At 50.4% G+C, this 70,614-nt stretch overlaps 1 long non-coding RNA gene and 2 other non-coding genes across 3 annotated transcripts; 1 reads left to right on the forward strand and 2 right to left on the reverse strand.

The window, feature by feature from the left end:
- Positions 1 to 16,576: 16,576 nt before the first annotated feature.
- LOC142826865 (uncharacterized) lies at positions 16,577 to 33,870 on the reverse strand. Its single transcript, XR_012901136.1, has 3 exons — positions 33,409 to 33,870; positions 16,960 to 17,111; positions 16,577 to 16,853 (listed from the first exon to the last, which is right to left on the reverse strand). It is a non-coding gene; the product is annotated as an uncharacterized LOC142826865 (long non-coding RNA).
- A 19,064-nt stretch (positions 33,871 to 52,934) lies between these two features.
- TRNAI-AAU (transfer RNA isoleucine (anticodon AAU)) lies at positions 52,935 to 53,008 on the forward strand. Its single transcript has one exon. It is a non-coding gene; the product is annotated as a tRNA-Ile (tRNA).
- Positions 53,009 to 53,447: 439 nt separating this feature from the next.
- On the reverse strand, positions 53,448 to 53,521 carry TRNAI-AAU (transfer RNA isoleucine (anticodon AAU)). The gene has a single exon. It is a non-coding gene; the product is annotated as a tRNA-Ile (tRNA).
- Between the last annotated feature and the right edge of the window lie 17,093 nt (positions 53,522 to 70,614).

A 70,614-nucleotide genomic window follows, 5' to 3' on the forward strand; every position in this document is an offset into this window, starting at 1 on the left:
ATGTGGGGATCGTGTGTGGTTGTGTGCACTGGTTTGCTGCAGTGAGGCTTGTGGTCTAGCAAATGAAGTGTGACGTTTCAAGGACTCCCCCAATTTCCTACCCATCTTCAGCGCCGCGGTGCCTCTCACAGAGGTCCCCAGAGTCCAACATGCCTCATCTAACATTGCTAGGCATGGCTAAGATTTAAAATCTGATGACAAGATTCAAGATGCTTGTTTCTCTGGCACAGGACCAAGATATTTGATTTTTCTCCTTTCCCACTTTCCATCCTCAGGCTGCAATCTGGCAAAAAGCCCGGTTGCGTTTTGTAGTGATGGGGAATGCTTGATTTTGTTTCTTAACGTCCTTCTAGAAATGGCTTGCCCACTTCACCTCACATTTGGGGATTTGCCCATAGACTAGATTTGAAGCTGAAAAGACTTTTTGTGGGGATTTCAAAGATAGGACTTCCTAAATCAGCCTTGTAATGGAAACCAAGAGTCAGTCTGAACCACCATGAAGCTTCTCCCATCCCAAACTAGAAGAGGGTGGTCTGTGCTGCATCCAGCGAGTGGAAGATTTGTGGCAATCTTGGTTATAAAAGACCAAAGAAAGGTTTCACTGATCATAGAACTAGCCAGTATAAGGGTTAATTTTCTGAAACCAATATGAAGAATCAAGAAAAGTTTATCATAAATTTCCTGTTTGCGGTATCTCGAATGTACTCATGGGGTTTTCACACCTTTAATTTGTCAGGTGGGGCTATTTTAAATTATCCGGTTTATCACTACGAGAGGCAGCACGACGTCACACCCACAGTGGTCAGATGTACTGCACGCTCACAGGAGCCACAAAGAAGCCTTTCAGATGTTTAGCTGGGTCTCACATGGTTTCTTTCTCACCCACTTTTCACTTTCACTTCACTTCCTTCTTGATCATTTCTTAATACTCTTTCAGTGCAGACACCTCTCTCTTCTTACAGCAGCCTCTCTACCTCAGTCTCCCCTTCTTCACTCTCTTGTCTTCTCTGCTGCCCAGTACCACTGTCAGCCACACCCGCTTTATTTAGTTATGCTAGCAGTAATATCAGTGGGCGCTTGAGCTCACTAAGCAAGGGCTGCTGAGGTCAGTGCTTTGCTGGGACATAGTTTGGTGCAGCAGGAAGTAGAGTCAAAGATTCAGAAGATGGCAGACTTCCTTCTTTCTCAGTACTGATGCAGAACATTCAGTAGGAAAAGCTAAAGGCGAATGGAATGGACAGGCTGAGAGTGTAAGCACACAAGGGTCAGAAAATTAAAGGTTAAAGTTCCAAGACCCGTAAGTCAGTTGTGGAGAAGACACTAGCAAAAAGCAGCTCTGCTCTGAGAAGTGACCGTGTAAATATGGCCCCTTCCCACCTCATAAATCTGCTCCTTCTTGTCTGGTCTACACTAGGACCTTAGTCCTAAATTAGCCCCCAAGGTCGATTTTCTAAGCAATGCATCCAGACAACCAATTCCATTATTCCGGAATAAGGGGCAGTGGAATTCAAACTCTGTGGTCCTGCTTTTCATGAGGAGTAATGCTAGTCCCGAACTTGTAAGTCCGAAATAACGTTCGTGTAGATGCTCTGGTGCTGCCAATTCGAACTAATTGGCCTCTGGGAGGCCTCCCACAGCTCCCCAGAGTGCTTCTTGGGGCTCTGAGTCTGAAGCAGGCTCCCTTAATGTGGACAGCCTACTTCAGACCACATTCGATTCTTCCCCATAGTGAGGATGCCGAACTTTGAATTTGTAAAATGGGGTGCCCAGAAGTCAAACTTAGTACGTTCAAAATAATCACCTCATGTAGACATAGCCTGTGAGACTCAGACTCCGATTAGCTGGCTTTATGGCACAGCTTACTGTATATTGCTTATGACTTGTGTTAGCCTTGCAGATGCAACCCAGCTGGAGTGTATTCCTCACCAACAGGTTTGTTTAGTAAGTTCCAATCAAGTACACTCATTGAAACCACTTGGCAGCAATGGGTCTCACTAGGGGCATCGTGTGACGGGTAGAGCCTTCATTATTACTGGTGATGACGCATGTGGAGCAAAGAAATCCGGGTTGACTTAAGGGCCCTATTGCTGAGTGGGATGTCCTGACTCCCTGTGCCATTCAAAGGGAGAGTTAGGCCCCAGAAGCCAGCACTCTGAGTGGGTAGCTGCCTAAACCAGCCATCAGAAATACAAAGGAAAGTGGTGGAGCTTAGGTTTAGGCCCCCCTCTCAAAGGGAGTTAGCACCTATCTCTGGGCCTGCAGGAATCCGGGTTGACTCATCCGGGTTCCAGTTGATTCAACACAATGAACGGTCTCAGGAGTGGGCACTTAAGGCAGGCCTGCCCTTTCCAGCAAGGGAAAAAACCCAAGGAAGACCCAATCCCCGCTCCCTTCAACGTGGTTTCCTAGTGGAGAGGGCACTCACCTGCAAAGCGGAAGGCCTTGTGTCAAGTCCCTACTCCAAATCAGGCACAGCAGGGACTGGAACCAGTAGCCCTATAGATAGGCCTCATCTGAAAGGACAGCCCTAGCCACGCAGGCATCAGCAGTGGTATCATTTGTGGGGGGTTAGGCATGGGAACGCCTTCCAACTCAGGATCCCAAAGCAAGAGGAAACACCTTGTCTGTGTAGCCTGGTAGGGCTCTGAGAAGCTTGGCAGCATCAGAGGATGTGCCTGGTGAACACTTAAGACATGCACGGGGTTAACAGCAGGGGTTTTGGGAATGCCAGCAACATTGACGTGATGCATGTAGGCGCTGTGATGGGGTTCCTCTGGGGCAAGAGGGACTGTGGGACCTCTGAGCCCTCCAAATGCACCCACCTGGTCCGCCTCCTACACTGAGATGCTGCTGTCAAGCTACCGACCTTTGACGAGACCTGCACTTACACAACCACCCACAGACAGTCACGCACCCAACCAAGTTACATGAATGGCCTCCCAGCTACTCCTGAACAGTCACTAGAGAGGCTCCAGCCAGTTCCTCCTAGCTCCTCTGCCTTGCACCCTGGAACTGTACCGTCTTGTACTACTCAAGGTTCCTTTGCACAATGCAGACTCATTAACAGGTTTGCCACTTCACAGAAAGTGGACAGGCACCACCAGCCTTTTTAACCTGAGCTGAGATTTAGCACGTCAATCAAAAACACACTGTTTTATAAAAAAAGGTCTATACAGAAAGATAGATTTTGAGTGACTGCGAGTAACAGGCCCAGAGGTCAAAGTTTGTCACTCAAGAAATGTAAAATAAATTCTCAGTCTAAATTCTAACTTAAACAGCTTAAGCAAGATTTGAATCAAGACATGTCTCACCCTACCAGATTACACAAGCAGGTTACAGTTCCTTGGTACACAGACTCGAGCCCCTTCCATCCTGGGTCTGAACTTTCCCCGTTTTATACTCGTTGTCTTCTTGGGTGATGGCTAAGCTGGGGAAGGCAAGCTCCAGCCCTGCCCCTTTTGCCCAAGGCCCACCCCTGAACCCAAGCCCTGCCCACCACCAGCCTGATCCTTTCTGGCCACCTGGAGGGCTGGGGCTGCCCTGGTATCTGGGAAACCAGGCTGCCATGCCGTGGCCCCAGCCTTCCTGGCCGCCAGGGAACATAGGCAATTTTGGGAAGATTGTGCTTTCCCTTGCCTGCGTTACTGGCCATCCATGTTTGTCTTCCAGATCTTCTTCCAGGGATTGGGATGGGGATGGGGGTAGAGGCCAAGTGATGTTGTCACTCCCTCTTTTATACTTTCTTCCAGCTGCTAGAAAGCTCCTTGCTGTGGCGTGACTTCTCTGCCCTCATGGGGCCTTCTCGAAGAAATCTCTGGGCTAGTGGATTGAGTGTTGAGGAACCATTAATGCCTGTCTGACCAGGGAGGGCTACTCCTTTTTTGTAGCTGAAAGATTGTGGGTGTTTCCTAACCTCACAATTCATTTCAGTAACACACACATAGCAGAACTTCATAACATTATGTACAATGTTAGCACATACGCTCCAAAGGGATATTAATGCTCTACTAATCAAGACGTTTCAGATGATACCTCACAAGGCATATTTTGTACAAAACACTTCAGAACCGTATGACAGTGGTGAAAATGGCAGTTTCAGGTTGCTACTTTGGGGTACAGAGTGTCACAGGCACCTTAAGGGTACGTCTAAACTACATGCCTCTGAAGACGGAGGCATGTAGATTTGTGTATTCAAAAAAGGGAAATGAAGCCGCGATTAAAATAATCGTGGCTTCATTTAAATTTACATGGCTGCCGCGCTGAGCCAACAAACAGCTGATCAGCTGTTTGTCCGCTCAGCGCGCTAGTCTGGACGCTCCCCTGTCGACATCAAAGCCCTTTGTTGGCAGCCCTGGTAAACCTCATCCCACGAGGAATAACGGGGCTGCCGACAAAGGGCTTTGATGTCGGCAGGGGAGCGTCCAGACTAGCGCGCTGAGTGGACAAACAGCTGATCAGCTGTTTGTCGGCTCAGCGTGGCAGCCATGTAAATTTAAATGAAGCGGCGATTATTTTAATCACTGCTTCATTTCCCTTTGCCTATAACCCTAATCTACATGGCTCCGTCGATGGAGCCATGTAGTCTAGACACAGCCTAAGAGGACTAAGGTTGGGTGCCTAAATCCCCATTGTGAATAGCCCTTAGAGCCCAGTCTGAGTGCGAAGGTGACAATTAAAAATGCATCTTTTGACTTCTAAAAGGGAGCACATTTGACAGAGAAGTTGCGAAGCCACAAACCAAATCCCCATTGTGCCACTGAGTGAGTAAAACCGTATTTTGGGGCAGCCATTCAGCAGCAATCACAAAAGGGTGCGTGTGACATCCATTAACTTCTGTAATGAGGGCTGAAACCAGTTTCGATCTGTTCGCAGTTACAGACAATTTTCCCTTTCAGTTGTGGATACCCCCGAGAGCACCCACCACTCACACCAAATGAAAACCATAGGGTGTTTTTTTACAGTGCAGGCGCAGCTCCAGGCCGATACCCTTACTGACTTTTCCATTACCACAGGCATGCTACTACTACTCCATGACAAATGGCAGTGTAACAACCAGTAGCCCAGTATCGATTACTGCTGGTTCCAGTGCACAGAAAGGCAGACTTTCCAGAAATACTCTGGGAACTGTAAAAATGGCACTATGGGCATGCTCATGGGCAGCAGGTATAAAGGGGTGGGGAGGGCATTGCCTTCCTAAACTGGAAGACATGGCCCCACCCATACTCTGCCCCCAGCTTCAGCACTGCTCCTGGGATTTAGCCACACTGAGGCTGAGGCTCACCCCATGCATTGGGGCCACGGAGGCTTTGGCCACACGCGCCACCCGCCCTCCCTGTGCTCCGGGCCAGGGAGACTCCCATGGGGAGCTGGATGCTTGCCCCTGTGATGAGGGTGGGCTTGGCTCACATGGGCCAGGCCAAGGCTCTCACTGTAGGTGTTCTATTTTAGTACTGTATTCTAGGCATTTTTTAAAAAAAATCCTATACTTGGCCAGCAGCAATAGCATTAGCTGCCAGCAATAGCTTTGTGGCAAGGTTCACAGCATCCATCATCACTGCGACTGCTCCGGCAGCGCCAAACTCCTTTGTCTACGCTCACCCGATTAAAGCACTGCCGTGACAGAATGGTCACACGACAGCGCTGGGAAAAAGGGTGCCCGGCGCTTTAAAAAAATCCACTGGGAGCCTGTTTACATTGGTGCTTTACAGTGCTGTAACTTGCTTTGCTAGAAGGAGAGTGATTTTTCACACCCCTGAGGGAGAAAGTTTCAGCATGGTAACTTGCCAGTGTAGATGAGCCCTTTGTTCAGTCAGAAGTCTAATTCATTATCAACTCTTGTTAATGCTGAGAACAGCAGTATGACCAGGCAGTCATGGCTCTTTGCTCACAAAATAACAGGCATCACCACCAGCCCTATAAAACAGAGATTTGTCACAATTTGCATATGTCCACAGTCAGCTGTGGATGCAGACTTTAAATGCTCCATATCCCGTCTTAGATATTTATTAGCATCCCTCTTTCTGATACCACAGTGTCATTGCTAAGGAGGCCAGAGTTAAAAGTGACCTGCAAAGGAAATGTATCCATTACTTAAACCATGGAAATGCATGCTAAATGTTCTCACTAACACAGCTGGGTAGGGCATTCAACACGTTACTATGGAGAGCCATACACAGAAGCAAAAATGTGGATCCACGTCCAGTCTACATGCATGATAACTAATTTGTATATGACCCACAGGGTCTTCACTCCACCCCTTATACATCTATCTATTCACCAGGGGCGGATATAGGGCAGGGCGAGCGGGGAGGCCGCCCCAGGCCCCGCGCTTCAAGAAGCCCCGCGTATGCGCCGTGGCAAAAGGGGGGCCCTGCGAAATTGTGCTGCCCTGGGCCCCGCAAAATGGTCATCTGCCCCTGCTATTCATACCCTCACCAGCACCAGCATCCTGACTCACTGTTAGAGCCCTGCACAGATGTCAAAATTTGGATTCACATCTGACCCGCAATGACAGTAAAAATATAAAGGCAACAGCATCCTCAGATGCAGATATCCATGGATCTAAAGTGTGTGTCTGTGGATTTGCAAGGCTCTCTTAATAGGTTTTCAATTATCTTACTAGACTATTGATTCTTGTATCTCAGCTAGAGCACTGAGACAGCCTATGGGTCTCCAATGAGTCCCTCATGAGCCTTGGCTTAAATACCAGTATTTCAGAAAGGAAACTTTGAAGATCACATCTCAGCTGAAATGTATCTGACTTACCTGGAATGCTCGACGACACTCGAGCCCTGACTCAGGAAAATAGCCCTCTGCAGGATGGCACTTAAGCAGTGGAACTTCAGCATAGGCTTAAAGCTAATTTTAATGATGATGTCCTGAGGTAAATGTAGCCAGCTGTTTTTACACTGACGGGCTGGAGAACTCAGGGCCTGTGATTACTGAGCAGCAATTCAATTCATGTTTAGTGTAGCAGGTAGAGTGTGGGGGGCTTGCTCCGGAGAGGGCACAAAGAATGAGAGCCTTTTCCAGGTGGACTTGGGAACAGTTCCCCACCTCTCCCTGCCCTTGGAAAAATCTGTAGCTTTGGCATCAGCTCCATCACCTCCCTAATTTTGACTGCTGGGAGTAGTAAAGTGACAGGGCAGGAAGGTCTGAAAAATTGATGTGGATTGGTACTCACCCCTGGTGCTAACTGCCATGGGATCCTGGACAGCTGTGTCCTTCAACTCTTTTTTTTTTTTTTCCTGTTTGCTCCATGCTCTGGTTGGCTGTTCATTTTAGCATCATTGATGGGATGACTGTTTTTTTGGTTTGGGTTCTCTCTTCAATCCATTTGGAGAAGGAGGAGTTGGGGGGGACACAAACTTTTTCTCCCTAGCCAGCAAAACAGCTACGCTATGTCTACATTGGCAAGATTTTGCGCAAAAACGTGCTGCCTGTCTACACTGGCGGGGAGTTCTTGCGCAAGAACACTGACGTTCTAATGTGTGAAATCAGTGCTTCTTGTGCAAGAACTATGACTATGTGCTAACTCAGGACTAAGCCCTCTTGCACAACTGTTCTTGCACAACAGGCCAGTGTAGACAAGCAACATGAATTTTGTGCGCAAGAAAGCCCAATGGCTAAAATGGCCATCAGAGCTTTTTTGCACAAGAGAGCATCTACACTGGCATGGATGCTCTTGTGCAAAAGCACATCTCTTGCGCAAAAGCACATGCCAGTGTAGACGCTGTCTTGCTCAAATACTTTAATGCAAGAACTCTTGCATTAAAGAGTATTTGCGCAAGATCATGCCAATGTAGATGTAGCCTTAGGCTGCTCCTGCCAGTGACAGTGTGGTAAAAAGCTCTGAGAGCCACTAACAGGCCTTGGAGTCTTTCAGACCCTTTGCTGTGGCCTAGATATTGCAGCTACAGCCTGCACATGAAGGAGATGTATAGATGTTGCATGTAGTGCACCAGAAGCCCTCAGGAGAGATTTTGGTTCCATCAGCGAGAATTCTTCCCGAGGGCTCTTAGGGAATGTATGCTACAGGGGGCAGGGTGGCACATGTGGAGTGGTGCCCCCACCAGTGCTAACTAGCATGCCCAGGCTCTGTATTCCCCACTCACACCCCAGCAGCCTCTGGTGCAAGGGGGTGGAGCTCACAAAGGGCAGGAAGTAAGAGGAGGAGAGAGAGAGAGAGAGAGAAGGAGAGATGGAACGAGAGACCAGAGGCTCAGGAGAGAAGACCGACGTGTCGGAGAGACCTGAAAATCCTGTCTTATGACGGGCTAATTGGCTAGTCATATATATATAGTAGCCCAGTGCCTGAGAGTCTGTAATGCCGAAATGCTGGCTGTTCCCTCTGGGGGGCGCTGTTGCCTGAAATGCTGGCTGTTCCCTCTGGGCCACGCAGTTGCTGAAATGCTGGCTGTTCCCTCTGGGTGGCGCTGTTGCTGAAATGTTGGCTGTTCCCTCTGGGTGGCACTGTTGCTGAAATGCTGGCTGTTCCCTCTGGGTGGCACTGTTGCCTGAAATGCTGGCTGTTCCCTCTGGGCCACGCAGTTGCTGAAATGCTGGCTGTTCCCTCTGGGTGGCGCTGTTGCTGAAATGTTGGCTGTTCCCTCTGGGTGGCACTGTTGCCTGAAATGCTGGCTGGTCCCTCTGGGTGGCGCTGTTGCTGAAATGTTGGCTGGTCCCTCTGGGCGGCGCTGTTGCCGAAATGTTGGCTGTTTCCTCTGGGGGGCACTGTTGCCTGAAATGTTGGCTGTTACCTCTGGGTGGCGCTGTTGCTGAAATGTTGGCTGTTACCTCTGGGCGGCGCTGTTGCCGAAATGCTGGCTGTTCCCTCTGGGTGGCGCTGTTCCATTTGGGCCCCATGCTCCCCATGCAGAACGGGCCATCCAGAGGGAACAGCCAGCATTTCAGGCAACAGCACTTGCTCAACTAGCTCCTGTGCAGCGGCCCAGCTGAGCAGTGCAGAAGTTAGCCGAGCGCCACAGTGGGAGGTGAAGGGGGGCGAGGCAGTGACATGCGGCATGACAGCGGCTCCAGGCCCCACCCCCTGGCCATGAACGTCACCGCCCCACCCCCCTTCACCTCCGTCGTGGCGCTTGCCTGACTTCTGTGCCACTCAGCCAGGCCGCCGCAGGGGAGCAAGTGGCGCAAGCAGCTGTTCGGGCTCCGCGCTCCCCAGGCAGCATGGGGAGTGCGGAGCCCAAATGGCCATTTGGGCTCCGTGGTCCCCCGAGTGAGAGGCAGGAGAAGGAGGAGAAGAGAAAGAGGGAGGCAGGAGGCGGAAGAGAGCTGAGAGAGAGAAGGGGGGAGGCAGGAGGAGGAGGAAAGAAAGAGAGAGAGAGAGAGACACAGCAAGAGACCGGAGGCTCAGGAGAGAAGACCGACATGGAGGAGAGACCTGAAAATCCCATCTTATGACGGGGTAATTGTCTATTTTTGAAATAAAGCCCTAGTGTAGACTAGGGCTGAGTCCTCTCCCCCTCTTCCTCTGCAGAATCAGCCACAGTCTCACCCTGCATATGTAAGAAACACTGGCAAGAAATGCTGTCAGTGCTGTTGCAGGCACTATGACAACAAGATATCGAACTATTGCTTCCCATTACTGCAGTGTGGCCTGCTGCACACAATGGTTACAACTAAAAAACAGCATTTTCACAGCTACCGTGCAGGGCAGCTTATCCTCTCACTATTCAGGAAATACCTGTCATAACCATGTGAGAACAGCTGGCAAGTATGGCCTTTTTAAGGTCTTACTTTATGTTTGGGTGGCTTCTCTGTTATCTATGATTCAAAGCAAAATATGGTCTGGAAACCACACTACGCAGTGTGGCAATTCCTCAAATCTGACTGAATGGCTTGGCCTTTTAAAAATAATATAATTTAAAATGGAAACAAGTTAAAATCAAAATGTCAGATAAACTTTTACACACACACACACAGACCCTCCGTTCCAAAGCCAATCCAAAGAATGTGTTATGAATATTCCATAGCTGGCAATTGCAAGAATATTTGATATGGCTGGAGAGCAATGTTAATAAAGCTACATGAAAAAGTCAGTTGTGATTTAATTAGAAAGGGGCCTCTGTAATGATCTCAGGCACTCCCAGCAGGCAGAGAGGCTGCGTCTGTAGCTCAGTTGCAAATTGATTACCTGCAAAGGGGGAAATCTAGATTAGATGAATCTGGGCCATCAGACCACAGAAAGCCTCTGTCAGTGAGGTCACATGTGGCGCATCTTTGAACTGCTGCCACGCCACCGCCATTGCAGGGCAGTTGGTTGATAAATGGGGCTGCTACTTAGAGGGGGATTTCCACCAAACCAAAAGAGAATGCTTGGAAATGGATTCTACAGTTGAAGAGTCTGCATGCTGCTTTAGCACCTTGCAAGGTGCTATGCAGCCTTCACTCTCACAGACCCCACAGGAAACTGAAGGTGCTAGGTATTCTGCAGAAACAAGCCCTTAAACTATAACGTGCATTTCCAGGGCATCCCCTTAATAAGTGATGGGCCTTAGAGACCAACATCCCCCAATTAGAAAGAAGAGTGGCAAAATTCAGATCTGTTTTCCCAAATTCCCCAAAGCATTGCTGGAGAGGAAGGGTTCACATTCAAGATCCTAGTTCAGCAAATTATGGAGCTGGGACAAAATTCATATCTGAACATGGATTGTCTCTGAGCCCTGGTTCACATTAGGACTTCATTTCAAAATAACACCTCCCCCCTGCAGGTCAAATTTATAACCGTAGCATCCACACCACCGAGCCTGTTATTTTGAACTAACGGGCCACTTATTTCGAAATCTGTACTCCTGTTTTTCTCAAGGAATAACACTAATTTTAAACTAGTTATTTTAACATAACATAGCTAAAGTTGTGCATCTTAGTTCAACCTTATCCCATAGTGTAGACACGCCCTCAGTTGGAATTAGCTGTCTTCACTAGACCCACTAATTCGAACCCTGAAAGATCCACAGCGACAGCTTCAATCTGCTCTGTAGTGTAGACGTACCCTGAGAGAACTAAAAATGGAAGACTGCAGAGGAGAGCAACAGCTGAGTGATTTTTCTCTCACGCGGTCTCCTTGCTTTGGCGCAGATTGGCTGTTATTGGCACGGATGCCAGTTTCAGCACATGTAACTGAGACAAAAGGGGTTCCAAATGGACATTCCCAAACACATCTGTTCTTACACCTGAGGGCTTCACAGCGACAGGCCACTTGGGTCACCGTGGGGGTGGAAGAGAGGGATGGGCAGGCAGGTGAGGGCTTTTCATGAGTGCTCTGTGTCATGGCCAAAAATAACAGCTGTCCCAGCTTTTTCAAAAAAACACCTTCGCTGAGCTTCCTGGATGCTTCTGTTCAGCAGGCAACCACTGAGCCCTGGTGGTCAGCACCCAACTTGGCAGTTAACGCACTGTGAAACTGAACAGAGGAAAAGCTCACCATGCTCACGGGACAATTTGTTCTCAGCACAGGAAAAGAGCTGAAGATGTCTGCATGACACCACATGCTATTTACTCCTATGACTATAAATGAAATAGTTAGCTCATTGCTGGAAAACTGCCCTCCACCAGCAGGGTGAAGGCTCTCCCGTGTAGGGGAAGGAAGGTCTAGCCTGCCGTCAGTGGGGACCAGGCTCACAAGAGGCTGAGCGTAAGTAGGGGGCAGCAGGCAGTACCCCACTGCTGGCAGAAGGGCACAGAGCTGCAGCAGGCAGGCAGAAGAACACAAGGAGACTGCTACCACTACACCCCTCTCCTAGACTGCCCCTCAGGGCTAGATGAGGGTCTGTGATGTTGATCTTCATTGTTATCATAACTAAACAACTGGATCTAAGGTACCTAATTTCAGGCCTCCCTAGACAGAGTGCTACTTCCTCAAAGTGTGTGAGTGTTGATGGCAACCTACGGAAAGCCAGGGTAGCCTAGTCCTTGGAGTGTCAGCAGCACCTGCCTTTGAGCTTGTGGTACACAGAGCATGCTAACAGACAGACAGAGAGGGCTGGAGTACTACAGCACCCACAGGGACACCTTGCAGTGCAATTGGTTACAACCTTTCTATTATCTTCTCCCCCAGCGAGCCTTTACCCATTTGTCTGCCTCTTGCAGCGTGTCACCTTCCTATACTGTGATCTCTTGGAGGTAGGAACTTTCTTTGGTTTACTTACTGCGCAGAACAGAGCACAGTGGGTACCTGACCAATGTTCCCTCTAATCCATCCATGTGCAGAATAAAGTTTGTGCGCGTCGAGGTATGTTTGGATGTGCACCACCAGCAGCAACATATGCTGCTGGCTGTGGATGATCTGCTAATCTCTCCTGGGTGGCAGCCAAAGTGCTCATCTTATAGGGAACCCTGGCCCTGACTCCTGATTGGAGGAGCAGGTAGGCACTGTCATGATTTAAAAATGATCTGCACAGCCAGAAGTCCTAATGTCAAATTTTTCCCCTATGAAATCTTGGATTCAAAAGGATTGCAGCAAAATAGGCCGGAAGACCTTAAATCCACTGCTTCTGCGGGGTGTCCCTCCACATTTCACATCTTTCTGCGGGGATAGCTTGTCACCGCCCCGCAAATTAAGCAGGGTCAGGCTTAGCCAGACCTTCAATGGCAGGCCACTGCCGAAATCCCACTGTGCATCAGGCAGTTGTGCTGTGGATTCACTGTGTGGGACTCTTCTCTCTGAGTCAGGACTGAACCAGCACCTCAGAAGGGTGGGGCCTCAAGCACTTACTGTGGAGATGAAATTAGACATGAGTTTGGCAGCCACAAATGCTAGTGCGCTTATGGCATGCAGACACAAAGAGGTCCTCACACAGAGAAGCATAAAGTTCTGGAGTGACTGCCCCAACATACTGCATGCCATTGCATGCAGCTCGGGACCAGAGAAAACTGGATAAGGTGGCAGGAGCTCAAAAAAGAGCAGCCAAAATGATCCCTAGCATTGTTTCTCTTAGAGCCCCTGAATACCAGAGAATCTTGACCACAAATGAACAGGGCCTCAGTGTTATGTCTCTCCCAGAAAGAGACAGCCCCCCAAGTCGTATATGAGTCCCATATGAGGAGAGGTTAAAGCGACTGGGATTTTTCAGTTTAGAAAAGAGGAGACTGAAGGGGGATTTGATAGAGGTATATAAAATCATGAGTGGTGTGGAGAGGGCAGATAAAGAAAAGTTATTTATTAGTTCCCTAAATAGAAGAACTAGAGGACACCAAATGAAATTAATGGGTAGCAGGTTTAAAACTAATAAAAGAAAGTTCTTCTTCATACAGCGTGTAGTCAACCTGTGGAACTCCTTGCCAGAGGAGGCTGTGAAGGCTAGGACTATAACAGAGTTTAAAGAGAAACTAGATAATTTCACGGAGGTTAGGTCCATAAAAGGCTATTAGCCAGGGGATAAAATGGTGTCCTTGGCCTTGTTTGTCAGAGGCTAGAGAGGGATGGCCGGAGACAAATCTCTTGATCATTGCTTCAGTCCACCCTCTCTGGGGCACCTGGTGCTGGCCACTGTCGGCAGACAGGATACTGGGCTAGATGGACCTTTGGTCTGACCCAGTACGGCCGTTCTTATGTTATGTTCTTATGTTCTTATGTCGTGGGACCCTTCAAAAATAAATCTAATTTAAATGGAAAAATAAATATAGATTCACTTACATTTGAGATTGAATAGTTCATGGCCGGAATGTGGCTTGATCATATGTAATTGAAGTCAGTGGGGAAGCTCTTATTGACTTCACTGTGGCTGGCTCAAGAAACTAATCTGTCTCCCTCACGCTGCAGGATTGATCCCTGGCAACATCTTCTAGTGGTCTGTTCAGTCTATTACTGTCATTAACTGGTGTTGCAGCTGCACCCACAGACCCCAATCAGGCCTGGGACCCCATTGTACCAAGCACTGTACAAACACACAGGTAGGTACAGTGCCTACCCAAAGGAAGAGTATACACTGCAATAAAAGACACCCACAGCTGGCCTGGCTCAGCTGACTTGGACTCCCAGAGCTCAGGCTGCCTGGCCATAACTTTGCAGTGTAGCCCTTCAGGCTCCAGCTGAAATGCCATGAGGAGAGAGGGGGGCTCAGAGCCCAGGGCTCTAGCCTGAGCCCAATTTCCCTGCTGGTTTTATTCCTGGAGCCCAGGCTGGGGGGCCTCGATTCAGCTGACCCAGGCTCTGAGACCGGGTGCTGTGGGATTTTTATCACCCTTGTAAACATGCCTGGAGAGGTTGCAATAAATGGTCTTCAGTCCCGAGCAATGAGGCTTGGCAAACTGTGGCGCAGATTGTACATCCATCTGTCAGGAAATACCCAGGGGAAATGGGTGATTTTATAATAAGATGCTTACGTATCATTAATCATACTCCCAGGCACCTTTGCTTCAGGAGCCTATAATCTCAGTCCAGTTCTCAGTGGTCAGGCATCCACGTGCCAAGCACCAATTAGAACTGACCAGTTTCTTTTTGGCAGCCTTTCAGTGTGGTGCCAGAACTGTGCAGGATCTGTAGAGCGAATGCCCCTCTGATGGTGGAGGCAGTGCATGCAGCTGCCGTTTAAGATACCTACTTTGGGGGAGACATGCCCATTTGAGGTTCGCGTTGCTTTGTCTTCGATCTTAAATCAGTTCTGGTGCTTGGAGCAGCAGGGGCAACCAGAGATGGCTGAATAGTCTGACTGAATGTAGAAACCAGCAACGCCCTAGTTTGTTATCATTGGCAGTGCCTGATGCTAACTGAACACAACTCTAGAATGAGAAATGAACCTTTACAGCAGGGGTGCGGAACCATTTTTGGGTCAGGGGGCCACTGACCCACAGAAAAATCAGTCAGGGGCTGCTCACAAGTGAAAAGCAAGAAGAAAAAATCCTAACCCACAGTGGCCCCCAACTGAGGAGAAAGAGACTCTCCACATTCCACTCGCACACCAGAGCCTAGGGGGGGCCCAGACTAGTCAATGTTGTGTGCTCCAGCCCCACAGAGGGATGGTGGGGGACTGGAGTACCAGCAGAGGTTCCCCAATGCTGGGCAAGGGAGCCCTGAGCCTCAGGGGCCAGATCCAGGCAAGCTAGGGCCACATCCTGCCAGGGGCCTTAGATTCCCCACCCCTGCTTTACAGAAACATAGAGACAGCTTGGACCACCGAATTCCAACCATATCTGGATTTCCAAACTATGTGACTATTCAGGGCTGGGGACAGTAGTTTGGCCCATTATAAAGAAAAGGGATATTTCTGAGATTCTTTTCTAGATCTAGGCTTGGCTTCCAAGTGCCTCTTAGACCCTGGGGATTTGGTTTGGGCCTATCTCACAGCTCTCATTAAAACCAAGACATATTTCATTTGTGTCAGTTTTAGATAAGAGAATAACAGCTTCTCTGGGCCTATTTTGTCATGTTCCCTGAGGAGACCAATGAGGCTGGAGCTCTGTGATGCCACGGTAAGCTACTGATCACATTCACTACCCAAAAGATGTTTTGTCCGCTTCTCACTGTGCTGCAGGTCTGGCCAGCTCGGTGGAACGTCACCTTTCCTCACAGCAGTGATGGATGAGGCTTCTGCACATGGATGGAAAAAATTAGAGGGAACATTGCCACAGACTCCAGTTTAGTCTTGTGTCACTCTGCAGAGACTCTTCTGGCTTTAAACCCTGTTCTGACTGTGCTGTCCAGCTGTCCCATTTAAATCCACTCCTCTCTCTGCTGCTTTGGGCTGTCTGTTATTTCCTTTTACCTCTCCCCCCACAAAACCCCAAACAAACCAAACAAAAACCAAAGCCAGCATGATGTTTCCATTCTTTCTAAGGTTCTCCTGAAAAAGAGAGTGTCATGAATCCTACCACCCAGGGCTGAAGCCAAAACTCTAGAGCTATGTAGCTTTTGAGTGGTTCTTGAAGCATGAGGCCACAGGCAATTGCCCTGTCTGCTGCCCCTAATGCCAGCCCTGGCTTTTATATGCACAAAAATAGCTGTGGCACAAGTGGGCTGTGGCGATCTTATAGCACATTGGGGTGGGCCTCAGAACAAGGTTGAGACCCCCCTGCTTTACGGCAAGTCGCAAAACTGGCAATTCCGCCGCCGGTGTCATACCGGTTCTGGGGTAAAGAGGCTCTCAGCCTCCGGGGTGTTAATCTGATGCTCATTGACTTTACCGTCATGCTTATCTAGTCTGACCTCCTGCATGTTGCAGGCCGCAGAACCTCACCCACCCACTCCTGCAGTAGATCCCCTAGCCTCTGATTGAATTACTCGTGTCTTCAAATCATGGCTGAAAGACTTCAAATCACAGAGAAGCAACCATTTACACTAGTTTAAACCTTCAAGTGACCTGTGCCTCATGCCGCAGAGGAAGGCTAACTCCCTCTCCCCCCAGGTCTCTACCAATATGATCTGGGGAAGAATTCTTCCCAACGCCCAAATACCTTTAATCAGCACTAAACCTCACACTAAATAACAAAATATTATGTCTAAGTGGTAAAAAGGGAGACTCCCTTGTTGAAGAGCATTTGCTGAATATAGATCTCTCTGCCCTGTTTCCCTGTGTGTGCCCAGTACAGATTACTTTTGGAGGTCACGCAGCACTGATAATTGCTAAAAGGAATGAGGTGAGGGAGACACAGTCACAACACAGAGAAGCCAGCTCAGGGTTATTATAAGAAACGTGATGCTCGTGGTGAGTTTGGGGGCTGGGTTTGGCTTTTGCAGCCTTCAATTTCAATTTCTATTTTTATTCTCTTTGGGGGCTCCATTTCACTCTATCGAACGGTTCATCAGCATTATTTCGAGCTGTCCCTGTGACGCCATCTAGCATAAGAGCTGTAGAGAACTATTCTCTGCATCACGTAGGGCTGCAGCATGCATAGGCCTGCAAATTTAAAAAAAAAAAAAAAAAAGTGAGAGGAGGATTTCTCCTGGTTAGAGTGAGAAAAAGAAAGAAAAAAAAAAGCTGGATTAAGTGTCTGGAAAATTACCATCGTCTCGCAGCTTTTGCAGCTTGCTACCCAGGCTGAATCATCAGCTGGTTGCCTAGGCAACGGCTATTTTCTTCCTGCTGATCAATTTAGTCTGCACGACGAAGGTCCCGTGAAACCGTGAAGACAATGCTGCCGAGGGCATGTCTGCTCTGCAATGCAAGCACAGCCTTAGTAGAACCCAAGCTAGCAGATTGTGGCTTTGTTAACGAGGAACTGTTGAGCCCTGGGTCCAAACTTGGGTTCCAGCATCTATACTGTATTATGCAGGACTAAATGCAACCACCTACACCCCAGACTTCCTAAAGCCCAGCCAAAATGTGGCCACTCTAGCCTGCTACATGTGTTGCAGTGTGGGAAAACTGGGCTGTCCGAGAGACAAAGAAATCCAGGCCATATGATTGCGGGATACTTTTGGTGGACTTCCAGAGCATAAGTCCAGTGGGGCTGTGTCTATACTGCAAAGCAATAGGACTTGCACCCTGGCTCCCAGCTTCTCTCAGGCTCCGTCCTATCATCCCCTGGGTTAGCACAATATGGCTATGTCTACACAGCAGTGTTATTTCAAAATGGCTCATGTTATTTTGAAATAACAGAGGGTATGTCTACACTACAAAGTTAATTCGAACTAACAGCGGTTAGTTTGAATTAATTTTAATAGGCGCTACACAGGCAAACTGCTAGTTCGAACTTAATTCGAACTAGCGAGCGCTTAATTCGAACTAGGTCAACTTCATTCTACGAGGACTAACACCTAGTTCGAATTAAGTAGTTTGAATTAAGGGCTGTGAAAAAAATTCGAACTATGGGAGGCTAGCCCTTCCCAGCTTGCCCTGGTGGCCACTCTGGGCACCATCAGAGAAACTCGTCTGCCCCCCTCCTGGCCCCGGAGCCCTTAAAGGGGCACGGGCTGGCTATGGTGCCCGTGCCAGGTGCAAGCCTGTCAGCACCCAGCCAGCAGATCCTGCACCTGACACGGCACGAGCCAGCCACCCGCTGCCACCCAGCCCTCCGCCTCTTCCTGGGACCAGGCTGGCGGCTCCCAGGAGCCTGCCCGGGGCCACAAGAGGCGGGCGCCCGCCTGGTCTAGTGTGGACATCGTGGACCTCATCCACGACCTCCGCACTAGACACAGGAAAGTGGCCGTCTAAGGCAGGATAGCTGCCAGCCTGGCCACCCAGGAGCAGGTTTGCATGAAAATCACGGTGGTCCAGTGAGACCCCTGACCCTGAGCCCTGAGCTTAGAACGGCCGTACTGGGTCAGACCAAAGGTCCATCTAGCCCAGTAGCCTGTCTGCTGACAGCAGCCAACACTAGATACCCTGGAGGGGATGGACTGAAGACAATGACCAAGCCATTTGTCTCGTGCCATCCATCTCCATCCTTCCACAAACAGAGGCCAGGGACACCATTTCTACTCCCTGGCTAATAGCACTCTATGGACCCAACCTCCATGAATTTATCTAACTTCTCTTTAAACTCTGTTATAGTTCTAGCCTTCACAGCCTCCTGCAGCAAGGAGTTCCACAGGTTGACTATTTGCTTTGTGAAGAAGAACTTTCTGTTATTAGTTTGAAGCCTGCTACCCATTCCTTTCATTTGGTGTCCTCTAGTCCTTCTATTATGGGAACTAATGAAGAACTTTTCTTTATGCACCCTCTCCACACCACTCATGCTTTTATAGACCTCTATCATATCCTTCCTCAGTCTCCTCTTTTCTAAGCTGAAAAGTCCCAGTCTCTTTAGCCTCTCTTCATATGGGACCTGTTCCAAACCCCTGATCGTTTTAGTTGCTCTCCCCTCTCCCGCCTCCTTTTCCCAGTCTCCCCCAGTTTTGTTAAATAAAGAGAGTTTCTATTTTTGATCACGTGTCCTTTATTTTGTACATCAGGAAGGGGGGCTAGGGACAGGTAAGTGGAAGGATGTGAGGGAGGAATGGGGTACGAGCCCCCGATGAGGAGGACTGGGGTGGCTCTGCGGGCTCCTCGGGGTGGAAACTCTCCTGCAGCCCTCCAATTGACCCCCCCCTCCCGATGGCAGCCGGGCTGATGGCCAAGTGCTGTGATGTGCCGAGTGTGGGCATTCAGGGCACTCCAAGCCAGGACTGCTTTGCAAGTGGGGAACCCCTGAGAACTGTCTGTCCGGGGTGGGGGTCGGGTCCCTTTAAGCACAGCCCTCGGCTAGCCTGAGACAGAAGCTCCACGCTCTAAGTCCCAATCTGATGCCCTGCCGGCACTGCTTCCGGCCATCCTTAACCTCGGTTCAGGGTCCACTCAATGTGGACATGCTAGTTCGAATTAGCAAAATGCTAATTTGAACTAGTTTTTAGGTCTAGATGCACTAGTTCGAATTAACTAATTCGAATTAAGTTAGTTCGAATTAGTGCTGTAGTGTAGACATACCCAGAGAGAGTGTCTACACAGCAAGCCCATTATTTCAAAATAATGTTGAAATAATAGGCTTCTTACTCTGACTTCTGTAAGCCTTGTTTCACAAGAAGTAAGGGAAGTCAGAGGAACAGTGTTCTTCCTTCAACTTCCTGCTGTGTGGACAGCGCCAAAAGCCAAGTTAAGGTACCTGGACTTCAGCTACGTAATTAACATAGCTGAAGGTGTGTAGCTTAACTCAACTTTAGCCCACAATGTAGATGTGCCCTATGTATACAGATGGAAGAGAAGTTGGGCTTGAGCTTGAATGTAGCCATTCCCATGAAAAAGTCCCAGAAACTCCTTGCAAACAAAGTTTGTATTCTGAGTGTGCCAAGCCATGGGCTCTTGAAAAAACAAACACTGCTTCTGGGAATTATATTCATTTTCATCCTGGAACCCTGGGGCATGCGAAGTTGGTGGTCTAACAGACAGGCATCATTCAGCAACCCCTCAGACTGTTTCTGGGAATGAAATCTGGTGTCTGATCTTAGAATCTAGATTAGGTTTGGCAGTGGTCCAGTGCATAAGCCGGTGGTGAATGGGGAGTCGGGAATTTTGGGTTCTACATCTGCCACTGACAGATCATGAGAACTTCAGCATGGTGCTGCGCTTCAGTTTCTCTCTCATGAAATCCAACCTACATGGAGGATGGTGATACTTAGGAACTATCTTCCAAGTAGTTTGCAAACTACTGATGTAAAGGGTTAAATGCTAAATATGACACTCCCTGGAACTACAGGGTTTTCCCCAGTCCTTCATCTTTCTGCAGTAGATGCATGGAATGCCATATAGTTTCAGATAAAACCAGGAAGCTTGAATTCCTGTCTGTTCTGCAAGATCGCACCATGGACTTTACAGAAGGTTAGGTGTTCACCCCAGTTAGGGCCACCCTTGGGATTTATAGGGCCTTATGCAGTAGTATTAAACTGGTGCCCCTATGCCCAATGGCAGCTGGGGGAGGGGGTGGAGGCAATCTTTTAGAGATGTGATTTTATAATCTTCACCAATACACTAATGAAATATTTTTAAAGCAAATTTTAAACTAAGGTCCTATAGACTAACACAGTAAATTCAGAAACTGACAGGCTATCCCTGTTAAATGGCTATAATTATCACTTGAATGGCTCTTTTCCAGATTTAGTTGTTCTGCTAATAGCACTGGCAGGCTTTTTCACTTTTAAGTTAACTAGATCCTCTCTGGAGAAAGGGAAGCCACAGAACTGGGATAGGAAGAGGCAGATGGGTGGACATTAAGACACAGGGTGGCTACGTCTACACTGGCAGCTTCTTGCGCAAGAACTCTTTTGCAGAAGAGTTCTTGTGCAAAAAGTCTTCCACAAGAGTGCGTCTACACTGGCATGTGTTTTTGTGCAAGAGCATCCATGGCAGTGTAGTTGCTCTCTTGCGCAAGAAAGCTTTGATGGCCATTTTAACCATAGGGGCTTCTTGTGCAAGAAATTCATGTTGCCTGTCTACACTGGCCTCTTCTGGAAGGGCTCTTGCACAAGAGGGTTTCTTCCTGAGAGGGAGCGTCAGAGTTCTCGTCCAAGAAGCCCTGATTTTCTACAGTACAACGTCAGTTTACTTGCGCAAGAACACGCGGCCAGTGTAGACACAGTTGGTATGTCTACACTATGGAGAAGATTGAGGCCGCTATTGTTGATGAGGGCTATTGAGGACACGCTAATTTGAACTGAGAGGGGCACTCTGGTAGATGCCGGTCGTCCTGTTTCCCTGAGGAGTAAGGGAAGTTGAAGGGAGAGTGTTCTCCCTTCGACTTCCTGCAGCCTGGACAGCGCCAAAAGTCATAGTTAAGGTACTTAAACTTCAGCTACACGATTAACGTAGCTGACGTTGTGTATCTTAATTCGACCTTATCCCATAGTGTAGACACACTACCAGTGGTGCCCCAGATTTTCAGGTGCCCTATTCAACTGCTTATTCTGCATATGGGAAAGGACAACACTGACCCCTGTGTCCCTGGCTAATTTTTTTCCATTTTGAGGTGGCCCTGGCTACTAACCTGCAATCCAAGAGTATATCTAGACTACATGGCTCCATCGACGGAGCCATGTAGATGAGTTTACTAGACATAGAAAAATGAAGCGGTGATTTAAATAATCGCCGCTTCATTTACATCAAAATGGCTGCCGCGCTGTGCCGATCAGCTGTTTGGCGGCACAGTGCGGTAGTCTGGACACTCCGTGGTCAACAAGGGAAGCCTTTGTCGACCGCTCCGGTAAACCTCATTCCATGAGGCATAACGGAGTGGTCGACAAAGGCTTCCCTTGTCAATGGCGGCATGTCCAGACTACCACGCTGTGCCACCAAACAGCTGATCAGCACAGCACGGCAGCCATTTTGATGTAAATGAAGCGGTGATTATTTAAATCACCGCTTCATTTTCCTATGTCTAGTAAACTCATCCACATGGCTCCGTCGACGGAGCTGAAAACACGAACCTCTGCTGGTATCTGACCCAGCTGGTGCAGTGGAATGAGTGGTCCACACCTACATGTGGTTGGAAGCTGGAAGAGGGAAAGGTGGAAAGGGCTCACTGCAAATGGAAATGAGGCATTGACAAGCCAGTGGGGATGATATCTGCCCTGAGGAGCACGGGAGCCATTTGTCACACAGATTTACAGTCTAGGGTATCTTATTAGACCCAAAACTGTCCCTGCACACTTGGTATGGACACTGCTCTGCACACTGCTGTCCCTGCACACTGCTCTGGACATGAACAACTATTTTCCACCTAAGCCTACTGAGAAGAGTGTGATCATTTCTCTCCAAATACAGACCTTGCTACAGTCATCCATGCACTTGTTACCTTGAGACTGCTGCTACAGTGCATGCAGAGTGGGGCTGCTCCTTGGCACCATTCAGAAACTGAAGTCAAGCAGCTGTGTGGTGCACTGCATTGTACATCACCAGGGATACCCTTGCGCCAGTGCTCTAGAGACTTCTCGGGATGACTATGACCTTCCCAGTGGGCGGTCAAAGTATTTGTGATGTCCTGTGGAGCACTAACTGGTTCAGAGTTTGGTAACCTGAGACAGTGGCTCAGTCTTTTGAGGTTCTGGGCCCATTTGTAAATGTTTGTGGCCTGTCAAACCCCAGTACGTAGTCTGGGGGTGGTTTTGGTCAGATCCTGCCCCTCAGGACTTGGGAGGAGTTCGGTCCAACCCAGCACTCACTCCACAGTGGCAACTCCTGCAGGACTGGCAAGGTTGGATCTCAGCTCTGTTGCAGCCTCTGCAGTTGCAGTGGTGCTCGGTCTTAGTCCTACCCCCATCTAACTGGACCAAATGTGTGTGAGTGGACCGGTGACCTGGCTGTGGGGGCTGCAGCCACTTGCTCACATTTGGCCTTCCGGGCTCCCGTCATCATGACGGCTGGGCCAAAGCTGTGTGGTGCTGGGACCTTGGAGACTGTGGTTTCTGGAGCAGGGAGGTGAGCCCAGCCAGCCCCATGGGACAGGAGCTGCCACACCACCCTTTGAAACATTCTGGTGAGGCAGTGTTGGGTTCCGACCCAGGGGTTGAGAAACCCTTATAAGGGACTATTGTTTTCCCCACTGATTCTATAAAGCCTACCACTGACAAACATCCACACTGGTCCTTTGTATCCAACTGTAAGAAAACTCTTTCGAACAGGAATGTTGTTTTGGCTGTGTAGATTTTAACTGCCCAAAAAGAACAGAGGAAGACTGGAAGCTGAAATATACAGCCACTTTTAACTCCTACAAGCATGATTGTGAATTCAGTGGAAGGCAGTCTAGCCTGATATAGCCCAACTCTAGTGACCATCAGCTAATGATATAAAGTGCATGGTTTAGGCATTTGCCTACAATTGGGTAGAATGCATGGGCTGTTTTTCAGGCTGTTTGTTTTTGGAGAGGGTGGAATATGCACTTCAGTTTTGTTTACACTCAGATGCCCAGTGGTTGGGGGCCCGGATGAGGATGTGGGCGCCAAGAACAGCCCCCACCCTCTGTACTTGAGGAAGCCCATGGCGGCAAAGCCAGCAATTTTTTGTGAAAGGTTCTAGCAATCCTAGATCTGGTTCCTGATGGATCAGTAGGTGTCCGGCATGGCGAGTTTCCAGAGGATGATGGTGACCCACTTCTGGACGGGGGTGGCAGGCCTCATCTGGGTAACCCATCACATGAGGGCAGGGCTGAGCCACTCACACAGCTCCAGAAAGGTGTCCTTCCACATGCAGAAACTCTGGAGCTACTGCTGGTTGTCCCACCACTCCACGATGATCCGGTCCCACCAGTTGGAGCTGGTGTCCAGTCACCAGAAGCAGTGGTGCACAATGTGTGGGGAAGGGCAGGTGGGATCAAGCTGCATGAGCAGTGCCTGGAAGGAGGTGAGGAATTGCCCCACAAGGAGCTGGGGGTCCTGTTCCTGCAGGCCCAGGGAGGCAGCCCGCAGAAACTTCAGCAGGAGGTGCACCAAGACATACAAGAGCCGTCAACTGCTGGGAGGCAGGTCCAGCTCCATGGTAGGAGTGCTGAAATGTCCACAAAGGCAACCACAGCAAGCAGAGAAAAGGCTTTGCTGTCCCTCAGGCTACGTCTAGACTGCAGGCTTCTTGCGCAAGAAGCTTTTATCGGAAGAGATCTTCCGCAAAAAACTTCTTGTGCAAGATCGAATCCACACTGCAAAAGTGCATTGAAAAAGTGATGGGCTTTTGTGAAAGAGAGCGTTCAACGCTCTCTCAAAAGTAAGCACTGATTGGTATGCACAGAATGGCCACCAAGGCACCTGTGCTTTTTTCTCTTTTTGTGCAAAAACCCCTTACCCGTCCACACATGCCTTTTTGCAAAAGAACTCTTTCGCAAAAAGTCTTTTTCCTTGTAGAAAGAAGAATGCCAATTGTGCAAAACCTCTTCCATTCTTTCAATTTTTTTGCGCAAAAACGCACTTGAAGTGTGGCCGCTTCATGAGTTTTTGCGGAAAAACAGTCGTTTTTTCGCAAAAACTCTGTAGTGTAGACATAGCCTCAAAGATGTAGGCAAAGGAGAAGAGCCTGAGACACGGCTGTACGGGTGGTTACCTTTAAGTTTGAGCCTGAGATAGCTTCAGGCAGCAGCTCTAGGAAGAGAGTGCTGTCCTGATAGCCTGAGTAAAGTACTTCCGGTGGCCTTAAATGCTATTCAGCATCCAATGAGCGGACACTTTATTTCAAAATAGTTCAGCGTTATCTCAATGGGCATTTGTTGTATAGACACACTGTTTTGAAATAAGTCATTTCTGAGTATTTCCTCTGAAATAGCTTATTCTGAAAAAGCATGCAATGTAGATGTGCCCTTACTTATCTATCTCACTGGGATCTTGAGAGGGTTAATTGGTCAAGAATTACAAGGAAGTTGGAAGATGAAAACTGTTGAATACTATTATCTTCAGCTTTTTGAATGAAGACAGGATTTAGCTAACAATAAAGGTGACAGACTGTGAACTTCAGTATTCATAAATCATTTATAATGGGCACACTTCATTGTTATGGGTGAAATTTTTCAGACAAAACTTTTTGATGAATAATGCAGAATCAGGTCAACTGAAGCATTTTGCAAATTTGTGTTGAATTTGCCAGATTATTTCAATAATAAAAGAGAAATAATCTAAATTGCTTGTTTTGATATTTTATAAATTAAATGTTTAGATTTTTTCAATTTAAATGACTTTCTATTTTATTATTATACAGTTTTATACCTTTATACCATTTTATTTTAAAAACTCATAAATTAAATGAAACATTTTCTTTGACCCAAAACAATTTGTGTGTGAGATATTTTTGGTCAGCAAACAGAAAAATCGGTTGTTTGTACAGCTCCCATTTCAGGTTTATGTTGTCTGGCTTTGGATACCTAGTATAATATTGATCAGTAAAAGGCCCAAATTTTAGAAGTCAAATCACACTGAAGTCAGTTGGAGCTTTGAAAGTTAAGCTGTGGGTTTAGCAACAGAGCCATTTTGTGATCTTTTCCATCCTCTGGCTCACTTCACACAGCCTGGACACTTAGGGCATGTCTACACTAAGAAATTTCAAAATAATTATATTGAAATAGCGTGTCCACACTACAAGGAAGTCCCAAAATTAGTCCAAGGCAGGCTCCCTTAATATGGATGCACTACCTTGACTTAGAGCCCCAGGAAACACTGGGGAGTAATTACTTTGAATGACTCTGGGGAGTAGTTATTTTGAAATAGCAGCAGTGGCACGTCCACACTACCACTATTTTGAAATAAGTGTTATTCCTCTTGGAAAGTGGGAATTATTATTTTGAAGTAACCAGCCCCTTATTTTAAAAAAAGGGGGCTTGGTAGTGTGGACGCTCTGCTTGTTATTTCGAAATAAGGGGAGTTATTTCAAAGTAACTCCCTAGTGTAGATCAGACCCCTTCACCAGTACAGCTTTGTACAGCACCATACAAATGGAAGTCACTTCCCTTTCAGCCCAAGCCCAGAAGAACAAGAAGGAAAGATCTCGTCTTGGGGTCCTGTCACCGCTGGTAATCATTCCTCTTGCACTTCCTTCCTGTCCTTTAACTGTTCCCAGGTGATGGGTCAGTTGCTCTCATTAGCTCATCGGCCCCTAGCCTATTTAGACTATTGAGCATCCATCTCCCAATTAAGTACATTTTTAGAAGGGACAGGAGAAGGTAGCTAGAACCTTAGAGACCAGAGTGCTGGGTCAGAGTGCTCCTAACTCTAAGCACTCTGTCACATTTCCAGAATGTGAGGAATCTACTATATATTTGAGATAGTTTGTGTATCTGTCTGTCTGTGAATCTGTTTGTGCAAGTGCTCCTCCCATACAATAAGAGCAAAGACCACCAAATTTGGTAGGGAGCTACCTCTTATTATATCTTAAAGCAAGGTGAGGGTTTGATTGTGTCATGATAACGGGATGTATGTGGAATGCGACTGTTTCTCATCAAACAGAAAGGGAGGGCTGTGATAGCCGGAACAGTTATACACCAGAATGACCTCGGGGGCAGCAAACAAGTGCATCCCTGCCCCTCAACAGTTCTGGTGCAGCCGCCAGCTGGGCAGCACAGCCCCCACCTCCCTGGGGGAGAGATACCCACCACTCCAGCCGGGGCACCTGGCATTGGCCACTATAGGAAGAGAGGATACTGAACTAGATGGACCTTTGATCTGACCCAGGATGGCCATTCTTATATTCTTATGCCCCTTTCCTGAGACTGCCAATGAGGAAGCTGAATTCTGAGGGTGGTCTTTTGTCCTCTAATGCACAGCCTGAGAGACCAGAACACTTTCCACATAGGGTCAGTGTCCTTTCGTATCAGCTATCCCAGGCTAGTGCTGGTGCTGGTAAGGTGTTAAGATCTCTTAGAGGCTTTATATCCATTTGTGAGTTCCTAGTGTCATCTAGTCCTCCAGACTCCTCAGATGCAATAAGCAGAAATCCAGCAAATCCAAAGGGGCACACTGAGGCTATGTCTACACTGCAGAGTTTTTGCACCAGAAAATATATAGGGAATCGACAGAACAGAGGGGCTGTGTCTAGACTGCATCCCTTTTCCGTAAAAGGGATGCAAATTAGACACATCACAATTGCAAATGAAGCAGGGATTTAAATCCCCCCCGCTTCATTTGCATAAACATGGCTGCCGCTTTTTTCCGGCTCGGAGCTTTGCTGGAAAAAAGCGCCAGTCTAGATGCGGATCTTTTGGAAAATAAAGCCTTTTCCAAAAGATCCCTTATTCCTCTTAAAATAAGGAATAAGGGATCTTTTGGAAAAGGCTTTATTTTCCGAAAGATCCACGTCTAGACTGGTGCTTTTTTCCAGCAAAGCTCCGAGCCGGAAAAAAGCAGCAGCCATGTTTATGCAAATGAAGAGGGGGGGATTTAAATCCCCGCTTCATTTGCAATTGTGATGTGTCTAATTTGCATCCCTTTTACAGAAAAGGGATGCAGTCTAGACACAGCCAGGGGGGTTTGCAGTATAGGTATTCCTTTTTCTATGAGGAATAAGCCTTTTTATGGATGAGCTCTTGTGCAGAAAGATGTGTGTGGACGGGAAACAGGGGGGTTTGCGCAAAAACAGCCTATGGAAAGAAGCACAGGTGCCCTAGTGGCCATTCTGTTAATGGCAATCAGCGCTTTCTTGCGAGAGAGCGTCCATGCAGTCTGGACGCTCTCTTGTGCAAAAGTGTATGGCTTTTCTGATACACTTTTGTAGTGTGCACACGCTCTTGTGCAAGAAGTTTTTGCGGAAGATCTCTTCTGCAAAAAGCTTCTTGCACAAGAAGTCTGCAGTGTAGACCTAGCCTAAGCAACTGGCCTGACACACCACAACTGGCTAACCCTTTCTCCACTTTCTTGTAACACTGGGCCATGAAAGTACCTCCCTCCCAGGTTGATACTCGGAGGATTTTGGGAAATTAGTACATACCATTGAAAATCCAAAACTATAGACTGAGCTGATTTGTTACCGGGGCAACAGCTAAAGGGACCATAACTTCTTTTTGCTGTCAAGGCTTACTGACGAAACAGGCCTTGAACCAGCATTTCAGGGGAGCAATTGCACTACAAAGCTAATGTTCAAGTGACTAACCCATCTCCACTAATTAGGGGCTTAACTTCCCTAGCCTTCATGTGGGTTCACAGAATGGGGACCGGTAGAAACACAGTTCCTTTGTATGTCTCCCCTTAATCAAGGACAAGGCAAAATTCCCCTTCTTAGCATGCCAGAGATGCAAATCATCCAAAGGAACCCATTATAGCCCTGCCCCACTCCATGCCAGACAGGCAAGGTGGCCAGCCAAGGAAAGGAGGGCACAGTACATGACCCAAAGGGATTTCACAGCTTTCCCTGACTGGAGCTCAAGGAGAAATTGCACCTCCTAGGGCAGCACAGCACCACACTGCCCCCTACAGGGGCCAGAATGGAAACTGCACAATTGAATAGTTGGTAATGAGCTGTGGGCTTCTCGAGATGAAATGTCTTACACATTAGTCATTCTCATTCCTGGATGTGGATTTTATGTAACATCCTTCATAGCTTACAACACTTATAATTGCCTGTCCAGTTGTAGGGCCATTGTGACAAGGCAAAGCAACAGTATTTTCCGTCACTAAGGAGTGTTTTTCTGCATTTCCCTCCTTTTCGGTGCTTCTGGCCAAGAATTGATATACGTCACATGCTATTGCCCAAGAACAAGTCTACCAAGGGGAATGTATTATGCCATCATTAAAAGCTGTCACTTTATAAAACAAAGAAAATTCTTCAGATTGCATAAAATTATATCTTAGACAATCATATGCAGGCTGCTCAACTAATATTTTCCATTTTATTAACTCTTTGGCACAAAAATTAATCTGAACCGAACCCTGAATCCAACAGCACCCTTGAGGAATGTGGGATGTTCAAAATCCAAACACCTACTTTTACAAAGGATCCCATCTGGACAATGGCCTGGAACCGAGGTCAAATGCACATGACAGAGTCTGACTGGTTAACTACAACTCCAAAATCCTGTCATAGTATCTCATGAAAGCAGCTTCATTACAGGCTGGTAAGTACAGCTGGAGAGGGGAGGGGGATTCAGCTGATAGCAAATTAAACAAAAAAAGGAATGTTTCAGGATACCAAAAGTATTCACAAATTTGGGTCAAATTTGGTGAATACTTTCAATATCCCCAAAAACTGTACATCAAAAGGCTTTGTTTCAAAAATATTGATCCAAATCAATATTTTGTTTTGAAATGTTAATTCAAATCTGTGCTTTGTTTTAAAATGTCATTTTAAGTTGACATTTGAAACATTCCCGACAACCTGCATGAAATATTTGCTGTATTTCATTTCAGGAAGATAAGAAAAAAAATCAAATTAGATTCAAAATTAGACAGGGATTTTTTCCCAATTCTTTGGTTCAGTCATCAAACCCCCAAATCAGTGTTTTGCTCAGTTCTACGTATCCCCCCAGATCTACAGACCTTAACACCTCTTCAAATTAAATGTTGTTGATGATGATGTTGGCGAGGGAGGAGGCTGAAATCTGCACTCAAATGTTGCAACTTGAGTCTATTCCTGCTTTTTAGATCAACCCATTACATGAGCTGTTGCCCTGCTATCGTTCCTATTAATCCCTTTGAAATCAAGAAGAACATTTCTCCTTGCCTAACCATACTCTAACAGATCTGCAGGTGGCGGTCTTGTCACAGGCCAGCTCCTCAAGCCAAATACACAGGGAAAGCATGGAATTATGTTACATACACAAATTCAATTCACATGCTATTGGGCTTAATCGAGACTTGGGATGGTAGGGACTTTATCGCTGAGGTTCTAACAGCATTCTGAATGGTATCCTTCCTGCCTTAGCAATCTATCTACTGACTTTGATTTTTATCTGCTTTGGTCTAACACCCATTCTCCAGTACACAGGAAAGGGGTGGGAGACAGAGCATCTTTCTCCCCCCCCCCCCTCCTCCCCCCTTCCCTTCTCCTATTTATTTTGAGTTTTCATATCCTCAACTCATAACTCCGGTCATCTGAAGAAGTGGACTCTGCCCACGAAAGTTCATGATACCATCTACATGTTTTGTTAGTTTATAAAGTGCTACCAGACCATTTGTTGTTTTTTTCTGTAACAGACGAACTCGGCTACCCCTGAAGCTTTTGAAATCAGTGACACACAAGTAGGGGCAGCCAATTATTTTGTGTCATTTCTTGATCAAGGTGTAGCCAAGGTCCAGACCCCAGAGAAAATATTTTTTTTAATAACAACAATAATGATAATGATAAGTCAATAAAAAGATTTTGGGGTCCGTTCAAAGGCATCTGCTGGTCTGGATTTGGTCCATGGTCCACCTCTTGACTACCCCAGCACAGAAGGGTATGCATAGCACATTCAGCTCAGGGGGCAACCTACTTGGAATGTTCCATAGTAATCGGTCTCATTTAATGGGCGATCCTTGTTCTGAGGTATCTGCATTCTGGGTTCCGGTCCGACTGAAGGCCTATATAATATAAGAAGCAGCCTGGGATTGTGTGATGGACCGGGTCAGGTCTGGGCACGGCCGAGGGTACCCACTCAGGGCTAATTGCTCAAAACCAGGGCAACTTACAGCCCTCAATTGGAGACCTTCCCCAAAACAGGTCACAAACCAGTCTCATAGATCACTTCAGCTGCCAATTCGGCCTGCAGGAAACCTTGCAAGCAAAACCCCTCACACATCCCAGCTCTCCCTGTGCCACAATCAGCCCTGAGCCTACACACACGTGAGGGGTCATAGAACCCAATCTCACCTACCCCGAACGGATTCTCCAGCCCCAAATAACCAGCCACAGATTCCTGGTCAATTTATACTTTAGATCCTACCCACAAGATCATGCTGGGACAATCCTTTAGAATCTAAAATCCAAAGGTTTATTAATAAAAGAAAGAAAAGGTTGAGAGTAAGGTTGTTTAGGAGAATACATTACATGCACCAATCACCGAGTACTTGATGCAGGCTCTTAGCAGGGATGTTACAAACTGCTAGCTTGGAAGTCTTTGTTGTACATCCTATGTCAGGATGGGTCAGCAAATCCTTCCCAGCTCTCTGTCCCTATCATGGCTGCATCTGGGATCAGTAGCAAGATTGAAGACAAGATGGAGTCCACCTCATGGCACTTTTATATCCATTCCTGGTATCTCCCAAGCTGGAGCTGGTCACATGGTCAAGTGACCTGTCTCTGTTTCACATGCCAGCCCTAGCTGGTTTGCAGGTTTCCAAATGCATTCCTCTGAGAGACATTGTCCATGCAGGAGTGCTAATTAGCATAGTCATTGACTGAACAATCCTTCCTCATGACAGGCAGTCCAGGCCCATTGCTCGATCTCAGGCAGAGAACAGTCACAGTACCATCGCAAAGTCCATATTCATAACTCCACATACAAACATCACACACGTACATGAGTAGCATACATAGAATCAGTAGAACATAAGCTTTTGTTTGACACCTCACATGGCCCACTCTGTACCCAATTTGGGGAACCCCTCCCCCATGGACACAGCAGTGATCTGTCTGTTACCCTTAAAATCCAATAATGTGACAGGCTGACAGTACAGTTACCTTTTAGTCAAGGAGGACCCACTTCTAAACTGTTGACCTGAGGGTGAAAAGTTCATAGTCTATCACTCACCCTGTCCCACTGCTATTGTTTGGGAGAGTGGCATGTGAATTCTAAAGCATGGCCGGCTCACAGCAGCACACTGCAGCAGCTGTGTTGCTGTGTCACTCCCCCTGCTGCAGGGTCAGACAACTAGAAAAAACAAACAGGGATTTTTAATTTCTGTCATTCGTTCCTGTTAGACATCAGAACAAGAACTATAGGAATGAGAAATGGTACTGGACAAATAAAAAGCACATTTAAATCTAAATTAAGGTTATATGAATCTAGTGGCTAAAGAGTAACATACTCAAGCCAAAAGAGTATCCTCTTAACCTCTTGGGAAAGAGACATAAAACGCCACAGAGCCAGGCCCTGAGTTGGGTATGATAAATAGCAAAGCTAAGACGCAACCACCCAAAATAGGTAGGCTAGTAGGATACACACACAAAACACAGTTGAAGCAACAGCACATCTCAGCTTTCAAATTCCACACACATCCTTGAAAACTGGCAGCTTTCCTCTAACATCTTTCAACTCTATCACCAGAACCGTCCCTTTTCCTTTTTCGAGTCCTATGTGAGTCATTAAACAGCCGTCTGACACCATCTGCTGGTCCAGGAGGGGAAAAAGTGCCAGCAACTGGCTACTAAGGAGAACAGGATTAAAATTGTGAGGTGTTTCTCCCCTCCTTTGAACAATGATTTAGGCTGTGGAATTTGGCATGCATCTGCTGTCAACAGCAATCCAGCCTTCACATTGGTTAGTGTAAATTGGATTTGGGGAAGATACAGTCAATGTAATTATGCTTCAAAAGCAAGTGTATGTGATGAGTCAACTCACATATTTAATTGTTTTTCCCTTTCCAGAGTGAAAAAAGAAGAAAACAGTGAAAACCAGCCTTCTGCAATGTCAGGTTCAAATTCCAGTAGCAATGGCACAAAAGGGAGCTGGGTTTTAACAGACAATACCTCAGAGCAGTGATGAGTCAGACACTGCGTGGGCAAGAAAATAAGCCATTATATAGTCAGCAATAGTTTGCACATCAGACCTTGAGTTGTGTGTTTTTGCGGAAGATGTAGGTCAAAATACCCAGGCTCTTTTCTCTGTTTCAAACACACACACTCTCACTCACTCTCACTGGAAAGTGCCAGGGGATCTTTAAGATCCATTTGGACACCTGCCACCAGGCAGTAATTTTAATATTTTATTTAAATTAGAGAGGCTCATACTTCATAGCTCCTGGAAGCCGAGTTCGTTGCCTACACCAGGGGCTCCTTGCATTCCCCCATTCCATCCAACAAACTCCCTGTGTTCCCCTCTCCCCGTCCCCCCCCCTTGTTTCAGAGACTCCCTGCAAACCCCAAATTCTGTATGCTGGAGGCTCAGTGTTCCCTCTTTCCTCCCATGTCAGGGGCTCTTTGTCCACCATTTCCCCTTCCCCAGGGCTTTGTACATCCCACATTCTCCACACACTTCACTGCCAAGGCACCCATGTTTCCCCATCTCCCCTCTCTCACATTCCTCCTCACTATCCCGGCATTATTATTTCTTTTCTGCCTGGGAAATTAGCCATACGCAGTATCAACATTACCCCATGCTCTGGATGTACCAAAACCTTACACTGCCAGAAGCAGGATTCGATGACATGGGACAGATCACTCAATAAGTTCCCTGTTTCTGTTCACTCCTTCTGAAACACCTGGCATTGACCACTGTTGGAAGATCAGATCTGGGGCTAGATGGACTATTGGCATGATCCAGTTTGACCATTCTTAATGATTTTATTACATCAAAATTACATTCAGTACTCTCCAGTCATCTGATACAGAGGCTGATGTAAATGATAGATTACATAACACAGTTAGTAATTCTGCAATTTCATACCTGAGTTCCTTCAGGCCTCTTGCATGACTTCTCTCTGATTTTAATGACTTATCACAGTTTAGTTTCTTTATTTGATCCAAAACCTCCTCTATTGACATCTCCTGATCTGGAACTGTTCTCAGATCTGGCACCTAAAAAGAATGGTTCAGGCATGGGAATCTTCTTCTGCAACAAAGTCCTGTCCTATACAAAGAAATGGTTTAGCTTTTCCATGACAGCCTTGCCTTCTTTGACTTCTCTTTTAGCACAATGAGAGTATATCTACACAGCAACATTATTTCGAAATCATTCGCACTATTTCAAAATAACTTAGTCTGCGTCTACACAGCAGGCAGTTATCATATATATAGTAGCCCATTGTCTGTGCATCTGTAATGCTGACGTAAATGGCCACGCCCCCCTGGCCGTGTATGTCAGTGCCCCGCCCCCCTTCCCCTCACTCCGTGGCAGCTTGGCCATGTGCTGCGCCTCTCAGATGAGCCCCAGCAGGGGAGCAAGTGGCAGCAAGCGGTCGTTTGGGGTCCGCGCTCCCCATCCGCTCAGCTGGCCCCCGGCAGGAGCACCGCTCAACTGGGCCCCGGGGAAGCGCAGACCCCAAACAGCCACTTGCTGCCACTTGCTCCCCTGCTGGGGCCCAGCTGAGCACTGCAGAGCTCGGCCGAGCATGCCACGGAGGGAGGGGAAGGGGGCGGGGCTGGCCTGAAGGGGGGTAGGAAGCAGAGCTGGGGGGTGATTGGGGGCTGTGGGGCTGGAAGGGAGGATGGGGGGTCCGGAGGAAGGGGGGCGGGAAGCAGTGCTGGCGGGAGTGGGGTGTCTGGGGGCCATGGGGCTGGCTAGCAGGAAGAGGGGGCGGGAAGCAGAGCTGGGGGGGATCGCGGGCCGTGGAGCTGGACAGGAGGGGGAGACAGAGGAAGAGGGGCAGGAAGCACACCTGGCTGGGGGGGTGCAGCCACTGGTCGCAGCCAGAGTCCTTCTAGCCGCAGCCCCGGCAGGCACTCCCTTTACTCACCAGCAGAAGCCTGGCAGGGGCGGGGCTGGGAGCCACTCCCCCCACCCGGCTTCTACTCGCAACCAGAGGCTCCCAGATGGGAGACGGGCCACAATCGGCACTGGGAGCCTCTGGTCCGGTGCAAAAGCCGGGCGGGGGGGTGGCTGGGAGTCCTGGCCCTCGCCCCACCCTGCTTTTGCGCATGACCACAGGGCTCCCAAAGCCAAGCGCGGCCCCTCCTCCCAGTCGCTCCCCCGCCCCCACCAAGCTTCCCTCCAGAGTCTAGCCGGAAATTCACAAAATACGTCACCACCCCCCTTCCGCTCCCGCTGTGGCACTCAGCTGAGGCTGAGGGGTGCAGCTGGGCCGCTGGGGGAGCCAGCAGCACAAGGGGCCGTTTGGGCTCCTCCGCGGTGGGAAGGGAAGGTAGGGCAGTGACATACACGTCACCGCTCCACCCCCTCTCCCTTGCGGCAGCCCGGCTGAGCAGGCAACACTCAGCCAAGCACCACGGCGGGGGGGAAGGGGAAAGACGGAGGGAGGAGAGAGGCAGGAGGAGGAGGAGAAGAGAAAGGGAGAGTGAGAGGCAGGAGGGGGAGAAGAGAAAGTAAGAGACAGAGAGAGAGGCAGGAGGCGGAGAAGAGCTGAGAGAGAGGGGGGTAAGCAGTAGGGGGGGGAGGGAGAGAGAGAGAGAGAGCGCTCAGGAGAGAAGACCTGAAAATCCCGTCTTATGACGGGCTAATTGGCTAGTTTTGAGATAATGTTGAAATACTGTCAAGCTGGAGAACTTCTTACTCCAACTCCTGTAACCCTCATTGTACTAAGATTAAGAGAAGTCAGAGGAAGAATGCTCTATTTCGAAATAAGTGCTGTGTGGACGCTCCCAATTTCAATTTCAAAATAAGCTACGCAATTGATGTCGCTCAATTTGCGTAGCTTATTTGGAGTAAAGCCCTGCTTTGTAGAGGCGTCCTGGTTGTCCAAGGTACCAACTGATTGTTTGACAGACTTCCTGTTTCAGATGAACTTTAAAAACTTGCTGTTAATTTTTGTGTCTTTTCCTAGCAGCTCTTTAATTTTTTTAATTTTTGGCCTGCCTTATTATACTTTCACACTTGACTTGCTAGAGTTTGACTTCCTTTCTACTTTTCTCAGTAGGATTTGACTTCCAATTTTTTACCTCTAACAGCCTCATTTACTTTGTTGCTTAGCCATAGTGGCATTTTTTATCCTCTTACGGGGGTTTTTTAATTTGGGATATTCTTTAAGTTTGACATTTCTATTAGGGTGTTTTTAAATAGCCTCCATGCAGCTTGGCTGCATTTCATTCTTGTAACTGTTCTGTTTAATTTCTATTTAACTAACTTCCTCCTTGTGGAGCAGTTCCTCTTTTTGAAGTTAAATGCCACTGTGGGAGGGTTCTTTGGTAGTTTTCCCCCTACAAGGATGTTAAATTTAATTGCATGGTAGCTGCTATTCTAAAGCAAGTTAGCTATATTCATCCCTTGACTGAAATCATGAACTTCACTTAAGACAAAATCAAGAACTGCCTCTCTCTTTTGGTTCCAGGAGTAGCTGCTGCACAAAGCGGTCCTTAATGGTGTCAAAAATTGTATATCTGCATCCTATCCTGGGGTGACCTGTAGCCAGTGAAAAGGGCTATTGGTTAAATCACCCGTTATTATTGTGTTTTTGGTTTTGTAGCCTTTCTAACCTCACTGATATTTCACAGTCACCATCACCATTCCAGTCAGATGGTCAGTAGCAGCATGGTCAACAGAATTGCCTGGCCCCTGGGCAGAGAGAGAGAGAGAGAGAGAGAGAGAGTGTGTGTGTGTGTGTGAGCGCGTGCGTGTATGTGCGTGCGCGCGCGCAGGGGGGAAAGCCTGCTCCATGTTCCTGGAAAGGGCAAGGCCATTGGGTGGAAGGGGCAGGACTGGGGCAGCCATCCCTCAGCACCACCCAGACTCTGCCACACACCACACCAGCCCTTGCACCTGGCTAAGGAGGTAATTTTAAAGGTCCCAGGGTTCCTGCCACAGTAGCAGTGGTGGTGGCCAGGAACACTATGCCCTTTTAAATCACTGGGCCCCAGGACAGTTGCCCCTTTTCCCCTCCTCATCCCCCACCCCCGGTGGCAGGCCTGGTCAGTAGTATATTCCTATTTGTGAGCTCATATTATTCAAGGATGGAATTTCTTTCCATGGTGATTCTACAGCGCAGTTTGAGTCATTTATGGTTTTTACTACATTTATTTTATTATATTTTGCTATGCTTTCACATACAGTGTCATTCTGCCACCAGCATGGACCTACTCAGTCATTCCTATGTATTTTGCATTTCTTATATTCAGAGGGATAGCTGTGCATGTGTGTTACATAACTCTTACATGGCTGGGACAGACTCCATGATAACTAAAATCATTAATCATTGCTGCGTTTCACCCGTAAAAGCAGCTACACTCCTTGAGGATAGAGTGGTCAGTTGATGCTCATTAAAAAGCAACTTGTCCACAGGAAACTCCTCAATTCCCAATACAGTAGATAGAAATCAATAAAGGGGATGATGGAGAAGGGGGAACCCCCACCCAGAGATGAGTCACAAAGGATGACCTCATTGAATAATTACTTACTGGACTTCAGGTTGGATAGACATGTATCAGAGATGATCTAGAACACAGCTACTCAACTTTGGAAGGCTCCATGGCCACAATGATACTCACAGCACATGCCGAGGAATAGATGTACTGGTGAGAGGCAGATCTTTATTTCCTGCTCTGTTATACGATCTGGGCCAGGGTTACAAAGTGAAGCTCCCCTACCCCTGCCTGTCTCTTCAGCTAGGTACTTACACACATCCTTAACAGAAATGCCTGTCTATTTTCTACTTAAATGCTTAAAGTTAGGATTGTGCTTAAGTAGTCTGCTGAATTAGGGCCTTGTTATGTGACAGAAGTCAGTCAGAAGTCAGTATCCACTGAGGCCATGTCTCCATTTACCAGAGGATTGATTCTCTGGTGATTGATCTTCCGGAGTTCAATTTAGTGTGTCTAGTAAAGATCCTCTAAATCGAATGCTGAGGGTGTCCCCATTGGCACCAGTACTCCTCGATGAAGTGAAGAGTAAGGGAAGTTGATGGGGGCATTTCTCCCATTGACCACCCCATGTGGAGATAGTGCCACGGTCAGCTTAAGATACATTGACTCCAGCTATGTTAGTTACATAGCTGGAGCTGCATACCTTAAGCTGACCTTCTCCCCACAATATAGACCTGGCCTGACTGTCGTGGTTACTAACACTCAGGTGATGGTTTAATTTACATAATCTTGCTGTCATGGAGATGGGTTGTTGTTTTTGTTTCATATCACAAAAATACTATATCCTCAATTACTAAACGTTTATTTTGGTCCTGTACTAATCTGACAGAGTCCCTTTAAAAGAAACATTGTTTCCTAGAAAGTCTAATGCAATGACAATAATGTTAGTAATACTTAGTGGGGATTTATCATATTACATTTACCACAGGCAAAACATTTACTAATATTAATTAAAGCCCCACAATACCTCAGAGAGGGAGATCAATGACCATTTTTATTCCCATTTTACAGGTGTAGTTCCTGTCACCAGACTTGACCAAGATCACAGAGTTAGTCAGCGATAGAGCCAAACAGTGCTTGCCAGCAAGCCCCATGTGAAGGGCAGATGCTGGTAAACTGTCCACTTAAATCAGCCTTTTCAACAGACAAGTCACTGAAGAGACCTACAGGCTCCCAGAACTGCAGCTCTTGCTAGGGGCAACCTTGAGAAAATCCGATCTGAGGTGTTGAAATCTTGAATTTAAATGGATACTGACAAGGCATTTCACTGTACACTGACAGTAGGTACCTAGAGCAATATGTCTCCCCTCTGGAGGATTGGCTGTCCAGCATAGAATGGCTAGGCATATAGCAATATAGGTTACAGAAATTGATTTCCTCTCCTGGTATTTGGTTATACACAGAGGGATTTTCATAGTAAGGGGGCAGGGTGGGAATGAGGAACAGTCAATCACATCAGACTCAGAATGGATCATTCTCCAGAGTTCTAGCTACAGTTAAGTGAATGATTGAGAGGACAGATTTTGCCTGCATGAATACGCACATACACACAAACACACACACACATTTTTAGTCTTCTGTGGATTAAATGGGAAGAACTTCCAGCACAAGACCCAAAGCGTCATCTCTCTCCAGATTCTAGGGACCTGACTCTCTGTCGTGCTGCACATTGCATATTCACTTGTGGCAGTGCAAAGTGACAACCTAGTGGATATAAAACAAGACTGCTCTGAAGTGGAAGCAATTTACACCCACTTAGCACCAGTGCAAATAGCAGCACAGGGTCAGAGCAACAGAAAATCAGGCCCCAAGAAATTTGGAGATGCAGAACACAGAAAACAAAGCCCTGATTGTTACTCAGCGACCTATGCAATGCAAGCAATGCCAAGATGGATACATTTCTTACCTGCACACAAATGCTTGCAAGAGTCTCTCCGAAAATTATTGATTGTATAATTTAGATAGAGACTTGGAAACTGCTGCCATGATTCCTTGTAAAGTTGCTGCACTATGGTGGTCTCTTTAGAGTGTTTTTTTTTCCTGTTGTTCATTTCACAGTCAGGAGAGAGGAGTATCCCTCCATCACTCTCTCCTGCCACACACAAAAAAACATTTAAAAAAATAGATGATTTTCTATGAATAGCTATACAGTCAGTGGGAAAGTAACTTAGGGTATGTCTACACTACAGCGCTAATTCGAACTAACTTAGTTCGAATTAGTTAATTCAAACTAAGCTAATTCGAACTAGCACAGCTAGACTTAAAAACTAGTTCGAATTAGCGTTTTGCTAATTCGAACTAGCGCGTCCACACTGATTGAACGCAGGGGCACATTTAAGGGCAGCTGAAACCGGTTCTAGCAGGGCATCAGGTCAGTAGTTGCTTTGTGTGGCTGCTGTGTGAGGCTATCTGAGGCTCGTGCTTAAAGGGACCCCCCCGGACAGCCAGTTCTCAGCTTTTCCTGCTTGCTTGCCTACCTCACCGAGGGACAGCAAAGCGTTTTTCTCTGCACCGTCTGTGTCGGTGCTTCCCTTCGGGGACACCGCCACAGGTGGCAACATGGAGCCAGAGCTCACCCTTCACTTTCTGGTGCAGTTTCTGGACTTGCTGCTGCAAGCCTGCCAGCTATGGGTGGAGGCTGCCGTGCACCACCCGCGGCTCCTGTACATTTCAAAGGGAGAGACTCATGGTTCCACAGGTGGCTCTTGTACATTTCAAAGGGAACGGAGCAGCAGTTGGGACCGGCACGAACAGGACTGTTTCAACCCTTATTCGTGCCTTAAGCTCGCTCCCTCCAGCACCGGTTCCTGCTCTTCCCCCTTGCTGCCTCTGTCTGATAGAGGCAGCAAGTGGAGGGGAAGTGACTAGTCAAGTTCCTACTCGAATACCCGATAAACATTTGCTTATTGGGTAGTCGACTAATCGCTTACATCCCTAGTTGAAAGGGCTTGCAGCTCCTGGCCCTGCCACTAACACCTTGCCTGGGAGCTGGGAAGGCACAAACCCTTTCAACTGCTTCTATTTAAAGGGCTCACATCTTCTCCGTGGCTGCTAATACCTTACCTGGCAGCCACGGGGAAGGTGCGAGCCCCTTAAATAAAAGCAGTTGAAAGGGCTCATGCCTCCCCAGCTCTCAGGCAACTGGTTGGGGGTGAGACTGGGAGCTGCCACACTGGCTGGATGAAAGAGCTTAGTAGGCTGGATCCGGCCCACTGACAGGCTCTTGCCCAGCCCTCTTCTAATCCAAAGTGAAATTATTTTGGGGACAGTCATCTTCCTGAGCAGGGGATGGCTTCCACCAGCTAATGGGACTTTTTTTTTCTATTAAGAACCTACTGCTCCAGTGACATATTATATGATCCCTGCCTTTACCCAGAACCTCACAATCAAAGAAAATGTAAAACCTCACCAGGACTGCATTGTAGAGGTGCTCACTTATCACAAGGACTAACATGGTATAAATAAATAGGGCAAATGGCTTGTTTATGTCATAAGCCACACTATGTCAATGTGATTTCTGATAACCCCTCGTAAGTTAATATTTTATTCTTTGTCCTATCGTGTTCATCCCATTCGGAAAAGAAATCTCACAACAGGAAAAACACACAAACAAATGGGTGTTACAAACCATACAAATCAGAAAGCAACATTGATTTGTCCTTTTCATGTGTGTTCATTTTTTTAATTGTATCCTTTGGTATATATGGTTGTGACAATTTTCTTCCACTACAGGCAGTCCCCGGGTTACGTACAAGACAGGGACTGTAGGTTTGTTCTTAAATTGAATCTGTATGTAAGTCGGAACTGGCGTCCAGATTCAGCCGCTGCTGAAACTGACCAGCAGCTGACTACAGGAAGCCCGAGGCAGAATTGCCTGTATTTGATCTGAGGAAGTGGGTCTGGCCCACGAAAGCTCATCACCTAATAAACCATCTTGTTAGTCTTTAAAGTGCTACATAGTCCTGTATTTTGTTTCAGCTACACCAGACTAACACGGCTACATTTCTATCACTATTCAACATTTCAAAGGCATTTTAAAAGGGCCACGGTGTTTCTTAGAGTTAGAGCGCCACCTGGCGTTTTAGAAGATATGGTAAAAAGAGAATACAAGCACTTTTTAGAAGGGCATCTCTCAGGGTATGTCTATACTTCAGAGAAGATTGAAGCTGCTACTTTCGATCATCCAGGGTTTGAATTAGCAGGTCTAGTGAAGACATGCTAATTCAAACTGAGAGAGGCGCGCCGGTCAATTCCGGTCATCCTTGTTCCACAAGGAGTAAGGAAAGTCTAAAGGAGTGTTCTCCCTTTGACTTCCTGCAGTGTGGACAGTGCCAAAAGCTGAGTTAAGGTACTTAGACTTCAGCTATACATTAACGTAGCTAAAGTTGCAGATCTTAATATGAACTTATCCCATAGTGTAGATACACCCTCAGTGTTTGATTCAAGGTGTTTTGGTATTCCAGCTGTCCCCGGGTTGTTTTTTGCTTTTCAACCCACATTCTGCATCCTTTTTGTCATGGATAAATCCAAACGATCACAGAACAGCTTTTCCCTTATTACAATGTAAGGTGAGAGACTGTTGAATAGTCTAAAAGAAAAAAAGGACATTCTGAGGACAGGCAAAAACCATCCTACACTGCAGAATTCCTAGCCCTTCTTTGTTTCCTTCTAGATATTCTCCAACCATAAGTAGGAGATTTCAACCCTAGGAGAATAAATAAAATGCTCATTCGCACTAAACACAGTATCCCTAACTCTAAAGACGTCATAATTGAACGTGTGCTTCAACCATCTCACACACCAAAAAAAGTTTTGTTCTGCAAAATAAATGATTAGCATTACAACTTAGAAATGTAATGTCCTCTAATGAGGGTTTAAGGAGACATAAATCCTATTGGAAGGGAAAGAGAATCACCAATGGTTGGGATCACACTTGAACACACTACGAACTGATGCAAACACAGCTACAGAAGGAGTCACAGGCTAGGGGAGAGAGCAAGGTGCTGCTACAAGTGACACTGGCAACTGAATAACTGGTGTTTTTCTAACTCAGTCAGCACTTATAGAATGCTCCAGAATGGTGTGGAAAGTACCAAACAACAAAATGTACAGAGGATTTATTAGGTCTGCCTTTCCATCTCTCCCCCAGCTATAGTAAAAGTACAGACAGTTGTGTGCAGAGCACATGCACAGAGAAGGTGGGTAAAACCAGAAAATGTTTTTTGATGGAAGTTGCAATTTAACAGGAATTTATTGCTTAGAATACAGAATGATAACACGCAAGAACAAAACCAGAAACAAGACAAAGCAGGCTGCTCCCTAAATCAGATAGGCACAACTCACTCCCCTTATTTTAGACTGCCTGGCTACGGACTCACTGCTAGTCCCATGATTCTCTATTGATTCCTTAGACAGGAAGCATGATGAGCAGACCACCCTGCTCTTACAGAGCACACATACAGAGGAGTGTTATTTGGCCAAGTATGCACCATTACTTTCTCTCCACGTAAGGAGGTGTCTACACAGCAAAGTTTGTTCGGAACTACTTCACGTGCTCATAGAATCATAGAACCATAGAGCTGGAAGAGACCTCAGAAGGTCATCAAGTCCAGCCCCCTGCTCTAGGCAGGACCAATCCCACTAAATCAACCCGGCTAGGGCTTTGTCAAGCCAAGACTTAAACACCTCTAGGGATGGAGACTCCACTACTTCCCTAGATAACCCATTCCAGTGCTTCACCACCCTCCTAGGGAAATAGTTTTTCCTAATATCCAACCTGGACCTCTCCCATCACAACTTAAGACCATTGCTCCTTGTTCTGCCATCTGTCACTACTGAGAACAGCCTTTCCCAGTCCTGTTCCCAGTCCAAGCGAGGGCCAGCAGCTAGCTCTCTGCGCACATGGCTGCAATCAGGCTGAGTCACAGCCTGCTGCGCCCTCACTAAAAAGAGATGTGCCAGGACTGAGGTTGCTGTGGCCACAGCATAGAGTGCTAACCACTATATGGTCACGGCTGAGCCTCAGGCCCTGCCATGGCTGAGCAAGAAACCCTCAGTTCTGCACTCACACACAGGCCGCTTCCCTCACCTAGACCTGGGGATAGTCCTCAAGTAGGGTTTCCAGGTGTCTGGTATTGACCTGGACAGTCCGGTATTTTCACCTCCTGTCCGGTAAAAAAAATTCAGAAAATACTGGACACTTAAAATGTCCGGTATTTTGGTTTTTTTCCCTGCCAGGAGGTAAAAATACCGGACACCTGACAACCCTACAACACATTCAGCAACTGGGCCCAGCCCCCGGCCTTACCCCACCCCACCCCCGGACCCACTGCTTACCTGGTTCCACAGGGAAGCTGCATTCTGGCTTGTTCAAGAAAACAAAATGGCCACCGGCAAAAAGCCTAAAGACCAAGAGAAAGCAATGTCTACCCTGGGTCTTAGTGCTCAACTTTTCCCCTATTCCTATCCCTATTCTGAGTCTGCATGCACTGAAAGGGGCCATGCTGTTTTAATGCTGTTTTATTTTAAACAATTTTTTTTTTTGGCTCAACAATTTCGGTCTCCCCCTTTTTTTCCCCCTTAACAGAATTTTTTCCCAGTGTTTTTTTTTTTGGGAGGAGGAGGGGTTTCGTTATTTTTTGGTTAAACCAACTGGCGACCCTATTCTCAAGTCTCCCTGGCACTCTCACACTCAACATCATTCCAAAAAGAAAAAAGAGCGGAGGCCGGCCTGCTGCCGCTCTGCTTTTCTCTCTTCCTCGCCACCCCCTTTGGCTGGGCCGTTGTCCTCATGCCCTCGGCCAGAATCTTTCCTTCTGCCACTGTGCAGCGTGCGCTTGACAGCCACGTCTCGCAGTGAGGCTTTCCCGAGGGTAAGCCGGAGGCTTTGCAAGGTCCTTGTCTCTCAGCGGGTAAAAATCACCCTGTTGGGGTAGGAGTGCTGGTTGCCAAACTGGGAGGAGAGGGGCGAGAAAGCTGCTGGCCAGCCAGGCGGAATTTCTTTCTCTCCTCACAAAAAGGGGGCAGCAGAGGCAGCAGCACTCTCCCATCAGGGAATTGAACCCTGGTCTCCCATGTAATAGGCAAGAATACATGCTACTATGCTAATGAGGAAAGGAGCAGGGGGTCATTTTTCAGCCTCCTCTCCCAGGCCACTTATGGACACTAGACCCCCACAGCACCAGCTGCGCTGGGCAACACCACTGTGTGACAGATTGGGCCGGGTCTGGGCACCGCTGAGGGCATCCACACAGGGCAAATTGCTCAAAACTCGGGACTCCTTACAGCCCGAGACTGGAGACCTTCCAAACAGGTCACAAACCAGTCACACTGAGCACTTCAGCTGCCAGTCTGGCCAGCCAGAAGCCTCAGGAGCAAAACCCCTCTGACATCCCAGATCTTCCTGTGCCCCAATCAGCCCTGGGCCTGCGCACAGGTGAGGGGTTACAGAACCCAATCTCATCTACCCTAAATGTGTTCTTCTGGTCCCAAAAAACCAGCCACAGGTCCCAATCAATTTTCACTTTGGATATTACCCACAAGATAACACTGGGCCAATCCTTTAGAATCTAAAATCTAAATGTTTATTATTAAAAGAAAGAAAAGCATGAGAGTAAGGGTATGTCTACACTACAGCACTAATTCGAATTAGTTAATTCGAACTAAGCTAATTCGAACTAGTGCATCTAGACCTAAAAACTAGTTTGAATTAGCATTTTGCTAATTTGAACTAGCATGTCCACATTGAGTGGACCCTGAACCGAAGTTAAGGCTGGCTGGAAGCAGTGCCAGCAGGGCATCAGGTTAGGACTTAGAGTGTGGAGCTGCTGCCTCAGGCTAGCCGAGGGCTGTGCTTAAAGGGACCCGACCCCCACCCCGGACAGACAGTTCTCAGGGGTGCCCCGCTTGCTTGTCTAACTCGATGAGGGACAGCAAAGCAGTCCTGTCTTGGAGTGCCCTGAGTGCCCACACTTGGCATATCACAGCACTCGGCCATCAGCCCAGCTGCACTTTCCACAGGCTGCCATCCAGGGGGGGTCAATCGGGGAGCTGCAGGAGAGTTTCCACCCCGAGGAGCCCGCAGAGCCACCCCAGTCCTCCCCATCGGGAGCTCGTGCCCTATTCCTCCCTCACTTCCTTCCACTTACCCCTTCCTGCCCCCCTTCCTGATGTACAAAATAAAGGACACGTGTGTTCAAAAATAGAAACTCTCTTTATTGAACAAAACTGGGGGGAGGGATTAACCTCTGGGGAGACTGGGAAAAGGAGGTGGGAGAGGGGAAGAGAGAGGGTGGGAGAGGGGAGGGGAAAACCTGGGAGGAGGGAGCTGGAAGAGGGAAGCCGGGGAAGAAGGACGAGAGGAAGTATCAAAGTTCCATATCTGTGTACAGATGTGATCTCCTCACCCCAGAAAAGATATTTTGGCCTTGGAAAGGGTTCCGAAAATGGCAACTAAAATGATCAGGGGTTTGGAACAGGTCCCATATGAAGAGAGGCTAGAGACTGGGACTTTTCAGCTTAGAAAAGAGGAGACTGAGGGGGGGATATTATAGAGGTCTATAAAAGCATGAGTGGTGTGGAGAGGGTGCATAAAGAAAAGTTCATTAGTTCCCATAATATAAGGACTAGAGGACACCAAATGAAATGAATGGGTAGCAGGCTTCAAACTAATAACAGAAAGTTCTTCTTCACAAAGCAAATAGTCAACCTGTGGAACTCCTTGCCGCAGGAGGCTGTGAAGGCTAGAACTATAACAGAGTTTAAAGAGAAGTGAGATAAAGTCATGGAGGTTGGGTCCAGGAAGTGCTATTAGCCAGGGGGTAGAAATGGTGTCCCTGGCCTCTGTTTATGGAAGGCTGGAGATGGATGGCACGAGACAAATGGCTTGGTCATTGTTTCGGTCCATCCCCTCCAGGGTCCCTAGTGTTGGCCACTGTCAGCAGACAAGCATTTGGGCTAGATGGACCTTTGGTCTGACCCAGTACAGCCATTCTAAGCTCAGGGCTCAGGGTCGGGGGTCTCACTGAACCACCCTGATTTTCATGCAAACCTGCTCCTGGGTGGCCAGGCTGGCAGCTATCCTGCCCTAAACGGCCACTTTCCTGTGCTTAGTGCGGAGGTCGTGGATGAGGTCCACGATGTCCGCACTAGACCAGGTGGGCACCTGCCTCTTGTGGACCTGGGTAGGCTCCCGGGAGCTGCCAGCCTGGCACAGGCACCGTAGCCAGCCCGTGCCTCTTTAAGGGCTCCGGGGCCGGGAGGGGGGCAGACGAGTTTCCATGGTGGTGCCCAGAGTGGCCACCAGGGAAAGCTGGGGAGGGCTAGCCTCCCACTAGTTTGAATTAAGTGGCTACACAGCCCTTAATTCGAACTAGTTAATTCGAACTAGGCTTAGTCCTTGTAGAATGAGGTTTACCTAGTTCGTATTAAGCGCTCCGCTAGTTCGAATTAAGTTCGAACTAGTGGTTTGCCTGTGTAGCGCCTATCAAAGTTAATTCGAACTAACGTCTGTTAGTTCAAATTAACTTTGTAGTGTAGACATACCCTAAGGTTGTTAAGGAGAATATATTACATGCATTGAATCACCAAGTTCTCAATGCAGGCTCTTAGCATAAGAACATAAGAACGACCGTACTGGGTCAGACCAAAGGTCCATCTAGCCCAGTAGCCTGTCTGCTGACAGTGGCCAGTAACCAGGTGCCCCAGAGTGGGTGGATAGAAGACAATGATCAAGCAATTTGTCTCCTGCCATCTTTCTCCAGCCTTTGACAAACAGAGGCCAGGAGCACCATTCCTTACCTTCTGGTCCCGGGAAGAGGCGGAGGTTTGGGTGGCAGCGGGTGGCTGGTTCATGCCGTGCCAGGTGCAGGGTCTGCTGGCTGGGTGCTGGCAGGCTTGCACCTGGCACGGGCACCGTAGCCAGACCGTGCCCCTTTAAGGATTCCAGGGCCGGGAGGGGGGCAGACGAGTTTCCCTGGTGGTGCCCAGAGTGGCCACCAGGGAAAGCTGGGGAGGGCTAGCCTCCCACTAGTTCGATTTAAGTGGCTACACAGCCCTTAATTCGAACTATTTAATTCGAACTAGGCGTTAGTCCTCGTAGAATGAGGTTTACCTAGTTCGAATTAAGTGCTCCGCTAGTTCGAATTAAGTTCAAACTAGCGGTTTGCCTGTGTAGCGCCTATCAAAGTTAATTCGAACTAACGTCTGTTAGTTCGAATTAACTTTGTAGTATAGACATTCTCTAACATCCCTAATTCAGAGATTCCTATAAGCCAGATTTACTTTTCTGGGGTACTGGTATTAGTGGATTTTATGGACCTCCTTTGGCTCTGGCGTGGGTAGAAAAAAAGGAGTTCATTGTGTAGGACAGGACCGCCAATGTGTGGGATAGGATGGGGTTCAGAATTTGTGTGGCAGGTGGGATTCAGAAGGGGGGGACGTTGCGAGGTCTGGGTGAGAGGTAGGGTGCAGAGACAGGCTGGGGGTAGGGTCTGTGGCCACAAGTGAGGGTGCAGGAGGGGGTTTGGGGCAGGGTATCTGGCCAGGAGGGAAGAGTGCAGGAGTAAGGGAGGGTGTCAGACCAAGCTAGAAATTGCAGAGCCAGCCCAGACCCTTTTGGCGCCCCGGGCCCAGGCACACGGCACCACCCCTGGGTGCACGGCGCATGCTCGGGACTGCCCCTTCATGGTGTGCTGGACTGCCCCCAGGGCGCACGGCACATGCGCTGCCCAGCCCAGCCCGGCCACCGCTGCTGGTACGTGCGCCAGAATGTGCAGGGCCCCGTGGCCATGGGGGGTAGGCGCTGCTGGCCGGCGCCGCGGGGCCGGTGCTGTGGAAGCCGGGCGCGCGGCACCTGATGGCAGCTGTAAGGGATGCCACGCGCCCCTTACAGCTGCCATCAGGCGCCCTCCATCAGTTGGCATCCTGGGCAGCTGCCTGGCTCGCCCATGCCTCAGTCCGGCCCTGGGAATGTGGGGTCTTGGCAAGGAAAGGGGAATGAGTGAGGGGGATTTTGGTGCAGGATATGGGTGTGAGGGGGGACTCTGTTGCAGCAGGGAAAGCCTCCAGGCAGCATGCTGTCATTCCCCCAAGAGTGGGAAGGGAGAGGGAGCTCAGTCCCTCCCCCCGCCCATGCGGTGGGGATCCCAGCACAGCTGCGGGGCTGCAGCACCAGGTCGGGCTTCCTGCTGGGAGGGCTTGGGATGTGTGTAGAGAAATCCCGACCTTCCCCGCCAGACCAGGCTCACAGCTGTTCCCCAGCGGGGTGGGGAGGGGTATAGGGGCGAGAAAGTGGAAGCACATGGGGGGCACTGAGCGCACCCCGAGAGGGTGGCAGCACCCCAGCCGGGTTCCGCATGGCCCCTGCCAGGGCTCAGGCAGCAAGTCAAAAGTGCCGAGGTCCGGGAGTGACTACTCAGCGCCTTTGCCTCAAACCTGGCCACTCCTTTCCCTCCCAGCAGCAGCAGCTGCTGTAACAAGCTGCTGCTTGCACATGTGGAGGAGGATGCATCGTGGCTGGACCGGAGGCCCCGTGTGACAGAGGCAGTCCCGTGGGGGAGGGAGGGGATCGTGCAGTGCGCGGTGCTGGGGCAGTGGGTGGTAGAGTGGCCATAAGCACATGCCACCAGAAGCCCACCCCAGCTGGCAAAGCTCCACTGGCGGGAGGGAGAATGCTGTTGCTCTTGCTGTTGCTGCGCTGCGTCACACCAGGAGCAATGGACTTGCAGTCAGTTCTTCCTGCAAGTCCGAGCCCCCGTCAAGTAGTGAAATGTCTGGCTGGGGTTTTCCAGGATGTTTCACTACTTGATGGGGCACGGGAACAGAGTCCTTAAAATCAGGACAGTCCTGGAAAAATCAGTTTGTATGGTCAGCGTACATAGGCCCCTTGAGCTTAGTGGCCCCTTGCCATTGCTAGAGTTGAAGCGGTCCTGGCTGCCTTAGGGGAGAGAAGCCATAAGACGGGTAGCCTGTGTCGTACCTCGGTGTTTTCGTACCTCAGTACCTTCGGTGGTCTGGACTGTCAGTGTCAGCGTCGTCGGGTCAGGGTCGTCCTGGAGCGCTGCTGACAGGACCTCTACTCCGTCGGTGATAATAAACTTTCGGCTGCGTGCATAACAATTGGTACTCCCTTTATCTAGAGTGTTAGACCCCGTGCACTTGGGTCAACACAGGAGATCTCTGAGAGGCCCCGGAAACGACAGATGCAGGCAAGGTTTGAAATCAATCGAGCAGGTTTATTGTCAAATGCGAAGCTCTACCAGTTGGTAACAGAGATCAGTACAATGTTACACCACTGGGCACTATGGCCCATGTTGACAAGGTACCAACACCGGGCAGGCCTATTGCCATAGATCAATTATTAACAGCAGTTAGTCAAAGTTAAGCTACTGTGCATTCTGTAAGTTTAGGCAATGACACCTGCCATTCAGGCGCCTAATGCGCCCCGCCCCCCCCCCCCCCCCCCCCGAAGGTCAGCTGGAGAGCACCCTCTGCGGTGTCCTTTTATAGACAGGTACAAACAACTTACATCATTTCTTTACGTACCAGGTTACCACCTTCTGTTGCCTAGCTACCACCCCTCACCTTACGGAAGGGGGGGCTTACTTACTATTCTTCATGCTGTCAATTTCAACCTGGTCCTGAATCTAGGTCGGTATGTGCATTAGTTTTTGGGGAGTTTTTGTACCAAGACATTTCTTATTAAGATGTTCCATTACTCCCCTTTGGCTTACAGTCTTAGGAAACCTTTCCCATTTGTGGACTGTGTGCTTGTCAGCAGTTAGTGGGCCTCAGCCTGCAGTGGGATCATATTTGTTTTTGGCAATTTCATAGAGTAGCCAGCCAGAAACATGCTAAAGGAGCTTTTGGAAGAATAACTGACCAGGCCATTTTCAGAACACATCCCGCAAATATTTTTAAATATAAAGGAAACATCTGTTAATGTGGGCCTAGAAGGGCTTTGTCATTGCCCCCCTGCTCTGTGGAATCAGCCCTACGCTCTCCAAAATTTTGTCTTGTGCTGTGGGAATCATAGGCGTGCGCACGGGGTGTGCCGGGTGCGCAGGGGAGCAGACGCTGCGCAGGGTTTGCCACGCATGCGTGGTTAAAACTGGCAGGTCTTAGGACCCCACGGAAACAGGCGGCAGGGAGCAGAATCATCACCCCCACTTCCCCAGCAAGCGAGGTAAATTTAAACCCGAGCAGGAGGGCAGCGGCTGTGCCCGCCCCCGGGCAGGGAATGGGAGCAGCGCGGCTGGGCTCGGGGCAGGGGGGACGCGGGGTCGGGGTCAGGCTCGGGGTGGGGCGGGGCGCAGCGCGGCTGGTCTGGCCCGGGATCTGGAGCAACACAGCTGGCCTGGCCTGGCCTGGCCTGGCCCGGCCCAGGAGGGGAGTCGGGGGGCAGAGCGGCTGGGTCGGGGCAATGAGGCTGGCCTGGGAAGGGAAGGGAGGGGGTTGGGGGCATTGCGGCTGGTCAGGGGAGGGGAGGGGGATCAGGGGCAGTGCGGCTGGTCTGGAGGGGGGCAGCGTGGCTGGCCCCTGCCCCCCCCCGAGCTGCTTCCCATTCCCCCTTCCTCCTAGCCCCCCTCTTCCTCCCTGCCAACCCTGCGTTCCTCAACCCTCCCCCCCAGCTCTGCTTCCTGCACTCCCAGCCCCCCTTCCTCCCAGCCAGCCCTGGGGCCCCTGTCCCCCTTCCCCCGCCAGCTCTGCTTCCTGCCCCACCTTCTTCCTGACCAGACCTTCCCCCCCCCACTAGAGGCTCCCAGTGCCGATTGCGCCCCACCTTCCAGTCATTCCCACCGCCAGGCTTCAGTCTGGCACCCAGCTGGAAAACCAGGAAGTGCCAGACATTGCATGTGTCTGGTATTTTCTGGATTTTTTTTTACCAGACAGAGGGCCCAAAAACTGGACACCTGGCAACCCTGAGTTGGACCCGGTGCAGGCACCAAGTGATGGGGAGACTGCCTGAACTTTGGGAACCAGAGACTGCGGGGTAGGGGTTTGTGGCCCAAAGGGAGGCTGAGAAACCTAAGAGACAGAGTAGGGGGAGCACCAGAAGGGTGACAGTCAGGGCAACCCTAGAACTCTGTTACAGACCAGCTGGCGGCTGCTGGAGGAGGAGGGAAAAATAGGGGGAAAGGGTCAGAGAAGAAGGGGCTTGTGCTGAGGGGAGAGGGGCAGGTCAGGAGAAGAAAGAAGAAGGCACCAAGGGACAGAGTGGAGGAGAGAGACAAATGCCAAGGGGCCAAGTGGAGACAATGAGGAAAAGGGCAGGCGGGGAAGTGTCAGTGAGAGGGGGGACAGGATGGTGCTAGGAGAGGAGAAGGGAAGGGCTTTGGGGGGCTAGAGGGGAGAAGGGGAGGTGCCGGGAGAAGGCTTGAAAAAAGGGGTGGGCATGAGGAAGGCAGGGATGGAGAAAGGCATGTGTTAGGGCACAGGGGAATGAGGGGAACAGAGGCAGAGGGTAGTGAGGGGGTGGTCATCAGGGAAAAAGAGGGCAAAGGGGGCAGGGGCAGTGAGGGAAGGGGGAGGCACCAGGAGGCTGCAGGGGTAAGGGAAGGTGCAGGTGCCAGGGGATTCTGGGGGTGAAGCAGAAGGGCAGACACCTGTAGGGGAGGGACCAGCACCAGTGGAGAGAGGCAGGGCAGGTGTGTGGTGGGAGGTGTTAGGAGAGGGGATGAGGAGGGGTAGCTCACATGATCCGAGTGGGGCTACTGGAGGAGTGGTCGCGGGGGGGGGGGAGAGAAGGGCTGGTGGAGGGAGGCAGATCTCAGGAAGGCTGAAGGCAGTGAGAAGGGCAGGAGTCAGGACAGCAGAGGTGGGTGAGGGATTGGAGGGGGCAGCAGGCACCAGGGGAGCTGATGGAGCAAGAGGAGGAGATATGGCAGCAGAGGGAAAGGGTAGAGGTTTATAAGATACTTATTAATAACTTGGGTGCCACAGTGGCACATCCAAACAAGCCACGAACTCAGTACTGGTGCACAACACAATATTTATTGTGCTCTTGGGAGGAAACTCTTATTAGGGTGTGTCTAGACTACCTAGTTTTGTTGACAAAAGTGGACTTTTGTCGACAAAACAATACCAGCGTCTACACTACCGCGGAGTTCTGTCGACATAATGTCGACAGAACTCCGCGGTTTTGTCGACGCTGGTAAACCTCATTTTACGAGGCAAAACACCTTCTGTCGACAGACAGAAGGTGTTATTGCCTGTAACACTGCGTCCAGACTACGGAGTTCTGTCGACAAAGCGGCTTGCTTTGTCGACAGAACTCCATGTTTCTGTACGCTCTTTGTCGACGGAAGTTTTGTCGACAGTATCTGTCGACAAAACTTCCGTCCACAAAACGCGGTAGTCTAGATGTACCCTTAGAGGGGGCACTTCCCGCAGCCTCTCCACCCCCCCGCCCCGAGTTAATGTCACACACATTGGGTTAAAGGAATTACAGGATAGGTGCATGGGGGGGGGGGTTGGCGAGGGCCAAACTAATCCCTATTGGTAAGAGGATGGTGGGAAAAGACCTTAGCGGCCAGGGTGGGGGGATCACATGACACCTTTTATTTCTGGTCATGTGTCCACATTGCCCCAAAAGTATTACCCCCAGAGGTGTGGCTAATGGGGGTCAGAGGATGTGGCTAATGGGGGGGGCGTCAAAGAGTACATTTTAAAAAAATTATTTGGGTGCACACCCTAATGAAATGTGCTGTGCACGCCTATGGTGGGAATTGTTCTCTTTTCATTTGCATAGTAAAATTTGTTTCTTCCTTCAAAATCCTGTCCTCAAAAGGGTTAAGGAAGTTGTTTTCGTGGAATGAAGGGAGGGAATGAAACTGCCCTGTGATAGCACTAGAACCAGAACCCTAGAACATGTTTCTGAGAAACTTTACCAGAGGCAGAAAGATACAGCTGGGAGTAGATCTGTGGAGAAACTTTGCACCACTTGGCCGGTTAGCTCAGTTGGTTAGAGCGTGGTGCTAATAACGCCAAGGTCGCGGGTTCGATCCCCGTACGGGCCACAGCTCCTTTTGCTCCCCTGGGCCCACCGGGCAGCGGCATTTCACTTTTCCGTCCGGAGGGAGGGGACAGGTGCAAACAGCAGGGGGGCACCAGCCACAAAGTCGCTCGCTCAGCGCGGTCATTAACCCGCCGCCCCAGGAAACTGCAGCCCAGCCAGCGGGCGGGAAGGGAGGCGCCGGCGCGGCCGGAGACAGGGCAGCGCAGGCAGGGGCCCCGCGGGGAGCAGCGACCCGACTCCGCGCCCAGCAGCGCTTCCCCGCAGCCTGCGCAGCCGGGCCTGGGAGCGGTGCCTCATCCCACCCACTGGCCCGGCAAGAAGCGGCGGCAGCACCGCGGTGCCCGGAGACTTTACTAAGGGTCCATTTGGTTCCCTGCACTTTGCGCCTCCCCCACCCCGCACTAAAAAGGCAAATGCCGCGGGCCGAACAAAATGAGCTGTGGCCCGTACGGGGATCGAACCCGCGACCTTGGCGTTATTAGCACCACGCTCTAACCAACTGAGCTAACCGGCCGGTGCACAAACCCCGTTCACGTTTCCATTCACGGGCGCAGACCCGACCCGCGTCACTGCCCCAGCACGCGACGAAAGCGGCTCCGCTATTGGCTGAGGCTCTTCCCCGGCACTTGTCAACATCTGCACGTGCAGAGGGGAGACGCTGACGCGGCAAGCGGCGGGCTCAGGAGGGGGCGGGGTTAGCGGGGCCCGGGCGGGCGGGGCCAGTAGCGCGGAGAAGCCGCTCGCCCAGTTCCTGCAGCCGCACCACGAGCCCCGCAGACACTGGTGCCGCCCCCTGTCCCCGAACCGCATTGGCCTCGGAACCCCTCGCCCCGCCCCCTACGCCTTTGCCCCGCCCACAATCCACCGCCAGCCTTCCAACCACCATCAGCGTTCAGGGTCTGCGCATGCGCCGCTTTTCCCGCCAAATGTGGACGGAACCAAAAAAGCGGAGGGGCCCAGCGCGTTCCCCCCCCCGCTCCACCTTGCAGGCACATGGTATCGCCCAGTCCGGAGGGTATAAAAAGGCCTCTTTTGGCCACACCCCTTTCACTCCTACTCGGCCACGCCCCCTCGCCGGCCGGGGCAGCGTTTCTCCAGCGGACTCGTGCAGCGGCGGCGCGGAGCCAGGAGACGCCTCGGAGCCTCCTCCCAGGAGCGGCCGGGCGAGGTGAGTGTCGGAGCCGCCCCGCGCCCGCAGCAGCAGCAGCAGCAGCAGCCGCGCCCCCCTCCCCCCCCCCCCGCGAGCGCCCCTGGGCAGGCTCCGAGACGCGGGGCCAGCCCGGCCATGGGGCTGCTCCGCTGCAGGAGCCCTGAGCCCGAAGCCGGGAGCGGGGGGAGGAGCCCGTGAAACCCGCCCCGCCGGGTCCGTGCCCCGAGCCTGGGGGGAGGGGGGATTCCCCACTCGGCCGGGTCCAGGGACGGTTCCCACGTGCCCAGCGATTTACACTGTGTGTGGGGGAGCGCTGCCTTGCAGGGGGGAGGCAGAACTCTGAGCCGGGCCCCCTTCCTAGAGCCCGGCCGCCTTGCACAGTGCTCTGGCAGAGGGGAAACTGAGGAGCAGCCCTCAGGAGAGCTTGTCCTGGAAAGCTCCACTAGGACCTGGGTAAGTGTTGCCTTTGGTGGGGGAGGCTGTGCCCTGAGCCAGCCGGGTGTGAGGATCCCACAGTCTGTGTGTGTGGTGATTGGTTTCACTGGTGCTGGTTACAGTTACGGTTTTCCCATGTGTGTAGCAGTTTGAATTGTGTGTCCTAAGATTGCTTTGTTACAGGTGTGTCTCGAAAGGAGCCCTAGGGTGGGAGGCAAGGCTCTGAGCTGGGCCTCCTTCCTAGAGCCCGGCCGCCTTACACAGTAGTCGGGCAGAGGAGAAACTGAGGAGCAGCCCTTAGCAGAGCTTGCCTTGGAAAGCTCCACTAGGAGCTGGGTAAGTGTTGCCTTTGGTGGGGGAGGCTGTGCCCTGAGCCAGCCGGGTGTGAGTATCCCACAGTCTGTGTCTGGTGGTTTCCTTCACTGGTTCTGGTTACAGTTACGGTTTTCCCATGTGTGTAGCAGTTTGAATTGTGTGTCCTGAGATTGCTTTGTTACAGGTGTGTCTTGAAGGAGCCCTAGGGTGGGAGGCAAGGCTGTGAGCTGGGCCTCCTACCTAGAGCCCGGCCGCCTTACACAGTACTCTGGCAGAGGGGAAACTGAGGAGCAGCCCTCAGGAGAGCTTGCCCTGGAAAGCTCCACTAGGACCTGGGTAAGTGTTGCCTTTGGTGGGGGAGGCTGTGCCCTGAGCCAGCCGGGTGTGAGGATCCCACAGTCTGTGTGTGGTGATTGGTTTCACTGGTGCTGGTTACAGTTACGGTTTCCCCATGTGCGTAGCAGTTTGAATTGTGTCCTGAGATTGCTTTGTTACAGGTGTGTCTTGAAAGGAGTCTTAGGGTGGGAGGCAAGGCTCTGAGCTGGGCCTCCTACCTAGAACCCGGCCGCCTTACACAGTACTCTGGCAGAGGGGAAACTGAGGAGCAGCTCTTAGCAGGGCTTGCCTTGGAAAGCTCCACTAGGACCTGGGTAAGTGTTGCCTTTGGGGGCGGCTGAGCCCTGAGCCAGCCGGGGGTAAGTATCCAACAGTCTGTGTCTGGTGGTTTCCTTCACTGGTTCTGGTTAGTTACAGTTTTCCCATGTGTGTAGCAGTTTGAATTGTGTGTCCTAAGATTGCTTTGTTACAGGTGTGTCTCGAAAGGAGCCTTAGGGTGGGAGGCAAGGCTCTGAGCTGGGCCCCCTTCCTAGAGCCCGGCCGCCTTACACAGTAGTCGGGCAGAGGAGAAACTGAGGAGCAGCCCTCAGGAGAGCTTGCCCTGGAAAGCTCCACTAGGACCTGGGTAAGTGTTGCCTTTGGTGGGGGAGGCTGTGCCCTGAGCCAGCCGGGTGTGAGGATCCCACAGTCTGTGTGTGGTGATTGGTTTCACTGGTGCTGGTTACAGTTACGGTTTTCCCATGTGTGTAGCAGTTTGAATTGTGTGTCCTAAGATTGCTTTGTTACAGGTGTGTCTCGAAAGGAGCCCTAGGGTGGGAGGCAAGGCTGTGAGCTGGGCCTCCTACCTAGAGCCCGGCCGCCTTACGCAGTAGTCGGGCAGAGGAGAAACTGAGGAGCAGCCCTTAGCAGAGCTTGCCTTGGAAAGCTCCACTAGGAGCTGGGGTAAGTGTTGCCTTTGGTGGGGGAGGCTGTGCCCTGAGCCAGCCGGGTGTGAGTATCCCACAGTCTGTGTCTGGTGGTTTCCTTCACTGGTTCTGGTTACAGTTACGGTTTTCCCATGTGTGTAGCAGTTTGAATTGTGTGTCCTGAGATTGCTTTGTTACAGGTGTGTCTTGAAGGAGCCCTAGGGTGGGAGGCAAGGCTGTGAGCTGGGCCTCCTACCTAGAGCCCGGCCGCCTTACACAGTACTCTGGCAGAGGGGAAACTGAGGAGCAGCCCTCAGGAGAGCTTGCCCTGGAAAGCTCCACTAGGACCTGGGTAAGTGTTGCCTTTGGTGGGGGAGGCTGTGCCCTGAGCCAGCCGGGTGTGAGGATCCCACAGTCTGTGTGTGGTGATTGGTTTCACTGGTGCTGGTTACAGTTACGGTTTCCCCATGTGCGTAGCAGTTTGAATTGTGTCCTGAGATTGCTTTGTTACAGGTGTGTCTTGAAAGGAGTCTTAGGGTGGGAGGCAAGGCTCTGAGCTGGGCCTCCTACCTAGAACCCGGCCGCCTTACACAGTACTCTGGCAGAGGGGAAACTGAGGAGCAGCTCTTAGCAGGGCTTGCCTTGGAAAGCTCCACTAGGACCTGGGTAAGTGTTGCCTTTGGGGGCGGCTGAGCCCTGAGCCAGCCGGGGGTAAGTATCCAACAGTCTGTGTCTGGTGGTTTCCTTCACTGGTTCTGGTTAGTTACAGTTTTCCCATGTGTGTAGCAGTTTGAATTGTGTGTCCTAAGATTGCTTTGTTACAGGTGTGTCTCGAAAGGAGCCTTAGGGTGGGAGGCAAGGCTCTGAGCTGGGCCCCCTTCCTAGAGCCCGGCCGCCTTACACAGTAGTCGGGCAGAGGAGAAACTGAGGAGCAGCCCTCAGGAGAGCTTGCCCTGGAAAGCTCCACTAGGACCTGGGTAAGTGTTGCCTTTGGTGGGGGAGGCTGTGCCCTGAGCCAGCCGGGTGTGAGGATCCCACAGTCTGTGTGTGGTGATTGGTTTCACTGGTGCTGGTTACAGTTACGGTTTTCCCATGTGTGTAGCAGTTTGAATTGTGTGTCCTAAGATTGCTTTGTTACAGGTGTGTCTCGAAAGGAGCCCTAGGGTGGGAGGCAAGGCTGTGAGCTGGGCCTCCTACCTAGAGCCCGGCCGCCTTACGCAGTAGTCGGGCAGAGGAGAAACTGAGGAGCAGCCCTTAGCAGAGCTTGCCTTGGAAAGCTCCACTAGGAGCTGGGGTAAGTGTTGCCTTTGGTGGGGGAGGCTGTGCCCTGAGCCAGCCGGGTGTGAGTATCCCACAGTCTGTGTCTGGTGGTTTCCTTCACTGGTTCTGGTTACAGTTACGGTTTTCCCATGTGTGTAGCAGTTTGAATTGTGTGTCCTGAGATTGCTTTGTTACAGGTGTGTCTTGAAGGAGCCCTAGGGTGGGAGGCAAGGCTGTGAGCTGGGCCTCCTACCTAGAGCCCGGCCGCCTTACACAGTACTCTGGCAGAGGGGAAACTGAGGAGCAGCCCTCAGGAGAGCTTGCCCTGGAAAGCTCCACTAGGACCTGGGTAAGTGTTGCCTTTGGTGGGGGAGGCTGTGCCCTGAGCCAGCCGGGTGTGAGGATCCCACAGTCTGTGTGTGGTGATTGGTTTCACTGGTGCTGGTTACAGTTACGGTTTCCCCATGTGCGTAGCAGTTTGAATTGTGTCCTGAGATTGCTTTGTTACAGGTGTGTCTTGAAAGGAGTCTTAGGGTGGGAGGCAAGGCTCTGAGCTGGGCCTCCTACCTAGAACCCGGCCGCCTTACACAGTACTCTGGCAGAGGGGAAACTGAGGAGCAGCTCTTAGCAGGGCTTGCCTTGGAAAGCTCCACTAGGACCTGGGTAAGTGTTGCCTTTGGGGGCGGCTGAGCCCTGAGCCAGCCGGGGGTAAGTATCCAACAGTCTGTGTCTGGTGGTTTCCTTCACTGGTTCTGGTTAGTTACAGTTTTCCCATGTGTGTAGCAGTTTGAATTGTGTGTCCTAAGATTGCTTTGTTACAGGTGTGTCTTGAAAGGAGCCTTAGGGTGGGAGGCAAGGCTCTGAGCTGGGCCCCCTTCCTAGAGCCCGGCCGCCTTACACAGTAGTCTGGCAGAGGGGAAACTGAGGAGCAGCCCTCAGGAGAGCTTGCCCTGGAAAGCTCCACTAGGACCTGGGTAAGTGTTGCCTTTGGTGGGGGAGGCTGTGCCCTGAGCCAGCCGGGTGTGAGGATCCCACAGTCTGTGTGTGGTGATTGGTTTCACTGGTGCTGGTTACAGTTACGGTTTCCCCATGTGCGTAGCAGTTTGAATTGTGTCCTGAGATTGCTTTGTTACAGGTGTGTCTTGAAAGGAGTCTTAGGGTGGGAGGCAAGGCTCTGAGCTGGGCCTCCTACCTAGAACCCGGCCGCCTTACGCAGTAGTCGGGCAGAGGAGAAACTGAGGAGCAGCCCTTAGCAGAGCTTGCCTTGGAAAGCTCCACTAGGAGCTGGGGTAAGTGTTGCCTTTGGTGGGGGAGGCTGTGCCCTGAGCCAGCCGGGTGTGAGTATCCCACAGTCTGTGTCTGGTGGTTTCCTTCACTGGTGCTGGTTACAGTTACAGTTTTCCCATGTGCGTAGCAGTTTGAATTGTGTGTCCTGAGATTGCTTTGTTACAGGTGTGTCTTGAAGGAGCCCTAGGGTGGGAGGCAAGGCTGTGAGCTGGGCCTCCTACCTAGAGCCCGGCCGCCTTACACAGTACTCTGGCAGAGGGGAAACTGAGGAGCAGCCCTCAGGAGAGCTTGCCCTGGAAAGCTCCACTAGGACCTGGGTAAGTGTTGCCTTTGGTGGGGGAGGCTGTGCCCTGAGCCAGCCGGGTGTGAGGATCCCACAGTCTGTGTGTGGTGATTGGTTTCACTGGTGCTGGTTACAGTTACGGTTTTCCCATGTGTGTAGCAGTTTGAATTGTGTGTCCTAAGATTGCTTTGTTACAGGTGTGTCTCGAAAGGAGCCCTAGGGTGGGAGGCAAGGCTGTGAGCTGGGCCTCCTACCTAGAGCCCGGCCGCCTTACGCAGTAGTCGGGCAGAGGAGAAACTGAGGAGCAGCCCTTAGCAGAGCTTGCCTTGGAAAGCTCCACTAGGAGCTGGGGTAAGTGTTGCCTTTGGTGGGGGAGGCTGTGCCCTGAGCCAGCCGGGTGTGAGTATCCCACAGTCTGTGTCTGGTGGTTTCCTTCACTGGTTCTGGTTACAGTTACGGTTTTCCCATGTGTGTAGCAGTTTGAATTGTGTGTCCTGAGATTGCTTTGTTACAGGTGTGTCTTGAAGGAGCCTTAGGGTGGGAGGCAAGGCTGTGAGCTGGGCCTCCTACCTAGAGCCCGGCCGCCTTGCACAATAGTCTGGCAGAGGGGAAACTGAGGAGCAGCCCTCAGGAGAGCTTGCCCTGGAAAGCTCCACTAGGACCTGGGTAAGTGTTGCCTTTGGTGGGGGAGGCTGTGCCCTGAGCCAGCCGGGTGTGAGGATCCCACAGTCTGTGTGGTGATTGGTTTCACTGGTGCTGGTTACAGTTACGGTTTCCCCATGTGCGTAGCAGTTTGAATTGTGTCCTGAGATTGCTTTGTTACAGGTGTGTCTTGAAAGGAGTCTTAGGGTGGGAGGCAAGGCTCTGAGCTGGGCCTCCTACCTAGAACCCGGCCGCCTTACACAGTACTCTGGCAGAGGGGAAACTGAGGAGCAGCCCTCAGGAGAGCTTGCCCTGGAAAGCTCCACTAGGACCTGGGTAAGTGTTGCCTTTGGTGGGGGAGGCTGTGCCCTGAGCCAGCCGGGTGTGAGGATCCCACAGTCTGTGTGTGGTGATTGGTTTCACTGGTGCTGGTTACAGTTACGGTTTTCCCATGTGTGTAGCAGTTTGAATTGTGTGTCCTAAGATTGCTTTGTTACAGGTGTGTCTCGAAAGGAGCCCTAGGGTGGGAGGCAAGGCTGTGAGCTGGGCCTCCTACCTAGAGCCCGGCCGCCTTACGCAGTAGTCGGGCAGAGGAGAAACTGAGGAGCAGCCCTTAGCAGAGCTTGCCTTGGAAAGCTCCACTAGGAGCTGGGGTAAGTGTTGCCTTTGGTGGGGGAGGCTGTGCCCTGAGCCAGCCGGGTGTGAGTATCCCACAGTCTGTGTCTGGTGATTGGTTTCACTGGTGCTGGTTACAGTTACGGTTTTCCCATGTGTGTAGCAGTTTGAATTGTGTGTCCTAAGATTGCTTTGTTACAGGTGTGTCTCGAAAGGAGCCCTAGGGTGGGAGGCAAGGCTGTGAGCTGGGCCTCCTACCTAGAGCCCGGCCGCCTTACGCAGTAGTCGGGCAGAGGAGAAACTGAGGAGCAGCCCTTAGCAGAGCTTGCCTTGGAAAGCTCCACTAGGAGCTGGGGTAAGTGTTGCCTTTGGTGGGGGAGGCTGTGCCCTGAGCCAGCCGGGTGTGAGGATCCCACAGTCTGTGTGTGGTGATTGGTTTCACTGGTGCTGGTTACAGTTACGGTTTTCCCATGTGTGTAGCAGTTTGAATTGTGTGTCCTAAGATTGCTTTGTTACAGGTGTGTCTCGAAAGGAGCCCTAGGGTGGGAGGCAAGGCTGTGAGCTGGGCCTCCTACCTAGAGCCCGGCCGCCTTACGCAGTAGTCGGGCAGAGGAGAAACTGAGGAGCAGCCCTTAGCAGAGCTTGCCTTGGAAAGCTCCACTAGGAGCTGGGGTAAGTGTTGCCTTTGGTGGGGGAGGCTGTGCCCTGAGCCAGCCGGGTGTGAGTATCCCACAGTCTGTGTCTGGTGGTTTCCTTCACTGGTGCTGGTTACAGTTACAGTTTTCCCATGTGCGTAGCAGTTTGAATTGTGTGTCCTGAGATTGCTTTGTTACAGGTGTGTCTTGAAGGAGCCCTAGGGTGGGAGGCAAGGCTGTGAGCTGGGCCTCCTACCTAGAGCCCGGCCGCCTTACACAGTACTCTGGCAGAGGGGAAACTGAGGAGCAGCCCTCAGGAGAGCTTGCCCTGGAAAGCTCCACTAGGACCTGGGTAAGTGTTGCCTTTGGTGGGGGAGGCTGTGCCCTGAGCCAGCCGGGTGTGAGGATCCCACAGTCTGTGTGTGGTGATTGGTTTCACTGGTGCTGGTTACAGTTACGGTTTTCCCATGTGTGTAGCAGTTTGAATTGTGTGTCCTAAGATTGCTTTGTTACAGGTGTGTCTCGAAAGGAGCCCTAGGGTGGGAGGCAAGGCTGTGAGCTGGGCCTCCTACCTAGAGCCCGGCCGCCTTACGCAGTAGTCGGGCAGAGGAGAAACTGAGGAGCAGCCCTTAGCAGAGCTTGCCTTGGAAAGCTCCACTAGGAGCTGGGGTAAGTGTTGCCTTTGGTGGGGGAGGCTGTGCCCTGAGCCAGCCGGGTGTGAGGATCCCACAGTCTGTGTGTGGTGATTGGTTTCACTGGTGCTGGTTACAGTTACGGTTTTCCCATGTGTGTAGCAGTTTGAATTGTGTGTCCTAAGATTGCTTTGTTACAGGTGTGTCTCGAAAGGAGCCCTAGGGTGGGAGGCAAGGCTGTGAGCTGGGCCTCCTACCTAGAGCCCGGCCGCCTTACGCAGTAGTCGGGCAGAGGAGAAACTGAGGAGCAGCCCTTAGCAGAGCTTGCCTTGGAAAGCTCCACTAGGAGCTGGGGTAAGTGTTGCCTTTGGTGGGGGAGGCTGTGCCCTGAGCCAGCCGGGTGTGAGTATCCCACAGTCTGTGTGTGGTGATTGGTTTCACTGGTGCTGGTTACAGTTACGGTTTTCCCATGTGTGTAGCAGTTTGAATTGTGTGTCCTAAGATTGCTTTGTTACAGGTGTGTCTCGAAAGGAGCCCTAGGGTGGGAGGCAAGGCTGTGAGCTGGGCCTCCTACCTAGAGCCCGGCCGCCTTACGCAGTAGTCGGGCAGAGGAGAAACTGAGGAGCAGCCCTTAGCAGAGCTTGCCTTGGAAAGCTCCACTAGGAGCTGGGGTAAGTGTTGCCTTTGGGGGCGGCTGAGCCCTGAGCCAGCCGGGGGTAAGTATCCAACAGTCTGTGTCTGGTGGTTTCCTTCACTGGTTCTGGTTAGTTACAGTTTTCCCATGTGTGTAGCAGTTTGAATTGTGTGTCCTAAGATTGCTTTGTTACAGGTGTGTCTTGAAAGGAGCCTTAGGGTGGGAGGCAAGGCTCTGAGCTGGGCCCCCTTCCTAGAGCCCGGCCGCCTTACGCAGTAGTCTGGCAGAGGGGAAACTGAGGAGCAGCCCTCAGGAAAGCTTGCCTTGGAAAGCTCCACTAGGACCTGGGTAAGTGTTGCCTTTGGTGGGGGAGGCTGTGCCCTGAGCCAGCCGGGTGTGAGGATCCCACAGTCTGTGTGGTGATTGGTTTCACTGGTGCTGGTTACAGTTACGGTTTTCCCATGTGTGTAGCAGTTTGAATTGTGTGTCCTAAGATTGCTTTGTTACAGGTGTGTCTCGAAAGGAGCCCTAGGGTGGGAGGCAAGGCTGTGAGCTGGGCCTCCTACCTAGAGCCCGGCCGCCTTACGCAGTAGTCGGGCAGAGGAGAAACTGAGGAGCAGCCCTTAGCAGAGCTTGCCTTGGAAAGCTCCACTAAGAGCTGGGTAAGTGTTGCCTTTGGTGGGGGAGGCTGTGCCCTGAGCCAGCCGGGTGTGAGTATCCAACAGTCTGTGTGTGGTGGTTTCCTTCACTGGTGCTGGTTACAGTTACGGTTTTCCCATGTGCGTAGCAGTTTGAATTGTGTGTCCTGAGATTGCTTTGTTACAGGTGTGTCTTGAAGGAGCCTTAGGATGGGAGGCAAGGCTCTGAGCTGGGCCTCCTTCCTAGAGCACGGCCGCCTTACACAGTAGTCTGGCAGAGGGGAAACTGAGGAGCAGTCCTTAGCAGAGCTTGCCTTAGAAAGCTCCACTAGGACCTGGGTTAGTGTTGTCTTTCGGGGAGGCTGTGCCGTGAGCCAGCCGGGGGTAAGTATCCAACAGTCTGTGTGTGGTGGTTTCCTTCGCTGGTGCTGGTTACAGTTACGGTTTTCCCATGTGCGTAGCAGTTTGAATTGTGTCCTGAGATTGCTTTGTTACAGGTGTGTCTTGAAGGAACCTTAGGGTGGGAGGCAAGGCTCTGAGCTGGGCCACTTTCCTAGAGCCACCAGGCTTCCCTGAAAGCTTACCAGAAGGCAAACTGAGAGGGAGCTTCCTTGGAAAGCTCTCCTAACATCTCTTAAGCGTTTCCTCTGGAGAAGAAGCGGTGCCCATGTTGAGTTGGCATGGGTAAGTATGCAAGAGTCTGTGTATCTAACTTGGTTCACTGGTGCCGGTTGCAAGCATGCTTTCTGGTTGATGGTCCTCATTACACTAAGTTTCTATATCAATAGCTTTCTTACCCTCCAGCACGACCTGGTCTGTCCTTCGGATACCTACTGTGAAAGTAGAATTATATTGTAAGAAGAATTATACCAAGTTTGAAAGAATGTTGTTTGTCTTGGAATACGAGAGAGATAATTGTTTGTAGGTATGGAGATCAGAATCAAGTCAGGTGAGCCTGGGATAACAGGAAAAGAAACATTAGGTGTTAGGTGGAAAGTAATTGAGGTAGCGAGAGAGACATGGACCGGAGATTACTGTGTGCTTGATGTGGAAATGAAGATATTGACTAGTTTCATACTAAGATTTCGCGACATTTTACCCTTGTTAATTTGGTTTTCTTTTGATGGTACACATCTAAGGGGTTTGAGCCTTATATGGTATTCACATTCTCTGGGTTTATTAGCAGAGCATTCTGACAAATCTGTGAGGCTTGTGTGTCTGACTTTGACAATTTGGAGGCCCCACTGAGATGGCAACGATCTTGGTTGAGGCTGTGAGATAACTGACGGTGTTGCAGGAGGACGGTGTCAGCCGGCACCTGAAGATAACGCCCGAGTGGTCCCCTGTGCACCTTCTCTTCTGACAAACACAGCGAAGTCTACGCCATCAACCCTGTTGGTTCCCGCTCTGTTGTGGTAGATATTCCTGGACACAAACTCAGGACTCTGGTCAGGTAATTATTCCTGTTTACTCGGGACTGAGGACTGTCTGGTCTCCGTGTATATCCATCTTCCCTGTGCCGTGTGAGTACGGGAGCCGTCGCTGTCTGGGGACTGACTGACCAAGGGGCTCGAGTCCCCGCGGTCTGTGTGATTGGAATCTGCCCAATCGCAGCCGCACCACGCCTTGGATAAAATCCTTGGAGTGAACGCAAGGGCGATTGACGCAGTAGCCTGTGGCCTTCTTTTGCGTGTTGCACCCTGCACCGCTCTGACAAATCTGAGTCCTGTGTGTCTGACTTTGACAGTACCCTGGTATGACACTGTCCCGTGGGTCGTCCTCCTTCGGCCAAGTTTCCGTGGTGCCTATTGTATCGGTAGCCTCCTTTTGATACGAGGCGTTCTGGTTCACCCACTTACTATTTAGAGGTCTAGAAGCCCTTGCAAAATGTCACTTTGTCTGTCTGCCGTTTCCAGACACGTTAGACCCTTTTTCATGTGACGGTTTCTCGTCTGCTCGTACCCAGCCTTTCCCTTAATAGAGATGTCCCCTCAGAGATGTCTCTGTCCGTTGCAGGTGCCCCTCCGCACCCGTCGGCTTTCCTTTAGCCTCCAGTTTAAAAACGGCTCTCCGCCCTTTTTAATGCTAAGTGCCGGCAGCCGGGTTCCCTTTTTGGTTTAGGTGGAGCCCATCCTTCCCGTACAGGCTCCCCCTTCCTCTAAAGTTTCCCCCAGTTGCTTTCACAGCTTGAAATCCCTCCTCTCCGCTCCATCGTCTCCTCCGTGCATGGAGACTCTGAAGGGCTGCCTGCCTCCCTACCTGGGCCTGCTCGTGGAACTGGAAGCGTTTCGGCGTTAGCCTGGGAAACGTCCGAGAGGAGCTGTGGGGTAAGTGTGGCTCTTTGTGGGGGGCGGGGCGAGGTGGTGTTGGGGTGAGGGGGCTGTTCTGTGGGCTGGTGGGATGAGTGTCCGTGTGTGTTTCTGAGGATTTGTCTGACTGGCGCTAGTTGCGGGGACTGAGAGACCGTGTGTTTGGCCGTCGAGAGTGCTTTGATGCAGGTGGGGGCCTTCAGGGGCTGACTGGGTTGGAAGCAAGGCGCTTGGAGCCAGCAGCCTTATCCCGGAGGCAGCCAGAGCGAACTGAGTGAGCAGCCAACAGGGGACTTGCCCTGGGAAACGTCCAAGTGGAGCTCGGGTAAGCGTGGCTTTTTGGGGGGGGGGGGCTGTGTTAAGATTGTAAGAACGGCCATGGGTCCGTCTAGCCCAGTCTCCTGTCTTCCGACAGCGGCCGGTGCCTGATGCCCCAGAGGGAGCCAACAGACGGGACTCGAGCGATCCCTCTCCTGTCGTCGGTTTCCAGGCTCTGACTGACAAACCAGAGGCTAGGGACGCCGCTGATGGCCCTGACCTCCGTGAATGTATCTAGTTCTGTTTTTGAACCCATGTAGAGTCCTGGTCGTCTCAACCTCCTGTGGCAAGGAGTTCCGCGGGCTGAGAGCACGCTGCGTGAAGGAGAAACTGCCTTTTTGTGTTCAGCCTCTGCTACCTGTTCGTTTCATGTGGCGACCCTTAGTTCTTAAGGGAACGCGTACATAACTTTTTGTTTCCTTGTTCCCCTTTTCCACCCCAGTCATGATTTTATAGGCCTCTATCGTATCGCCCCTGAGTCTCCTCTTTTTCTAAGCTTGAAAAGTCCCAGGCTTTTTAATCTCTCTTCTCTTCCTATGGGACCCGCTCCAAACCCCTCATCGTTTCTGCTGCCCTTTTCTGAAGCCCTTCCAAAGCCAGTTGGTCTCTTTGGCGCGGAGGCGACGCCGTGTGCAAGATGTGGACGTACCGTGGCTTTATAGAGAGGCGATGAGAGATTCTCTGCGGTCTTCTCCTCTGTCCCATTTTTAAAGGATTCCTGACGTTATGCGCGCGTTTTTGGCTGCTGCTGCACGTTGAGTGGATGTTTTCAGGGAACGCTCCTCAGTGACTCCAAGATCTCCTCCTCTCCTGAGTGGTTAGAGCTTAAATTAGTCCCCGTCGTTTTGTATGTAGAGTCGGGGATGATTTTCTCTCCCCCTTCCCCCGCCCGCCCCCGTGTAGGTTACTCTCCATTCATCGACATCGTTAGCTTTCATTTGCCACTTTGTTGCCCACTGACTTAGTTTTGTGAGATCTCTTGGAAGCGCTTCACAGTTAAGAACAAAGCAGACCATCTCGAGCATCACCTGCAAATGTTGCCACCTGACTGTTTCCCCCTTTCTCCAGATGACTTACAAATAGGATGGGTCCCAGTACGGACCCTTTGGGGTGGCCCCTCTCTCCGTTCTGAAAACTGACCATTTATTCCTACCCTTAGTTTCCTGTCTCTCTCTAGCCAGTTGTCAGTCCATGGGAGGACCTTCCCTCTTCTCCCTTGACGACAACGTACTTGACGTGAGAGCCTTTGGTGAGGGAGCTTGTCAAAGGCTTTCTGGAAATCTAAGTACGCTGTAGCCACTGGCTCCCCCCTTGGCCGCATGTCTGTTGTCCCCCGTCACAGAACTCTCTAGTAGTAAGACGTGACTTCCCTTTAGAGAAGCCATGTTGGTTGGCTTCCCCCACACCCAACAAATTATGTTGAGCTGTGTGTCGGACAATTTTAGGCATGACCGTAGTTCCAAGTAACTTGGCGGGTGCTGCCGTTCGACTTACCGGTCTGTAATTGCCGGGAGGATGGCCTCTAGAGCCCTTTTGAAAAATCTTGGCGTCCCGTTAGCTGTCTTTCCGGTCATTAGCTAGGGAAGCTTGATTTTTAAGGGCTAGGTTACGAAACCCAGCTTAATACTTGTGCAGTTTCACATCTGACTTCTTTCAGAACTCTTGGGTGGTGAATGGCGTCCGGTCCCGCTGACTTGTTACTGTGAAGTTTTCTCGCTTTGCTCCCAAACCTCCTCTAGGGACACCTCAGTCTGGGACGATGCCTCAGCTTTGTCAGCTACAAAGAATTGCTCGAGTTGGGGAATCTCCCTAACGCCATCGTCAGCCGTGAAGAGGAAAGCAAAGAATTCATGTGGTTTCTGCAACAACGACCTCATCGCCTTGGAGTGCTCCTTTAGCATTTCGGTGGTCAAGCGGCCCCGCTGGTGGTTTAGCGGGCTTCCCGCTTCTGATGTACTGAGCCGAATGGCTTTTTTTAATTACTTTTTTGACTGTTTGGCTGGCTGTTCTTCAAACTCCTTTTGGCGGCGGCGGCGGCGGTGGCTGCTTCTATTTTGACACTGAATTGGACCGTTTCTGCTCCTTTCTGTCTTCCCCACTTCTTTTTAAATGGTGCGCCTCTCTTCTCTCTGTCTCGCTGCTTCGGTTACTTGGGGGTTTTCTTACACTGTGTGTGTGTGTGTGTGTGTGTGTGTGTGTTTGGGGTGTACATTTCAGTTGGGCCTCTCTTACGGTGTCTTGGAAAAGTGTCCATGCAGCTGGCAGGGTTTTTCCTTTTGGCACTGTACCTTTTTGACCAACCTCCTCACTTTTGTCTAGTTCCCCTTTCTGAAATTGAGTGCGTGCCACAGTGTTGGGCGGCTGAGGTGCCTTTTCCCACCACAGGGAAATGTTCTATGTTATGGCGTTATGGTCGCCGTTTCCCAGCGCTCCACTTGTATTTACCCCTCGGACCACCAGATCCCGTGCTCGGCTTAGGACTGAGTCAAGAATTGCCTCTCCCCTTGCGGGTTCCAGAACCGCTTGCTCCAAGAAGCAATCATTTTAAAGTCTCAAGAAATGTTACCTGTGCATCCCGTCCTGAGGTGAGGTGTTGTTACCCAGTCAATATGGGGATAGTTGAAATCCCCCACTATTATTACTGAGGCTTTAATTTTGATGGCCTCGCTAATCTCCCTTAGCATTTCATAGTCACTATCGCTGTCCTGGTCAGGTGGTGGGTAATAGTTCCCTGCGGCCGCCGCCTTCTTCTTCTTCTTCTTCTTCGAGCATGGATTTACTACCCCGCCCGCCCCCACCTCTTTTCCCCCCCACTGAGATTCTGGGGAACCTTTTGGTTCGTTCAAGATGTTTTTTTACTTCACTTGACTCTGCATTTTCTTTCGCGGCTAGTGCCGCCGCTCCCCCACCAGCACGACCTGTTGTGTCCTTCCGAGACGTACCCTGGTATGACACTGTCCCGTTGGTCGTCCTCCTTCTAGAGGCCTCCTTCCTCTCAGACTCTCTTGTCTCCGTGTGTATCCGTCTTCCCTGTGCCGTGTGAGTACGGGAGCCGTCGCTGTCTGGGGACTGACTGACCATGGGGCTCGAGTCCCCGCGGCCTGTGTGATTGGAATCTGCCCAATCGCAGCCGCACCACGCCTTGGATAAAATCCTTGGAGTGAACGCAAGGGCGATTGACGCAGTAGCCTGTGGCCTTCTTTTGCGTGTTGCACCCTGCACCGCTCTGACAAATCTGAGTCCTGTGTGTCTGACTTTGACAGTACCCTGGTATGACACTGTCCCGTGGGTCGTCCTCCTTCGGCCAAATTTCCGTGGTGCCTATTGTATCGGTAGCCTCCTTTTGATACGAGGCGTTCTGGTTCACCCACTTAATATTTAGAGGTCTAGAAGCCCTTGCAAAATGTCACTCTTTGTCTGTCTGCCGTTTCCAGACACGTTAGACCCTTTTTCATGTGACTGTTTCTCGTCTGCTCGTACCCAGCCTCTCCCTTAATAGAGATGTCCCCTAAGAGATGTCTCTGTCCGATGCAGGTGCCCCTCCGCACCCGTCGGCTTTCCTTTAGCCTCCAGTTTAAAAACGGCTCTCCGCCCTTTTTAATGCTAAGTGCCGGCAGCCGGGTTCCCTTTTTGGTTTAGGTGGAGCCCATCCTTCCCGTACAGGCTCCCCCTTCCTCTAAAGTTTCCCCCAGTTGCTTTCACAGCTTGAAATCCCTCCTCTCCGCTCCATCGTCTCCTCCGTGCATGGAGACTCTGAAGGGCTGCCTGCCTGCCTACCTGGGCCTGCTCGTGGAACTGGAAGCGTTTCGGCGTTAGCCTGGGAAACGTCCGAGAGGAGCTGTGGGGTAAGTGTGGCTCTTTGGTGGGGGGGGGGGGGCGAGGTGGTGTTGGGGTGAGGGGGCTGTGCTGTGGGCTGGTGGGATGAGTGTCTGTGTGTGTGTGTGTGTGTGTGTGTGTGTGTGTGTGTGTGTGTGTGTGTTTCTGAGGATTTGTCTGACTGGCGCTAGTTGCGGGGACTGAGAGACCGTGTGTTTGGCCGTCGAGAGTGGTTTGATGCAGGTGGGGGCCTTCAGGGGCTGACTGGGTTGGAAGCAAGGCGCTTGGAGCCAGCAGCCTTATCCCGGAGGCAGCCAGAGCGAACTGAGTGAGCAGCCAACAGGGGACTTGCCCTGGGAAACGTCCAAGTGGAGCTCGGGTAAGCGTGGCTTTTTGGGGGGGGGGGGGCTGTGTTAAGATTGTAAGAACGGCCATGGGTCCGTCTAGCCCAGTCTCCTGTCTTCCGACAGCGGCCGGTGCCTGATGCCCCAGAGGGAGCCAACAGACGGGACTCGAGCGATCCCTCTCCTGTCGTCGGTTTCCAGGCTCTGACTGACAAACCAGAGGCTAGGGACGCCGCTGATGGCCCTGACCTCCGTGAATGTATCTAGTTCTGTTTTTGAACCCATGTAGAGTCCTGGTCGTCTCAACCTCCTGTGGCAAGGAGTTCCGCGGGCTGAGAGCACGCTGCGTGAAGGAGAAACTGCCTTTTTGTGTTCAGCCTCTGCTACCTGTTCGTTTCATGTGGCGACCCTTAGTTCTTAAGGGAACGCGTACATAACTTTTTGTTTCCTTGTTCCCCTTTTCCACCCCAGTCATGATTTTATAGGCCTCTATCGTATCGCCCCTGAGTCTCCTCTTTTTCTAAGCTTGAAAAGTCCCAGGCTTTTTAATCTCTCTTCCTATGGGACCCGCTCCAAACCCCTCATCGTTTCTGCTGCCCTTTTCTGAAGCCCTTCCAAAGCCAGTTGGTCTCTTTGGCGCGGAGGCGACGCCGTGTGCAAGATGTGGACGTACCGTGGCTTTATAGAGAGGCGATGAGAGATTCTCTGCGGTCTTCTCCTCTGTCCCATTTTTAAAGGATTCCTGACGTTATGCGCGCGTTTTTGGCTGCTGCTGCACGTTGAGTGGATGTTTTCAGGGAACGCTCCTCAGTGACTCCAAGATCTCCTCCTCTCCTGAGTGGTTAGAGCTTAAATTAGTCCCCGTCGTTTTGTATGTAGAGTCGGGGATGATTTTCTCTCCCCCTTCCCCCGCCCGCCCCCGTGTAGGTTACTCTCCATTCATCGACATCGTTAGCTTTCATTTGCCACTTTGTTGCCCACTGACTTAGTTTTGTGAGATCTCTTGGAAGCGCTTCACAGTTAAGAACAAAGCAGACCATCTCGAGCATCACC

Source organism: Pelodiscus sinensis, chromosome 1, assembly GCF_049634645.1.
Source record: "Pelodiscus sinensis isolate JC-2024 chromosome 1, ASM4963464v1, whole genome shotgun sequence".
Lineage (NCBI taxonomy): Eukaryota > Metazoa > Chordata > Testudines > Trionychidae > Pelodiscus > Pelodiscus sinensis.